The sequence below is a fragment of the Rattus norvegicus genome, chromosome Y, assembly GCF_021556685.1.
Source record: "Rattus norvegicus strain SHRSP/BbbUtx chromosome Y, alternate assembly SHRSP_T2T, whole genome shotgun sequence".
NCBI lineage: Eukaryota > Metazoa > Chordata > Mammalia > Rodentia > Muridae > Rattus > Rattus norvegicus.
In genome coordinates this window covers 38,196,187-38,268,275 of record NC_141555.1, presented here as the reverse complement: position 1 = coordinate 38,268,275, position 72,089 = coordinate 38,196,187, and the positions used below count along the sequence as shown (strand labels likewise).

The 72,089-nt window shown below is 38.1% G+C and overlaps 1 long non-coding RNA gene across 1 annotated transcript; it reads left to right on the top strand.

Annotated features, from left to right (window-relative positions):
• The first annotated feature begins 42,704 nt into the window (after positions 1 to 42,704).
• LOC147998014 (uncharacterized) lies at positions 42,705 to 48,890 on the top strand. Its single transcript, XR_015647315.1, has 2 exons — positions 42,705 to 42,930; positions 47,762 to 48,890. It is a non-coding gene; the product is annotated as an uncharacterized LOC147998014 (long non-coding RNA).
• The last annotated feature ends 23,199 nt before the right edge of the window (positions 48,891 to 72,089 follow it).

The following is a 72,089-nucleotide window of genomic DNA, read 5'->3' as shown; positions in this document are numbered from 1 at the left end:
TAACATGTGTTTTGGTTTCATCTTCAGATTCTATACCAAAGGAAGCATAGTTAGGAAGCTCTCCTATAATCAAATAGAAACATCTTCTGTGGTATTCTGGTATATTAGTATATTATCAAAATTGGTTTCTTTGGTTCATTTACTTTGGAGAGATCTTATCTCAGCAGAAATGCTGAAATGAAATATAAATTAAATAAATTCACTGAATAAAATATAAATATTTATAAAACATAAATGATATAGTAAAATGTTATAAAACACAGAAATAAATCACAAAATTCAAACTCAGATTACCCACACCAAACACCCAGCTCACTGAAAATAAAGACCATGGACCCATTCTATAAGTAAGTACCTGTGAGCACATGCTTGACAAGACTCTAAGTTCTTTCTCTCCCTTTACATTAAGGGAGCAGAGGTAATGGTTTCCCCTAAGTTCTCATACTTATCCATGGTTCTGGTTAAGATGCAACGAAAAATCTAGAATGCCTGTTTATTGAAGATTAGGTTTTTTTTCTTATTTGCATCCTTAATGTATCATAATCAATGAAATTCTAGATGCTTAGAGAAGATGTATTATATAAATAAATGATGAAGATTCAATTTAAAATTATATTATGATTATTAGAAGAATTTTCCACTCAATTTCAGTAGCAATTTAATATAATACAGACTCTGCCATTCTTCTCCAAAGATTCCAGTCAGGATGTGTCTTAATACACCACACTTATTCAAGTGTATTTTGTATCTATTTGTATCCACCTCCCCATGACAGCCACCTCAATATATATTTCATATACAGGATATGCCTATCCTGATATTTTCATTTATTTGGATGATACTATTAAAAAGATACAAGCTCCCTGTTTCTGGCTGCGCCCAGAGATGACATAGTACAACAGCTGACTGTACACAAATTTGGTGGGGGAGAAAGCTGGACTCCCAGTATCATGGACAATTCTGAGAACTTAGGGGAAACCATTTCCTCTGCTCACATTCCTGTGCTGAGAGGGAGCTGCTTAGAGCCCTATGGATAGAGGAACCTAGGTAGAGTAAGGGAGGCGATCCTTCCAGTATCTTCCTGTGTCCAGAGATGAAAGCCAGTGGCCAGAAATAGTAACACAACTGAGAACACAGGTTTTCCCAACCCTTCTTCTCCAAGCCTTCAGGCTGGAGGCCTCAGGACACAGAAAACAAGAGTAGTCTGGGACAGGACACTTCCTGTTTCTGCCTGCACCCATTGCTGATCTGGTTCTACATATCTCTGTACCTACATCTTGGTGGGTGAAAAGAAGTCTATAGGAACAGTGACAAAGAGTTTTACAGGATGGTCAAGCCACTGTCAGTGACAGCAAGACCACGAAACACCAGAGAAATCCTGATGACAAGAGTCAAGCACAGGAACCTAAGCAACAGAAACCAAAACTACTTGGCATCATCTGAGCTCCCTTAACCCAAGAAAGCAAATATTGGATATCCCAACAAACTGAAAAAGCAAGATGTGGATTCAAAATTATTTTTCATGATGATGATTGAGGACATTGAATAGGGTCAAATAAAACTCTTCAAGAAATACAGGACAACATGGGTAAAAAATAGAAGCCCTTAAAGGGGAAACAATAAATTCCTTCAAGAATTACAGGAAAACACACTCAAACAGATGAAAGAATTTGAAAAAATCTAGGATCAATAAGGTGGGAATAGAAGCAATAAAGAAAGCACAAAGAGAGACAACCCTGGAGGTGGAAAACCTAGGGAAGAAATCAGAAGTCATAGACAGAAGCATCAGAAAGAGAATACAAGAGATAAAAGATAAAAATCTCAGGGGCAGAAGATACTGTAGAAAACATTTACACAACCATCAAAGAAAAGGTAAATCTCCAAAAGCTCCTAATGGAAAACAACCAGGAAATCCAGGACACAATGAGAAGATCAAACCAAAGGAAAATGGTTATAAAAGAAAGCAATTATTCCCATATAAAAGGTCCAGTAAATATCATCAAAAATTATAGGAGAAAACTTCCCTAACCTAAGGGGAGAAATGCCTATAATAATAAAAAAATCATACATTTCTCCAAAAAGCTTGGACCGAAATGATATTTCTCCCTTCACATAATAGTCAAACAACAAATGCACAAAACAAAGAAAGAATATTAAAGGCAGTAAGCAAAACAGTCAGGTAACATATACAGGCATACCTATATGTATTACACCAGACTTCTCACGAGAGACTATGAAAGTCAGATCCAGAGTGGATATTATAAAACACTAAGAGAAAATAAATGACAGCCCAGGATACTATACCCTGAAAAACTTTCAATCAACGCAGCTGGAGAAACCAAGATATTTTATGATAAACTAAATTTACACAGTATATTTTCACAAATCCTGCCCTACAAAAGATAATAGATGGGAAATTCCAACATAAGGAGGGAAATTACACCCTATAAAAAGCACGAAAGTAATCCTCTTTCAACAAACCCAAAAGAAGAGAGTCACAGAAACATAATTCTACTTCTACCAAAAAATAATTACAGAAAACCACAATAACTATTCCTCAATATCTCTTAACATCAATGCTCAATTCTCCAGTAAAAAAGACATAGACTAACAGACTGCATACATAAAGAAGAACTAGAATTTTGTTGCATAATGGAAACACAGCTCAGTGACAAAATCAGATAGTATCTCTGAATAAAAGCCTGGAAAACAATTTTCCAAGAAAATGGTCTGAAGAAACATCCTGGAGCATACATTCCAGTATCTAACTCAACCAAAAGTTATCAAAAAAAAGATAAGGAAGGACACTTCATTTTCATCAAAGAAAAAAAATTCCACCAGGGTCATTTCTCTATCATGAATATCTATACGCTACATCCAACGGCACCTAAATTTATAAAGGAAACTGTAATACAGATCAGGCTAACAAAATTGTAGTGGGAGACTTCAACAACCCACACTCTGCAATGGCCAGGTCATGGAATGGGAAACAGAAGACACAGCGAAATTAACAGATTTTGAACCAACTGGATTTAAGAAATATCTATATAATATTTCATCCTTGAACAAAAGAATATACCTTATTCTCAGGAACTCATGGCACATTTTCCAAAACTGCTCATACAGTTGGTCATAAAAGAGGCATCAACAGATACAAAAGAGTGAAATAATCGCATGCATTTTCTCACACTACCATGACCTAAGGCTGGACTTCAATAACAACAAAAATGTCAGAAAGCCCAAATACACATGGACGTTGAACAATATTTTACTCAGTGATAATTTGGTAGAGGAAGAACTAAATAAAAAAATTAAAAATGTTTTAGAATTTAAGGAAAAGGAAGGCACAAGCAACTCATAGTTATGCGACACAATGATAGTATAGCTAAGAGAAAAACTCAAAGCTCTGAGAGTATCCAAAGTGAAACAGGAGAGAGCATACATTATTAGCTTGACAACAAATATAAAAGCTTAATAACAAAAAAAGGAGATACACCAAAGAGGAGCAGAAGGCAGGAAATAATCAAACTCAGGTCTGAAATCAACTAAGGAGAAACAAAAAGAAGTCTACAAAGAATCAATTAAACCAGGACCTGGATCCAAGGGTAAATCAACATGATAGATAAACCTGAGCTAGCGTGACAGAAGGGCACAGAGAAAGTATCCAAATAACAAAATCAGAAATGAGAGGAAAACAAAACAACAGGATCTGCAGATATTCAAACATCATCATACCGTATTACTGAAATTAATATTCAAGAAAAGTAGAAATTCTGGATCAAATGATCCATTTTCCATACAGGGAGCAGTTACCAAAATTAAGTTAGGGTCAGATAAAATATCTAAACTGTACAACGTATCCTAAAAAATTAGAAACAATTATTAAAAGGCGCCAATTGGGAAAAGATCACAGGACCAGATGATTTTAGTGGAAATTCTATCAGGACTTCCTAGAACCAAATACCACTATTGTCCAAATATTCCACAAGATACAAACGGATGAACACTACCCAATTCCATCGATGAAGCCACAGTTATGCTTATACCTAAAGCACACAAAGGCCCAATAAAGAAAGTGAACTTCATATCAATTTCCCTTTTGAACATTGACAAAAATAGTCAATCAAATCATTGCAAAACATAGCCATGAACACATCAAAATGATCACCCATCACTATGAAGGAGCCTTCATAACAGGAATGCAAGGAAAGTTCCATATGGAATTCCATCCACATAATCCACTAGATAATCAAACTGAAAGATAAAATTACATTTTCATCTCACTAGATGCTAAAAAAGCATTTGACAAAATAAAACACCCCTTCACAGCCAAAGTCTTACAATCATAGGAATTCAAGGCCCATACTCAACAACAGTAAGGTAATGTACTGCAAACCAGTAGCCAAAAGTCAAACTAAATGAAGAGAAATTTGAAAGTTTCCCTCTAAAATCAGGGACTAGACAAATCTATTCATTCTCTCCCTACATATTCAATATAGTACTCAATATGTTAGCCTGACCAATTAGACAACAAAAGGAGGTCAAAGGGATACAAATATTAAATGAAGAGGTCAATATATCACTATTTGCTGGTGATATGTTAGTTTACTTGAGTGACTCCATAATTTCCACCAGAGAACTGCTGCAGTGAAAAATAACTTCAGCAAAGTCCTGGGCAAAGAATTAACTCAAACATATCAGTAACCTTTCATGAATATACAGACCAAGAAATGAATTAGGTCAATGACACTCTTCACAATAATCACAAATAAAAAAAATACCTCCGTATAACTCAAACCAGGCAAGGGAAAGTGCCGTATGAAAAGAACTTAATTTCTCTCAAAGAAGAAAATCTCAGAAGATGGAAAGACTTTTCATGTTCATGGGTTGGCAGTATTGATATAGCAAAAATGGCCAATTGCCAAAATCAATCTACAGATTTAATGCAATCCCCAAGAAAATTTAATCAAAATTCTTCATACAGTTAGAAAGAGAAATATACAAGTTCCTTTAGAATAAGGAAAAAACAAGGAAGTGGAAACTATTCTCAAAATAAAAGAAATACTGTGGAAATAAACATTCCTAACCTCATGTTGAATATCCAGCAATAGTGATAAAAATTATATGGTATTGGTACAGAGACAGGCATGTAGTACACCTGTGTTGGTCCATCTAGATGTCAGTATGTAAATTAATGTAAATCCATCCATTCTTAACACACTGTACAATGCTGAAGTCCAAGTGGATTAAGGGCATCCAGAAAAAAGAGATATACACAAAGCAGTAGAAGAAAATGTGGGGAAAAGCTTGAACACATGATAACAATGGAAAATTTCTTGAACAGAACTCCAAACCACTGGCTTATGCTTAATGATGAAGAGTTGACCGATTGGACCTTGTAAAAATGCAAAGTGTCTGTAAGGCAAGAAACATGGTCATTATGACAAAATGGCAACTAATATCTTGAAAAAAGATCTTTGTCATCCTATATCTGAAAGAGAACTAATATTCAATATGTACAAAGAACTCAAGAAGTTATACTCCAGAAAGTCAAATAACCCTATTATAAATGGGGTACAGAACTAAACAAATAATTTTCAGCAGAAGAATTTTGAATGTCCGAGAAATACATAAAGAAATGTTCCACATCATTATTCATCACGGTGATGCAAATCAAAAGATACACCAGGCAGAATGACTAAGATCAAAAATTCAGTGAACAGCAGATGCTGGTCACAATGTGGAGAAAGAGGAAGACTCGTCCATTATTGGTGGGATTGAAATGAGGTATAATATTCCGTAAATTACTCTGGGCTTTCCTCAGAAAATTGGATAAGTAATGCTGAGTACTTAGCTCTTCCACTCCTGAGAGAGCTCCTCATATTCCCAAATGATGCCCCAACATATAACTGGGACACATGTTATACTATGTTTATAGCAGCTGTACTCATGATAGCCAGAAGCTAGGAAGGACCCAGATGATTTGACCACTTAAATGATTACAGAAAATGTGATTCATCTACATAATTGAGTGCAACTCAGTAATCAAATACAATAACATCATGAAATTCATTAGCAAATGAATGAAACTATAAAATACCATCCTGAATGAGGCAACCAAATCATACACACATGCAAAAAAAAAAAAACAAAAATAAAACACACACACAGACACAAACACACACACACGCACAAACACACACACACACACACACACACACACACACACACACACACACACACTACCCCAAAATCCTGAATTACCCAACACACAATTCACATACCGCTTTAAGTTCAAGTAGAAGGATGAACCAAGTAAGGATGGTCTGTCTTAAAAGGGGAAACAAAAATATTCTAGGACATGATATGGAGCTTAAGTTGAGAGCAGAGATTGAAGAAATAGCCATTCTGAGCCTATACCCCCTGGGGATCCAACCCACATACGTACAGTCCCCAAACTTAAACAATATTGCTGATGCCAACAAGTGCCTGCTTACCGGAGTCTGATATAGCTGTCTCCTGAAAGGCTCTTCGAGATCATGACAAATACCGAGGCTGATGTTTCCAGCCAACCATTGAACTGAGAACAGGGTCCTCTTTGGAGAAGATAGAGAAAGCATTAAAGGCGCTGTAGTGCCTTGCAACCCAGTAAGGACAACAGTGGTCACAAACCAGATCTCCGTGGGACTGAAGCACTTCCTAAAGACTGCACATGGACAGACTGGTGGCTCTAGCTGCATATGTAGCAAAGCATGACCATGTTCTATACCAATGGGAGAAGCCCTTGGTCATGCCAAGGCTGGACCTTCCAGTAAATAGAATGTCATGCTGGGGAGGCAGCAAGGGGATGTTTTTGCGGAGGGGAAACACATTTGAAGAAAACACGGCAACGGAAGTAGATAGGGATAGGGCACTTATGGATGGAGTCCACACACATACAGCCTTTACACTTTTCTATGCCTTTAACAGCTCAATGGAAAGGCCACTTCCTAACCTCTGACTGGCTAAACTATTCCCCACTTATATTCCCACGTTATTACTTGCTAAAATCTATATCCCATCTTTCTTGCCCTGGACATCATTGGGCAGATCTCCTGGGTCTGCTTATTCTCATGCTCTTCTATGTCAGCTGCTTCTCTGTCCTGAAAGTCTGTCCTGGAGAATATCCATGCCTTCGTGCTCTCTGGACCTTTGTCCAAGCATCCTGAAACTCCTGCTCTGTCTGCCCTGCCTAGACACTTGCTATCAATATATCTATTTTCCAATCAGAACCAATTGAGACAGGGTCCCTGATTCATAAGTTCAGGACACTATGAGAAGCATGAGAATAAAATCACCTACATTAACTATTTGTATGTGATTTTCTGGGAACAATATTATCCAAATCAGAAAGAGATACTTGTTAAAGTACTAGAATCATAGAAAATGTCAAGTAGACACATAATAATTATAATAATGATAATAATAAATATTAACAATAATATATAATATAATAATAAAAGTGATAATAAAAATAATAATTACAATAATTATAATAAATAATAATAATAAAATCATCATCATCATAATCGTCATCATCATCAAAGCCTAACGGAAGAGAGAAATAAAAATACAAAATCTGTGAAGGAAAAAGACTACGTCACGTAAAGTTGAGCACATGAGACTAACAACTGAATTTTCAATGGATATTCTAAAATATAAATGGGCTTGGATCACCTTTCAACACGTTTTTCAAAGAATACAGATACTAGCCTAGAATATATTACTGAGCAAATGTATCATCCACATCAACACAATAGGAGAAACTTTACATAGCATAATCACCAGGAAGTCATGTCTCTTCAGCAATCTTAGTCTAAAAATGGAAAAACACAATCTGAAAATAAGGGATATTATCAAGAGGACAGAAATGGTAAATAACCCTGTAGTAATTCATCGGATGAGGAAAAAAGTATGTGGCAATAACAAAATAAAAATGACCCATAAATACTCCTCATTAATAACGCTAAGCATAGGGGTTGGGGATTTAGCTCAGTGGTAGAGTGCTTTTCTAGCAAGTGCAAGGCCCTGGGTTGGTCCCTAGCTCCAAAAAACAACAACAAAAAATAAAAAGAAATAATGCTAAACATTAACTGTCCCACACCAATAATATACAGGCTATCAGTTTGTATAAGAAAACAGGTTTATTTCTCCTGCATACAAAAAGTACATTTGTTTTAGGTACAATTGCATACTCGTGTTTAGAATGCAATTGCCCATATTTCTTTTTTTTTTTCTTTTTTTCGTAAGTATATTTATTGTTCATTAGTTTTTTATAAAAATCTAGAAGATTTTCTGTTTAATTTTAATAATAGAATTTTCATTTAAATGTATTTTTTTTCTTTTTTGGGGGGTGGGTGTTCCCCTCCCCTATCCTCCCGCCATTACCACCCTCCCCCCAACAATCACGTTCACTGAGGGTTCAGTCTTAGCAGGACCAACGGCTTCCCCTTCCACTGGTGCTCTTACTAGGATATTCATTGCTACCTATGAGGTCAGAGTCCAGGGTCAGTCCATGTATAGTCTTTGGGTAGTGGCTTAGTCCCTGGAAGCTCTGGTTGGTTGGCTTTGTTGTTCATATGGGGTCTCGAGCCCCTTCAAGCTCTTCCAGTCCTTTTCTTATTCCTTCAACGGGCGTCCTGTTCTCAGTTCAGTGCTTTTCTGATGGCATTTGCCAATGTATTTGCTGTATTCTGGCTGTGTCTCTCAGGAGAGATCTACATCCGGCTCCTGTAGGCCTGCACTTCTTTGCGTCATCCATCTTGTCGAATTGGGTCGCTGTATATGTATGGACCACATTTGCAGCAGACTCTGAATGGGTGTTCCTTCTGCCTCTGTTTTAATCTTTGCCTCCCAATTCCCTGCCAAGGGTATTCTTGTTCCCCTTTTAAAGAAAGAATGAAGAATTCACATTTTGATCACCGGTCTTGAGTTCCATGTGTTCTATGCATCTACGGTAATTCAATCATTTACTCTAATAGCCACTTATCAATTATTGAAAAGGATGTGTGTTTTCTGTGGTAGTGTTACCTCACTCAGGATGAATCCAGTTCCCTCCATTTGCCTATAAATTACATAAAGTCATTGTTTTTGATAGCTGAATAGTATTCTTATTTGTAGATTTTCCACATATCATGAGGCAATATTTATTTGCTAGAAAGCATACTGTTGGGAGAACATTATTTTGTAAATTTAATTCATCTTTTTTCATTAGTTTTATCTGAATGAATATTATTTGGTAATATGTTTAAATTTTTAGGTAACTGTGTGAGTGTGTGTGTGTGTGTGTGTGTGTGTGTGTGTGTGTTTGATAATTCAACTCTAATATTACCAGGAAATTGCTTGAGTGAAAATGACACTGAGAATTTTTGTATATATTTTATATATAAACTTTATATATATATATATATATACATATTTATGTATTTATATATATCATATAGTGTATATATACTTATATATATGAATATATGTTCTGTATATTTTTTCATAGCATTGTTTAGATATGTGTACTAGATTAAGCTTTCTAATTGCATTTTTAGCTTTTTCCAACACTAATTTTATCTTATTAGGTGTCTAGAAAGAAATACATGGATGCATGAATCATCTCAACGTCAAATGTCGGTACACTCAATGTTATATCTTCCTTTTAAACATGATTGTTCATCTTTGGTCCATATAATATATATATATATATATATATACATATATATATATACATATATATATACATATATATATATATTTAATTTACTCTTTTTATATTAGAAATGTGTGCTACATTGCATATATGTATTTGTTGATAACTTTCTCCTGTGAACAAATTTTAAGAATAAATGACTTATGTTCATTAGTATAAAATCTAAGATCATTGAGTTTTTCCCGAAATCAAATGCCATAATGCATAAATATAAGAATCATTTTCTGACTGTGCCTATTAACAAAAAATATTTGATATACAAATCCTATAAACATATTTTGATATTATCCATTAAAGTTTCTTCAAGGTGTTGTCCAAATTTTAATAAAGGAAGTCACCAATTATGTCAATAAATTTTTCATTCTATATTCCTTTAAATTGTAAAATATATTTTTATTTAAATAAGTCATAAGAAAAAGGAAAATGTTATATAGACAGCAAAAGAGACCAAAAAAATTAGTGCCAAACTCTAATATTTGTTTCAATATCAGATATTGCAAATGATAATTACTGTATTATTAATTTAACGAGATAAGATATAATTTTTTTAATAATTTTTCCTGAATATTTTATCTATTTACATTTCAAATGTTATTTTCTTTCCTTTTCCTCCCGTAAGATCCCTGCCCGTCTTCTGTGAGGATGTGCCAATTCCCACCAATCAACTTCAACCTCAATGCTCTGGCATTACCCTACATCGGGGATACAAGCCTTCACAAGATTAAGGGCTTTTCCTTCCAATGATGTTACACAGAGCAATCCTCTGCCACATATGTGGCTGGAGACATGGGTCCCTCAATCTGTACTCACTAGTGGGTGGTTTAATCCCTCGGATTTCTTGTGGGTCTGGCTGGTTGATATTTTTGTTCTTCCTGCGATTTTGCAAACCCCTTCAGCTCATTAAGTATACTCTCTAACAACTTCATTGAATCCCCTTGTTCAATCCAATGTTTAGCTACAATCATCTTCACCAGTGTCAGTAGGGTTCTGCCAGAGTCTCTCAGGAGACATCCTTATCTGACTCCAGTCAACAAGGACTTGTTGGCATCAGAAAAAGTGACTGGTTTGTGTGACTGCATATGGGATAGATCCACAATGGGGCAGTCTCTGCTTGACACTTTCTTCAGTCCCTGCTTAACTCTTTATACTTGAATTTCCTCCCATGAATATTTTTTATCCCTTCTAAGAATGAATGTAACATCTGCATTTTGGTCTTCTTCCTGTTTGGGCTTCACATGACCTGTGAATGATTTCTTATGTATTCCACACTTTTGGGCTGATACACACTTACAATAAATGTATACCATTTGTGTTCTTTTGTGACTGGGTTAACTCACACAGAATGATAATTTCTAGTCTATCCTAAGAATTTTATGCAAGCATTGTTTTTGATAGGTTAGAAGAACACAGGTGTGTAAATGTACTATATTTCATTTATCCATTACTATGTTGAGGGAAATCTGGTTTCTTTTCAGCTTCTGGCTATCATAAAAAAGAAAGGTTGCTGTCAACCTGTAGCACCATTTGTCCTTTTTATATGTTGGGGCATCTTTTGGGTATATATCAAAGAAATGGGATTGTGGTATCCTCAGGTATTCCTATATCCAACTTTCTGTGAAAATTCCAGACTTATTTCCAGAATGGTTATGCAAGCTTGCAATCTGACCAAAAATGGAGGAGTATTCTTCTTTTTCCACCTCCTTGCCAGAATCTGTTGTGAATTTCTTATCTTAGCCATTCTGAGTGGTGTGCTGTTTACCTCAAAATTTGTTGATTTGCATTTACCTGATGGCTAAGGATGTTGATATTGCTCAGTAGAGAATTATTTCTTTAATGCTATTCACCATTTTTGAAAGGACTATTTGAGATTCTGGAGTCTAACTCCTTGAGTCTTTGTATAGTTTGATTTTAGCCCTCTATCAGAAGGAAGATTGGTAAAGATCTTTTCTTAACCTATTGATTTTACCTTTTTCCAAATACCAGTGCCCTATGACTTAAAAAAGCTTTATGAAGTCCCATTTGTCAATTCTCCATCTTGGAGCAAAGCCATTGGCATTCTATTCAATAAATTTCCCCACTTTTTCTTCTATTAGTTTAAGATTATATGTTACTTGTGGAGAGACTTGATCCACTTCGACTTGAGCTTTGTACAGGCTGATAAGAATTGATTGATTTCCATTCTTCTACATGCTAACCTCCAGTCGAATGAGAACCATTTGTGGAAAATGTTATCATTCCATTGGATGGTTTCGGTTCATTGTCAAATATCAAGTGGCCATAGGTATATACCTTCATTTCTGGGCCTTCAATTATATTCCATTGATCTACCTGACTGTCTCTGTACCATTCCCATTCAATTTTTATTATTATTGTTCTGTAATACAGTTTGAAGTCATCGATAGTGATTGCCCTAGAAGTTCTTATATTGTTGATGAACTTTTTCATTATCATGGGGTTCTCATTATTACAAATGAATTTTCAAATTGCTGTTTCTGACTCTGTGAAGAATTGAGTTGGAATTTTGATGGTGATTGCCTTGAATCTGTTGATTGCTTTTGGCAAGACTGCCATTTTTACAATGTTAAACCTGCACATGCATGAGCATGGGAAATTATTCCATCTTCTGAGATCTTTTTCAACATTTTTCTTCAGAGACTTGAAGGTCCTGTCATACAGAACTTTCACTTGCTTGTTTAGAGTCAACCTGAGGTATTTTTTATTATTTGTGACTATTTTGAAGGCTGTCATTTCCTTAATTTCTCCTCAAAGTCTTTATCCTTGAAGTATAATTCTACTGATTTGTTTGAGATAAATTCTTTATCAGCTGAAGGAGTATTCTGGTGGAATTTTGGGGATCACTAAAATATACTATCACATCATCTAAAAATCGTGATATTTTAACTTCCTGCTTTCTATTTTTTTCCGTTTTGCCTCGTATTTTTGTTTAATTTTTGTGTATAAGATTTCCAGTACTATATTGATGGGGTAAGTAGAGTATAGGCAACCTTTTCTGGTTCGTGATTTTTGTGGTATTGCTTCCAGTTTCTCTCCAGTAAGTTTGATGTAGGCAATTGTTTTTTTTTTTTTTTTTTTTTTTTGGTTTTTTGTTTTTTGTTATTTTTTTTTGTAATGTTGCTTTTACTATGTTTAAGTATGTGCATTGAATTCCTAATATTTTCCAAGACTTCTAACATGAAGAAATATTGATTTTTTTAAATTTTTTTATCAGCATCTAAAAAGATGATCATTTGTTTCCCCCCCTCGGGAGTTTTTTTACATAATTTATTCTTCTATATGCAGACATGCAGAGGAACTATAATTTCTTGAAAATTCTGTCATTTTCCCATTTAATGGTTTTAGCATCTTTGTCAAAGAAAAAGTGACCATAGGTGTGTGCATTCATTTCTGGATCTTCAGGCTAGGATATCTGGTAAAATTTTTAATTACCATGGATAGAGAAACCAAGACATTCCATGACAAAGCCAAATGTACACAATATCTTTCCACAAATCCAACCCTACAGATGATAGTAGATGGAAACTTCCAACACAAGGAGGGAAACTACACCTTAGCAAAAAGTAGGAAATTAATCTTTCAACAAACCCAAAAATGATAGCCACACAATTGTAATTACATTTCTAACAACAAAAATAACAGGAAGCCATAGCCCATTTCATTTATTATCTCGTATCATCAATGGACACAATTCCCCAAATAAAAAGATATAAACTAAGAGTCTGAATAAGTAAAGAGGATCCAAGATTTTGCTGCATACAGGAAATACACCTTAGAGACAAAGACAGAGTATCTCAGGGTAAAAGGATGGAGAAAAATTCTAAGCATATGTTCCCAAGAAACAAGCTGGAGTAGCCTTTCTAATATTGAACATCATTGACTTTCAACAAAATGTTATCAAAAATGACAAGGAAGGGAACCATACTTGTCAAAGAAAAAATAATACTGAGATGAACTTTCAATTCTGAACAATTATGTTTCAGATGCAAGGACACCTAAATTCATAAAAGAAACATAACTATAGTTCAAAGCAAATATTGCACCACACACAATAAATTGTTGGAGACTTCAATTCTCCACTCTCATCAACGGAATATTTATGGAAACTGTAACTAAACAGATATAGTCAAAATAACAGATGTTATTTTAATAACTTAAAAAGTCCACATGGATTTAACAGGTATTTAGGTAACATTTAATCCTAAATCAGAAGAATATACCTTTTCCTTTGCACTTGATTGTAACTTCTCCCAATTTGAACATATACTCATTCACATAACAGGCCTCAAATGATACTAGAATATTGAAGTAATCCTAAGCATCCTATCTGATCACCATGGAGTAGGGCTGCTCTTCTATATTTTATTATTTTTTGTATTTGTTTATATTATCGATGATTTATTTACGTGGTATTTTTGAAATATCATCTTTCTTGATAGTTTGTCACTATGCATTAAAGACTGGGTTAAACCTAGTGGTAGTTCTTACATTTTTGCCTCTACAGTAGCAAGAGTGAGCTCTCCATTACAATGTTGGTTTATTTACTACATTTTGAGTTAACTCTTTGTGCATACATTGCATTTAATGTTTTCTGTTTGTTTGAATATATATTTGTATTATCTAACCTAACAAATTCGTAATTTTATAATGAAATTTTTAATTTCATAACTTCAAACTCTAACTTTTGATCTCATTTTGCTTATATTTTTTCTCCATTTTAAATGCATTTTTTCTTGGTAAATACTTTTCCCTCCATATGCATGTTTGTGCCTTTATGGGGTTTTGTTATTGTTCATCAATGGAAAAATTCAATTTATTCACTGCAGCAGCCATATATGAAGAATACAATAATTAATTAGCTATTTCAATAGGATGGATTACTTATTAAAAATAAGAATCTCTGAAACAAAGAACAGTGATGAATTTCACACGGCCCTACCCCAATGATCCCAACATGAAATAATGCCAGGTAGTGTGCTGTGTTCATGTGGTGGTTGGAAATAATTTATGGAAGAATAAAACCACATACCACAGAAAATTTAAAATTCCCTTTCCCCCTACTCACAGATATATATGGGATTATAGGGTGGTCAATACAATTAATTGAAGCAGAAGTTAACAATTATGTTGCTACAAGAAAGTGATGGCAAGGAAGAATTTTAAACTGTGGTCAACAATATAATTGTGAATATTTGTTCCCAAAATTGAGGGTTTTTCCCAGGACAATAATAGCTGGACTGAACCCAGCTTTTATCTATACAGTGTGGGGAACCATGGCCCTAATGGGATGATGAAGACAAAAAAAACAATAGCAAAAGGGTATATTAATAGAAGAAAACCATTAATGCAAACTACCACAAACAACTTTACGTTCTAACCAGAAAAGGCACCAAAACTTAAGTCACATTTGAGCACCCTATGTGAAGACAAAAGAGAGTGGGCCATGGAATTTGTGCCCTTCATGTTTTTCAAGTACTTTACAGAAACAGGAAACTCAGACTGCTTTTCCCTGATTTATTAAAGGTTTTTAGAGCCCTCATGTATTAAAATACCATTTGAAAGTATTGATAGCTGCTGTCTAGGTTTTGTCCAAATTCACAAACTTCTTGGACTAAAGTTCCAAAACGTAATTAGGCCCAACCCTGAGCTGTATATCTATGACAAGGCAATAATAACAGATATTTTTAAGTCCCAAGCACTAAAGAACTACACTATTCAGTACAGTGATCCAGTTTAATTCAAATACCTCAAGAGAGTAGGATGATACATCTAAAAAAGGGTTAGAAAAGTGTAGAAGAATCAACTCCTTCCTCGTGTATGAAAGCATTTACGGTTCTGCAGTAAGACCTAAGAGGCAGTACTCAAGTAGCAATGGGAAGAAAGAATTCAGGCAAGACAGTGAGGTAAACTAGCATGGTGAGTTTATGTAAAGAAATACTTAGAAATGAAAATGTCTTGTAAACTAAAAAAAGTTTTTTTTTCATTATTTTCTCATTTGAATCAAAAGAGACATCCATGAATAATTCCCCTCTAAGTCTTCCATAAAACAGGTTAAAAAATTAATATAAACATTTATATGTTTGAAAATGAAACAAAAAAAAAAACAAAAAACAAAAACTTGCGTATGTTTCAGAGCAGGATCACAGGGAAATGTAATGAATCTGTTCAACATGAAACCTAGAGTGGAAAGCAGGATCTAGAATTAAGAATCCCATGAGAAAGGGAGTCGAGTAGTGACAGGAACATGGCCAGGCCTGACAGATAAGGCTGGGCCCTTTACAGGGACAAGAATGAGGTAAGAAAATATTTCAAATAAAGCAGAAACTTTCCTTTCTTCTCACCTCAAGTATCTCATCCCTAAAAAAAAACATTTTGATATTAATACAGAAGAGTTATGGTATGTCACTCATTCCCGTTTCCTTTTAACCTTCTCTCCGTAAGTCAGGAAGTTGAACATTTCAAATTTCCAAGAAGAAAAATTCATCGGCAGGTATATGCATGTCCTGTGGACCGTGTGACAAACTGAAATATGTGAGGGCAGAGGAGGTGGAGACTGTCTCATTCCACAGAACAGAAATGTGACTGCTCAAGAAAAGAAGGGATAAGGCAACCATAACCGGTAAACTAGTTCTCATAACATTAAGCTTATTTACGTTATTCTTAACTATATTTAGTTCAAATCACTTTCCAGCTCAATCTTCATTTTGAATGATTTTGATCTATCCTGCAATGTGTCTGTACCATCTTCTCTTCCTAGTATTGGCTTTCTTCATGGGGATAATATATTATTGTGGCTGCATAGGTGATGTTTTTATTTCTATATATCACTCCCTTTACGTACTATATGTGTAGTATCATTTAAGGAGTTTCATTTGGAGAAGGAATGAATGATTGACCCAAAATAATTGTTTAAAAACTCTATTGAGATTATTTAGATGATATCAGGTATCCATTCTCTACATATAATTGCTTCTCTCCTATGATAAACAAACAAAAAAATTTATTCTAGCCAAAATAATCTCTATAATTTTAATATCTGAAAAAACAGAAGAACATTAAGATAATGTGGAATATTAGATCAGCTGAACTCCATGTTCATTTATTAAAGAATAACCAGAGTCATTGAGACGTTTCTGGAACATAATATAGGAACAAAAAAACAAAGCATTGAACAAATAGTGGCAGAAGAACAGGGTCATTTTGTTAAATGTAGCTTACCTTCAGATCCAATGTTTTCTTTTATTTAGTAAAAATTTAATTTAAATACTCTTTTTCACTGTTTTTCATCCTGTCATTGACTCTATTTTAAAGCTCTATCCCATAACTAGCATGATTATGAAACTTAAAACCAAGAAATTTGCGTGTGTCAATCACTTTCTGCATTTCCTTAGTTGTGGTTATTCTGTTCCCAATGGTCATGTTGTGTTGAATTCAGGAAGAATTTCTGTCTCATTTGATGAAAATTTTCTGAAAGCATATATTATTCATATTTGTAAAATGCTATGCATATGTTTAATAGTACTGGATATTATAGTTAAAAATCATTTGGATAAGGAATTTTTGCATGAATATTATAACACGCTAAAATACTAAAGAGAAAACGTAGAAGAGCAAGATATTTATTAAATATTATTACACTTCAAGAGTTTGTAACTTTACAAAATATGAGCAAATCACTTCTTTCTGTTAAATTCAAATTAATGAGCTATTACATTCTAATCAAACAGCTGTGTCAGCTCCCATAAAGTTGGAAAAATGCTATTTGCAATCCAAAATGTTTGCAATAAGTAAATGGGCAAATTATATATCCGCATGTACTCAACAAGCATCTAATGTAAGCATAGGCTTGCTCTTAATGAAATAATTACTACCAGATATAATGTGAAAAAATACATCTATTTAAGTATTTTTTTTTGTTTTATAACAGCTATTAATTCATGGTCTGAGTAATGGGTTAAATCACCAAACCTTGAACAGTAAATAGGAATTTCTAGTGAGTTAGAGGTTCTCTCAAGCATCTCCAAGTAAATCGATCTAAAATATATTTCTTTAAAATTCTCCTAAATACACTTATCATGAAATATTCCACATCTCAGTAAATATCTCCAACATATTTTCATTTCCCCAAAACAAGACATTGTCTTTCTTTCTTCTGACCCTCGCGATAATCAGTCTACTACCAAACAATATAATTTACAACATAGCTATCTGATATGAATCTTTTTCTTTATCACTGACACTACTTCCAGATTGACTTCAAAAACATCCTTCAAATCATTCTGTGTATCATTTCATAATACATAAGTAACCAGAGTCCCTTACTTGGTACATAGAGAGTTAAACAAACTTATTTCAAACTATTCCATGATTTCTTAGACATTTTCCATTAATAAAAATTCATATCTCTCATATTGTTTCTGTAAGCCCATATGTGATATCTAAGCTTCAGCTTTATTTGGTCCTCTCTTCCATCACTTAATCTATACAAACTCTTTTCACATTTACTTTTTGTATATGTCAAGCTCTTTTCCTTTTATTGACCTCATATTTATAGCAATATTGCACGAAATATAGTTAATTATTTTTCATCTAATTTAACTTAGCTGTCACTTCCTTAGGACAATCTCCATGACCTTATTTCTAAGATAGATTCTTCAGTTATTTGCATACAATCAACTCCAACACACTGATTTATGCATTCATTTTTTTCTTTTTTTTTATATCATAATGCAATTTTTATAAGAGAAAGCTCATAATACTTTTTTATTCATTCCTAATCTACACCACTATTAAGGAGCCTGGTACATTAATGGAGACTGTTATTTATTTCATGATTCATTAAGTTGTAAAAATAAACTTTATACTATTCTTCATTTTAATGAATATGGATTCCATGCATTGGTTAAACAATCATGAAGTATTTATGTGAGTTCTTCAATATATTACAATTCAATGACCTGGATGACATTACCTAAACATTTTTATTTGTCAACGATAGTCTATTTCATATTCAACAGCAATGCTTTGTTGACTGAGCAATTATCGCAGCTAGGAATACTTTTGACATGAAAGAAAAAGATAACTAATTTTAATTGATAGCACCCATGTCAAAATGCCAGCTGCGAATCATTTGTGGTCCCGTCTCTGAAAATACAAAGAAATGATCATTCCTAGGAACTTCCTGGTCACGGAGTCAAAGTTCTTTTGTGAGCTGTTTCAGTGAAAGATTAAAAACCAAGAGGACCCAAAGCTGTGTTTATAGAGTTGAACCTGTACCTCATCTCTCTCTCCCCAGATCCCACCAGGAAATGGCTGGACATCCAGGAGTGCTGACACACTGAGGATCACAGGAGAGACTACCACTTTTTAAGGGGAACTGCCAGGAGCCCTCAGAACCCATGAACAGAGGCGCAGTCTGTTACAGGATACTTCTGGTTTCTATCTATTCTATGTCGCTGAACCTGATCCACAGCTCTTGGTACACAAGATCTTTCAGGAGAGAGGTAGTGTCCCTGGAGTCCTGATGCATAGGCTCACAGGAGGATCAATCCATTGTCAGAGACAGTAAAACCAGCTAACCCCAGAGATAACGAGATTGAAAGAGGGAAGTATAATAGCCTAAGCTACATAAACCAAGGTTACATGACATCATCAGAACTCAGTTCTCACACCAACATAAGGCTGGATACCCTCAACACAACAGAAAATAAAAAGAAATGTTTTCACTTCAAATCACTTAACATGATGATGTTAAAGGATTTTAAGAAGGAAATAAAGAATTCCATCAAAGAAATACAGGACAACAGATATAAAGACAATGAAGCACTTACAGAGGATACACAAAAATTCCTTAAACAATTACAGGAGACCTTAAAGAGACCATAGGCAAATGGATGAAACTAGAAAATATCATCCTGATGTAAGTAACACAAACACAAATAAATGCACATAGAATGCACTCACTTGTAAGTGGAAATTAGCCTAAGAGCTCAGAATATCCATAAAAAAACTCATATATTCTCTGCAGCTCAACAAGAAAGGACAGAGTGACTGCTTCAATCCCAATTAGAAGGGGGAAGAAAATTATCATGGGAGGCACATGGAGGAAGGACCCTGTGAGGGAGAAGGGAGTTAAATGGAAAAACAGGAGAGCAGGATAAGATGTGGGAAGAGACAGGAGAGAAGCACAGAGGACCAGGAGAATGAGTATAGAAAGAAGGAACATTGGAGGATGGTGTAACCTCTAGAATGTCCCAGATACTAAGGATGCAACAGGTTCTCTGGACTCAACATTGATGACATTAGCCAACATCAACAACAGTGAAATTGAACCTGAAGACACCACCTGCAGTAGATAGACATTACCACAGTGTAAGGATGAGACCACTCACTCATCACTTATTAAATCAGAGTTATCAGTGTCTATTGAAAGGCAGGAGTAAATATGGAGCAGAGCTTGTAAGAAAGGCCATCCAGAGATCTGCAGACACCAAAATGGACACTATTGCTGATGCCGAGATTTGCTTGCAAACAGGAGTCTGGTATGTCTGTCCTCTGAGAGGCTCTGGCAGCACCTGACTGATACAGATGCAGATATACACAGCCAACCATTGAAATGAGTCTACAGATTTCAATGGAAAATATAGGGGAAGGGATGATGGAGCAGAAGGATACTGTAATTAACAACAATATCATATAACCAGTCACCTCAGGGCTCCCGTGGACCTAAGCACCAACCATAGATTATACATGGTCTGGTACCCTACGTATTTAGTAGAGGACTCCCTCGTCTCACATCAGTGGATAGAGAAGCACTTGGTCCTTTGGATGCTTGATGTCCCAAGGAAGAGTGATTATAGAGGGGTAAGGAAAAAGTGAATGGGGCTTGTGGAGTCACCCTCTTAGAGACAAAGTGGAGGAATATGTGGAGGTGGGGTTTATGGAAAGGGGGTAATATGTGAAATATAAACAAATACAAGGTTAATAAAACTACTAATAAAGAAGTGGTTTTTTCCATACATTACTTTACTGCACAGGTTAGCTTGGAACATTTATTGTTGCCTAGATGCATATTTCTTCCTACAGTACCTGATATCTTGTTTCTCTGAGGAGTGTAGCCTTAGATCTTCCTCTTCATTCAAAGAAGGGATAACACTTAACTCTTTTCTCCAAGCAAAGGTGATTGTCGATATGTCTGTAAAAGGCAGGAGGCATTTGTACAATCTAACTGGGGTCAACAAAAGAATTATTTACAACCAAAGCTAGTAACGCAAACAGTTTGTGTTCAATCAACTTATCAGTATTGAAAGCATCCCAGGTCTTCTGGCCAGGCAACATGTGTATTCATGAAGACAAGAGACAGGAGCAGGGCACAGAACTGAACAAGAGTAATCAATAGTTGTGAGCCACCATGTTGGAATCAGGGTCTGAACTCACGTGGTCTGCAAGAGCAGTAACAGTTTTCAACTACCAAGACACTTCTCAAGTCACACACAATCAATGTTTATACAACCCCCCAAACACAGCACCACTTGATGTGTATAAATACACATACTAGACTTGCGGTGTGATTTATTTTTGTGAATGTTCAGTCAGTGTGATACAAACGATCTTGTATTCATAAATTTTGTCTTAGCCATTTTCACTTGGAGGTTTTCTTCATTCTCAGCTTTGGTGTTTACATTTATCTTCAAGAGACGAACTGCCCTGAAAGCCTACCCCCTCTAACTCCCCATTGGCTATGCCTGCCTTTCTTCACTAAGTTAAACACCACCTCAGACTCTACTCTTTCATTTTGTTCAGTGTAGTAGACTCTCCAAATCCATAAAATGGAATCCCAGATGCAGAGGGAAGAAGTTTTTCTGTTTGTTACTTTGTTTGCTTTTAGTTGCTTTTACCCACTTCCACTGGTTTGAACTTGTGTCCCATTCAATAGAAGGTACTTAATTCAGCCAGCATTTTGAGAAGGGCTGTGGGTGGAGTGTGAAAAAAGGAAAATTACAGGAGAGAACTCACTGGGATTTTTATGATAGCTACAAATTGTTTATTGACTTGATTTTTCAGTTACACAGAACCCTGGACAGCACTGACTGGAACTAAAACTTCACATCTGACAATTTGTTCGAAGGAAAAAAAAAAGCCTTAAAGACAAAATTGATCCAACAATATAAGCCCTAAGTTGTAATGATTGACCCTCTATAAAGAGAAACATTAAACTTTTTTTTAAAAAGATGATTTTGATGTTTTTGTATAACAATTTTAGTCATTTCCTTTCTGTATTTCCCTTCCCAATTCCCCTCCCTCATCCTCCTCCCTCATTCTGCCATCATCTCCTACAGTTCTCCCTTGCTTCCTTCCCCATCATCCTCCGTCATCCCTTCGGTCAACACCTTCTCTCACGCCATTCCCTCTCCAATTGGGACCGAAATTCTGAATAAGTCCCCCCTCCTGTATAATGTCCCCTTTCTGCATGTAATACCTAAGTTTAATTAATTACATGAGTACAGAGGAATTAGACTGAACAACTTATCTACAGGTACAGGAATAAAGAAGGTAGTGAAGCAGAAATTTCTAGTTTCTTTGGAGACTCAACTGTGTCATGGATGTTGTTCTGGAAATTCTTAGGAAAGGATGTTTTGCTGAGAACAAACACATGGTATTTTTGGTAGCTGCGTGGGAAAAGGGCTTGTGATGTTTAGAAAGGGTAAAGTATAACCCTGGACAACAGTGGGCAACACCATCGAATTGGCTTACCGTGCCCCTCTTCGCTGATGCTCAATGGACTTTGATGACACTGTGGAATTGGTTAACCTTTCCTTCTCCACTGACCATTGTTTGTCATGACTTTGTAGAGAGAAAAGCACCAGAGAAATTCTTGTGGTGACATTGTGGTGGCTTCTTGCTTCCTCCTCGAACCCAGGCCAATTGGAAGAGCTCAACAATTTGTTCTGGGTTGAACTGTTCCTGGTGATTCTTGAATGGTTTTTGCAAGTAGATCGACATACCTCTGCTGATTCGAGACAACTGAACTGATATCCTGATGATGAAGATTGAAATCGTCCCAGAGAACTATTTCTATGAAGGTCCACAGGGTCCTTTATTTGCCCTATTATCCTTTCCTTTCCACTACCTCTGGTGATTGGTGGACTAGAGGAAGAATAAAGGGTTTAAGAACTCTTACTAAAGTAGGTCTTGAAAGATCTAAGCCTGGAGGATAGAACCACTCCTCCAATTAATGTTGATTGCTAAGGGAGGGGAGGGTATTTATGGACTCTCCCATCTGTAATGAAGTGTCGAGGGGTCCAGTCTTGTGCCCATGACCATAGCCGCCATCAGTTTAGGAATTCAATGACTAGGTCCAATCTAAAAGATATCCTTTTGCTGTCTACTTCCCCATCTTCTGGTTCTTTTATTCCTTCTACCCACTCTTTCATGATGTTCTCTGAACTGTGGTGGAGAAGACTTAGCTGTCCTATTTCCACCTGAACAGTTCAACACCACTGATGCCCAGCACTTTGTCCAGTTGTACGTCTCTGCCCATGGTAGTCAGAGGCTTCTCTGATGAGAGCTGAGTGCAATGCTGATCTATAGATACATATTGGACGTTTGGAAGGAAGTTTGAAAATGCATTTAGAATTAGGTTCTTTCATAGGGCCTATATCACCCTAACCATAGGTTCTTGAACAGTTTACAGAACCTGGTTTGTATGCCTTGTATCCAATTGGAAAGCCACTGGTTACTCCCATGACTGTGATGCCACTAACACACATCTTGCCTGACAGTTTAGCTTGAATGGTTCAACCCCGAGTAAGGTCGTTGGTGATTTTCGCCCACGGAAGCCTACATAGCACTTTCTTGAAAAAGGAAGGCAAGCCATTATAGAGGAGCCATCCACCTCAACTTCAGATTGACCCTTCTGTGACCTGTGACCAAAAGGATTCAGTATCCTCAGAAATAAGGTCTTACCATCAAGTTCGGGAGAGCTATGAAGATCAATGGCAAAAACCTGTAAAGTTGTGAGGGCTTTGTGATCTCGCTGGTCAGCAACTTTCCGAAGATATCCCACATCTGGCACTGTGATTTTTGCTTAATTTTGGTTTTCTGTTGCTCTGATGAATACCCTCACCAAGGCCAGCTTGGGAAAGGAAATCTTTATTTCATCTTATCTGTTCCAGCCCATCATCAAGGAAAACCAAGACAGGATTGTGAAATTGAAAATACAGAGATTGCTCACTGGCTTGCTTCTAAGCTCACTTTCAAATACATTTACAGAGTATAGATCCACTGGCATAAGCGGTGCTGCCCAGAGTAGACCAGGCCCACAGTAGACCAGGCACTCCAACATCAGTTACATTTAAGAAATGCCACCTAGATATTGTCAAGGCCAATCTGTTGGAGGAAGCTCCTCAACAGAGTTTCTTTCTTCCAAGAGTAGTCATCACAAGAAATCAATGAAAATAAAAAAAAAAGAAAAGAAATCAATAGCTTCAGGGATATCATGGCTTATCCATGGAGGGTGCCTCCATTTGAACTCAACAGTTGATCTTGTAGATATATTCGGTAACACAACGTTTTGTAACTCCTCTCACCAAACCCTGTTCTAACCTAATCACCTAAGGGGAGATAGAATGGAAAGTAAGTTTTAAAAAAATAATTGGAGCAGAAAGAAATGCTTCTTGGAAATAAAGCAATAAAGTAAGCATTTCTGCATCTTAGACCCTTTCCTCGCATCATCTGTGCAAAGATAATGAAAAGTTTTACGTTCCAGGTACAATAATTTCCAATGTTTCAAATCATATTAATAATACTGCTTATCATTCATAAAAAACATTGGCACTAATCGTTTTGATGTGTTTTTCTAACTCACTCCTAGTATAGAACTGATGAACTGGAATTGTTAGTCTGCTCATTTATACATGAGGGAACTGAGGTTTAAAGATCGAGCCAATTTCCAATACTCTAAGCTAATAAATGGCAGAGTAAGAAAGCCGCACTTTCTCTGGCTTCATGGCATGGCCTCGTGAGATATGCAAGTCAGGGTACCTTGGCAGGGAATTCCCAGGATCAGTAGAGGGCAGCTGAAAGTTGTCTTGGATGCAAGACTGTGAGTAAGACACAAGTCAGCCGAGCCCCAGCTCAGAATTTCTGAAACAGAACACCAGAATATGTTAGAGAGCGAGGAGACTAAACTAAACATCTGGGAGTCCTCAGCAGATTGTACAGATCCAGGGCTGAGGGTTCATAAGTATGTTTATCTTTGTGGGGGTGGAAAGGAACAATTATTTAGATCCCCACCTCCTACTATGTGCTACTACAGTGGAGGCAGTGACTTATGTACAAGGTTTTTTCTTTTGTTCCGGTGTGTGTGTGTGTGTGTGTGTGTGTGTGTGTGTGTGTGTGTGTGTGCATACAAGCACGTGCAGTGTATAATGTAGGGAGTAATCCATTTTCTCTTCTACCTTATTCATTGTAGCAGCATTTCTCATCAAACTCATAGTTCACCAATATGACTAGTCTTGACAGCTATCTTCCTCTGGGGATCAGTCGTATCTCCCCCTCCCTGGACTGGGATTCTGTGTGGGTCACAAAGCCTACCCATCATTTACTTGAGACCTGTGAGCCATCTATTCAACTGCTAAGGTTCAGGTCCTGGTGTTGGACCCATCTCCTTTACTTTTTATTTCTTATGCTTTTTTTTTTGTCTTGGTCATAATATCAGAACCAGGATAAGGTATGACTGGCTCACTCAAACATTCACTCAAATCCCTCCACACAAATGTGTTCTAATAAGGAGGAGGACCCTGCTGACTCTCTGTCCTTTAAAGTCTTACCTTAACAGATGAGTTAAAGAATGGGATTACCTTAGTGGCTGATTGGGGATGCTGTTGGTGATGTTGAGGGAGACTGGCAAATGAGGGGCCACAGCTGAGTCACTTAAAATAACAGAGACAAATCTGAGTGTGGTAGTGGATACATATATTCTCAATACTCGTGAAGATCACAAGTTCATATCCTGCCTGGGCTACATAGTAAGTTCAAAGGAAGATTGGGATACATTGTAAATCCAAGACCAGCCTGGGCTACAGAGTAATTCCATGGCCAGCCTGGGGTACATAGTAAGTCCAAGGCCAACCTAGGCTACGTAGAAAGTCAAAGGTCTGCTTGGCCTACTTACATGACTCTTCTCCAAACAACAACAGTTTTTTTTTTCCTTTTTTGTTTCTATATCTCCTATTTAATCTACAACGATACTAGTGCTGTAGTTTGTGGGTGTGAGGGAGAACTTTCTTCATGTCTGATGGTCCAAGATCTCTCAAGCAGCATAGAAAACCAAACAGGGCAGCAAACATGTCTGTTTTTATTTTTTCAGAAAAATATGACACAGTTCAAGTGCAGTCTGAAGAAATGGTTCTAAGATGGGACAATGCCTCGGGTGACAGGGCTTGGATCTTGTGATAGTTACCTTGTGATAAAAACAATGATATTCTCAACCAGAGTCTGTGTTGGGAAAACAATGCAGTGCTTCCATTTCAACACTGCATAATCTCCATATGGCAACCCTGGAAATCTTGTCTGATATTAAACAGATTATAGGAGAGAGAAGTAGAGTATAAACACTGTCATTAAAAAGGGGTTGAATGATTTTTTTTTTTAAATTTGTCTGTGGTACCAGGTTCAGTGTTCTGCATAAACTCTAAAACACGGCAATTTCTTTTTTTTTTAAATCGCCAAACAGAATGTACCTTATATTTTTCTATCTAGGTCTAATAGAGACGATGAAATATCATTCTTTGCTTTAAAAAAGAAAATTAATTGTGTTTCATTGTCTTTTTTTTGTTAATTTCTTATTTTTACTGTTTTGGGGTTCATTTTAACAATTATTTTTTCATTGAATAAATTATTTTCTTATTTTCTAGTGTAGATAAAAATTTAGGTTGCTGGTTTTTGTTTCTAATCTAAGAATTAGTGGTGTAAATAAAGTTTCGTCTTAGGAACTTCATAGTTATGTCTCACACATTTTTATAGTATGATTCCTATCTTCTTCTTTTTTTTACTGTTACATAGTTTCATTATTTCTTCACATATGTATTACTTGTGAATGTGTACTTTAATGTTTCTGGACTGGGAGACTCCTATTGTCTCTCATTGAAGACTTCTATTTTAGATTTGTGTATTAGCAGAACACATCCCGAGGGGCTGGAGATGCAGCTCAGTGGACAGAGTGCTCACTTGTCTCTCACACAGCTCTGGGATCCACCTACAGTACCTCATAAGCCTGATGTGCTATTACATGCCCATAGTCCCATTACCAGGAGGACAACCAGGAGTTCAAAATCATCCTTGGGTGTTTGAGGCCAGCCTGGGCTACATGAAACCTGTATAAACAAATATGTCCCACAGGAAATCATTTCTTAGGTATTTGCCACACTTTGTTCTTTGGTTTCTGAGTTTCTGAAAATTCCAGGGGTACTTGAAGGAAAAGAACATCCTGGTACTACTAGGGACTGTCAGTCAGAGAAATTGGCTGGTGAAGCCATCTCATCCTAGCTGGTTTTCTGCCTGTTTCTGTTGCTGATGGGCTGATCCATGTCCACAGCTTTACTCATAATCGCCCTGCTTCCTTTTAGCTGTACCCATTCTTGCATCAAGCTGAGGCTGTAATGGAGTAGTAACACAAAGAATTGGGGTCTCCTTCCAGCCTACTGATTCGCTCAACATTAAGTTCTTTCTCTGTAGAAATAGTTTCTCTGTTGCACATTATAAGAAATAAATATGACACTCTTTTGTGTTTTATTTTGACACTGGGTTTCATTATGTAGATAGGGCTGGCCTGAAACTCACTGTATAAACCAGGTAGGCATTGAACTCAGAGAGATCAGCTTGTCTCTGAGTGCTGGGATTAAAGGGGCATGCCTGGCTCCTTCTTTTTTTTAATTTTATTTTTAAGTTTATCTCTATGGTGTGTATGTGTGTGTGTGTGTGTGTGTGTCTGTCTGTCTGTCTGTCTGTCTGTGTGTGTGTGTGTGTGTTTGTGTGTGTGCATTATGACCAAAGAGTCCATCAGATCATCTGAACCCTGGTCTTCTGCAAGAACAACCAGTGTTCCTAAGCAGTGAGCCATCTCCCCATGCCCTTCTCCCTGCTCTAAACTCCACTTCATTGTTCATCTTGCCCAGACATGTCTTTAATTCCTACTCTTAGTGCTCTTAGTACTCTTAGTTTTCCTTTTAATTCAGTGAGTTCCTATTCGATTTTCTCTTGTTTCTTCTATTACCTCACCAAGATTAGGTGTATCCTTTTTTTGGAAGTTTCTCATTGACAACGCTTTAATCCTGGCCTTAATATCATTGCTGACAATTCTGACAATGATTTTCTCTTGGTGCCACCACCAGTGAACTGGTTTTTCTCCTCTGCTTTTCATTTAGGGGAATGGTCATGGTGTGACATGATTTCCATTTTGACATCATTTGTCTAAGAAGTCAGAAGTCCTGACACTGTGGGTACAGTGGCTGTTTATCCTTCATATCCTTTTGGTGGTGTTTTGGTTTTTCTGGATTTGCCTGATTGAGTAAAAGGGATTATATCTCCAGTCCATACCTACAGGCATATCTTAGAGAGGTCAGTAAGAGTGGTTCTCAACCTTCCTAATGTAACTGTTGCAGTTTCTTGCAGTTTTCCTCTCCAAACAGAATGGGCCAGTACAAAGAAAATGCAACACAATTAATATGAAAACAATCTAGCATCTAGATTGGGCAGATCCACCCTACACTGTCATATTCCTAGCTCCCAAATCCCTCTTCCCTTGCACCTTTCATTTGCCTCGTCTCCAGCTTCTCCTTCTCCCATGACAACTCTCACCTTGCTTCTTTCCTATTTTTCCCTCACTCCTCCCCCTCCTGACTTCCCCCTTCTGACTCCTCCCCTCTCATGACTTCCCCACTCCTGACTCCTCCCCTCTCCTGTCTCCTCCCCTCTTGCTCCCGACTCCTCCCTCTGCCCAAATCTCGAGCTATTGCCTTTATTTTACTAATTCAGAGAGAACTCCAAGGCAAATCACAACATTTCCCCCTTTTTGTCCAGTTAAGAAATCTTTTCCCTATACATATGTGAACTAAATATTATTACCATTCTGCAATTTATAAAAACAACAATACACTCATTACCCAGTGCATCAATTTTGTTCATTAACCATGTCATCTACACTAAAAACTATACTTGACTATATCCTGGTTCTAGATCCTATGCCACCTGAAAACTACCCTAACAGATTTATCATCTTTCTCAATACTAAACCGCTTGGGTTGTCTATGAGACTACCAGTCTCCAACCACATCAGAAGTCCAAGAATAATTAATATTACCTGAAAATATTGGAAGCACACAACATGACTTCCAAGCTTAGCCAATTTATAGAGACTGCTGATCACCTGGACAGTTTCCCTATTCCTTAATATGTCGGAGAAACAGTCTTCAGCCCCTGGCCCAGGATCATCTGACAGACCTTTGTAATGCAGATTTTGAAGGGCTGATAACCCTGCCTTGGTAAAGATTATCAGTCGACTATTCTGCATAATTTGTCCTTTTCTGGACAGTGTTTTGTCTGTAGATGAATTGAAGCAATTTGCTCAGTGGCTGTGTCACCACGATTTGAGCAACTCCAATGATGCTCAATTTCTTCTTTGAGTCTAAGGGGTCCAGTCAGGGGCAGACAAGTCTCTAGTCCAATGATCTAGAGAAAGAAATGTCCATAAATGGGTTATTCGGTGGACTTCTGATGCCCTTGAAGATTTCCTATCTACAAAGAAAGGTGACTGCCTTTCTTCAGGTTAGTGTGATCATATAAACAAACCATAACATAATTTTGTAATACTTGCCATTCTCAGGATGCATGTAATAACAGGTAATGAGAAATTCGTACTCAAAATGTTACTGGCTGTTTATAGACATTTTAGTCTCAGACAGTTTATACATGGAGACCTAAACATCCCCATATATACATCACCTATTTGTTGATTGTCCTAGTCTCCCTTTTGTTCTGTGTTGCCAAGGACTTCAAGAGGTCTCCCTTTGTCATGTCTGATCTTTATCAGCTTGGAAGGAACCCACAGCTTTTCTTCTCCTGTAGAAACATAGGAATAACCCATTCCCCAGCGTAACACATTTCCCATTTACCATTCTGACGTCAGAATATCCTTAATATAAGCAGGCTGGTTAAGTTCATTAGTCTTTTCCACAATCCAATGTCTTTCAGCACCTGTGCTGTTTTGTTCATAAGCATTTAAAAAATTTAAGGTTAATAAAGCACTATGTAGCCTATCTCTTGGAGTTTGTGTTGCTCCTTTTTTCTGTTAAGCATCTCCTTTGACTTTGATTAGATCTCTCCACAATCGCTTGTCCTGGAGGAATGTATGGTATACCTGTAACATATTTTATATTATAATATTCAAAGAAGCGCTTAATCTTGTTAGAGATATATGCTTGACCATTGTCCGTTTTAATTTTTATAGGTATTCCAATTAAGGCCATAACTTCTAACAAATGTGTAATTACAGAATCGGCCTTTTCTGACGCTAAGGCAGTTGCCCATTGAAATCCTGAATATGAATCTATATTATGGTGTATGTATTTCAGCTTACCAAACTCTGTAAAATGGAGAACATCCATTTGCCAAATTTCATTTCTTTGGGTGCCGTTAGGGTTCGTTCTTGTAGGCAATGGACTTTGATTATATAACGAGCAAGTAAGACATTGACTCACAATCTCCTTGGCTTTTTGCCAAGTGTTAAATATTTTTTTCTTTAAGCCTTTGTTGTTAACATGGTGTTTTTTATGGAATTCTGAAGCTTCTAGTACACTTCCTATCAGTAGCTGGTCTATTTCATTATTACCTTGCACCATAGGGCCTGGAAGACCTGTATGGGATCTTATGTGTGTTATATGTAGTGGGTAACTCCTATTTCTGATCTTATTGTAGCTGAATAAATAGTGATGTCAATTCAGAATAATCTTGAATAATTTCAGAAGTCTCTATGTGAAAAACAACCCTTTCTGCATATTGAGAGTCAGTTATTATATTAAGAGGTTCTTGAAAATCTGACAACACCATGAGTATTGCACACAATTCAGATTTTTGAATTGACTTATAGGGACTCCAAGTCACCTTGCTTACATTTTCTGATTTATATTCTGCCTTCCTGATTACTGGCATCACTGTAAAATGTAGGGGCTCCAGATATTGGAATTCCATTCATTATACGAGGGAGGATCCAGTTAGTTCCTTTTATGAACTAGGGTTGCTTGCTTTTAGGGTATCTGTGTTTAATCTCTCCCTAGAAGTTAATGCATGCTCTTTGCCAATCTTCATTTTGTACCCACAAAGAGGAAATTTCTGCATTAGTAAAAGGTACCACAATTTCAGCCGGATCCATTCCAAATATTTGTTGAAGTCTCCATTTTCCTTTAAGTATCAATTCAGAGACCTACTCAATGTAGGTTTTCAGTTTCTTACTCTGTTTATGTGCTAAAAATATCCATTCTAAGATATAATCTTCCCTCTGCATGAGAATTCCTGTAGGGGAATGAGTAGAGGATAAGATGACTAATATGCAGGCCATCTTTCGATAAATACGATCTAGATGTGTGTCCTGCAATTTCCTTTCTACCAAAGCTAGCACTTTCTCAGCCTCAGCTGATAGTTTCCTTGGGCTATTTAAATCTTTATTGCCTTGTAACGTTTGAAATAAATTGCTCAACTCTTGAGTGGTCAAGTCAATCACAGGCCTCAACCAGTTAATATCTCCCAGTAGTTTTTGAAAAACATTAAATGTCCTTAATTGCTTTCTTTTGATTTGCACCTTTTGTGGCCTAATCCTTTGTAGACTTATTTTATACCCTAGATAAGTAATAGAATCCCCTCTTTATATTTTCTCATGGGCGATTTGTAATCCCCAGCAAGATAAGGTTTTTTTTCACTTCATCAAATATTCTTTCCAGGATATTTATATCTGAATCAGAAAATAAAATGTCATCCATGTAATGATAAATAATAGATTGGGGAAATTGTTTACGAATCATCTCCAATGACTGTTGTACAAAATATTGACACAAGGTAGGGCTATTCAACATTCCTTGTGGCAGGACTTTCCATTGATATCTTTTTATGGGGCGACCTCTATTGAAGGTAGGCACTGAAAAGGCAAAACATTCCTTATCGCCTTCATGTAGAGGAATAGTGAAAAAAAAAACAAAAAAAAAAAAAACTTTTAAGTCAATCACTATAATAGGCCATTCCTTAGGCAACAAAGAAGACAGTGGGATTCCAGGCTGCAGGAAACCCATCAGCAAAATAATCTTTCTAATTGCTCTGAGATCTGCCAATACCCTCCATTTTCCAGACCTTTTTTTAATGACAAATACTGGAGAATTCCAAGGGGTGGTGGACTCCTCTATATGGTTAGCCTCCAGCTGCTCCTGGACTAGCTCTTCTAATGTCTGTAGTTTTTCTTCTGTCATAGACCGCTGATCAATCCAAATGGGTTGGTCAGTCAGCCAACTTAGTGAAAAGCTGTTGTTGTCTTAACAGCAGTGGTTCCTTGTGGTAGCACTAAATTTTCAACCTCTGCTGTATCTTTCTTATGGACAGCTTGGACCATCTCTAAATGTCCTTGATAACATTCCCTGACTGATTTAAAGTTTGTATTAGGAGCCTGATGAATTACAGGTCCAGACCCTGAAACTGAAGGGAAATTAATTTGAGTTTACCACTGCTGTAGTAGGTCTCTTCCCCATAAGTTAAAGGCTATATCAGCCACACATGGCCTTAATTTTCCTACCTGAACTTCTGGTCCTATACATTTAAGCCACTTGGTGCTTTGTTTTATATGGGATAAAGTGCAAACACACCTTGATGCTGCATATCCACTCCCTGAAGTGGCCAACTAGTGGGCCAAGATTTTGATGGTAACATCTGCTCCAGTGTCAACCATTCCTTCAATTTCAATATTGTTTACCAGTATTTGTAGTTTTTGCCTTTGGTCCTCTATAGATGCTTTCCAAAATATTCGTTTTTCGCTCCCTTTAAGGCTTTTGGAATTTTCCATTGGACTTCCGTCAGCCTCCTCTGGTCCCAGAACATCTATTTTTGAAGTCATACCATTTAATTGTTCTGAGGAAGAGAACTCTCCCTGCCTGGCACTTGTGCCTGCAAGAGGCCCCCTGGGAGTTTTTTGGCAGGATGGGCCCCGATCTGTCTGTTATTGCTCTACATTGCTTAGTCGAATGTCCACCTCTGCCACATTTTTGACACATTCCAGGAGGAATAGTCCCCCTTTTGGTATTACTTTGGTTTTTCTTGTAGTAATATCAGAGATGACCCTGCTTACCACAATTAAAACATTTGAAATCTTGGGTCATCTCTAGCTTCCCAGTGGCAACTTCTCCTATCACAGTCGTATCAGGAGAACAAGATCCAAAAATAGCTGTATATCTAATCCACTCATCTATTGTTGCGGACCTTGCCTTCAGTGGTCTGATTACTTCCCTGCATTCGGTATTTGCATTTTCAAAGGCTAAAGACTCAATTATCGCCTTTCTTGCCACTAATCTGATACACTCCTTTCCACAGCTGAGGTAAGCCTTTGTAAAACGTCAGGGAAGGTTTCTTTAGGACCTTGTATTACTTGAGTAAATGTTTAAAGTCTTTTCCCTGATTCTGCGACTTTGTCCCAGGCCTTTAAGGATGACAATCGACACCATGCCAGAGTTTCTTCATCATATACAGCCTGCACCTCTTCTTCAGCAAAGAAGCCTTCAACAAGCAGTTGATCTGTGGAAATCTCTCTGCCCCTAGCTCTATTTTGTCGTGCTATCTCCCTCACTTCTTCTCTCCACCACGAAATCCATTGTAAATTTTCAGCAGGCTCTAGAATTGCTCTTACCATATCTTTCCAGTCTTGGGGGATTACTCTATTTTTAATAGCACAAGAAATCACGATTTGTTTTACAAATGGTGAATGCATTCCAAAATTAGTTACGCTTTCCTTAAATTTCCTCAATTCTAACACATCCATTGGTTGCCATTCAAATTCTTCATATCCCTGTGGATGATCACCATCTGGAGGCCTTTGTTGTACAGTAACTGGATAGACTAAAGTTTTTTTCCTAATAACCTTAGGTTGGCTTTCCCTAATTTTATCTTCTGTCTCTCCCTGAGTTTTTTCTTTAGTTGTAATTTTAAATTCCTCTCTTCAAATCTGTACCCATGCTTCATATCTCTCCTGTCTTTCCCCCTGTCCCTTGATTTCCTGAATTCTCTGTTCAAGGCTTTGCTTCCAAACTTTGAATTTTTCTTTATATTGTACTTCTAATAATCTGCTATCCATTATCTTTTGATTGATTAATTTTAAAAAGTTATTCTCCAAGTCTTGCTTCCAATCCTCATTACTTTCTCTCTACTGTTCAGTATGACTTGTGTGCTGTTGTATGTTCTCTTCTAACATCCTTTCTAGTTCCTATCTACCACCTTCATTTTCATCATTCTGTCTCTTATTCTGATCTAAATAATTTCCTGTGTCTTCAATTATAGTGTTCCTTCTAGGCTAGATTGCCAAGAGTTAATTTTCTCTTTCTGTTGTTCATGTTGTTCCATAATTACCTATATCTTCTGTTCAAAGCCCTGCTTCCATAATTTTAGCTTCTCTTTATGTTGTAATTCTAATATTGCAGCCTATGCCTTATTTTGAGTTGCTAGTTTTAATAAATTATCCTCTAGACTTTGTTTCCAGATTCTATCTCTATTTTCCTGCTGTTCAATTTGAACTTTGAGTTGTCAAATTCTTTTTTCTGGCGTCTCTTCTAGCTCCTGTTGCCAAAACTTAAGCTTATCTCTCTGTTGTTCAGAGTCATCTATATATCTCAGAAATTTCTGTTCTAGCATTACTTGTAATTTCTTTTCTAATGCTAGAAATTTGCTATCTAGGGCCCTGTCTTTTGAGAAGATATAGTAAATCAGAAGAATGAATATTGCAATACTGGTAAATTATAAAGTATCTATTTCCTCAAAATTCATAACCGTTAGACCATTCAAAATATCATTCCATAAGGCCCAAAAGATATCCATTGTGTTTCTCATCTTTAAGTATCAAAAGGTTATACATATCTCTTACATCAAAGTAGTACCTGATCCGTAGCCCTTTATACCTTTTTCTCCCTCCGCCTCGGAACACATGCAATCCTCTCGATTCTTTGTTCCCAGGGAGGGGCCTCTTTGGGTTCTCTCCTGCTTTGCTTGGTCCTGTGGTGATCTAAGGAATCCTCTTCAATGTGCCGGAAAGAAAACTCCCTCACAGGCAGTTGTGCTCTAGGTTTTCCTATCCCTTTCCTTGATTATAGATGATGCCATCGGCTGTAGTTCTCTGTCTGAGCTTTGGGGCAGGGAGCCTCTCTGCAGTTTTCTGTAGACCCCCTCAGACCCAGTCAACTCCCAATCCACCAATACTCCTGCCTAGATCTCTATCAGAGCCCTATTCTGGGGGTGAGAGGGAAGTAAACTTTTATCTCAGGTTAGTTGAGTTCTAATGGATAAGTTGTGCGCCAGTTGTTGCAGTTGCCTCTCCAACACAAATCGGCCCATACAAAGAAAACACAATTCAATTAATGTGAAAACAATCCAGCGTCTAGATTGGGCAGATCCACCATACACTGTCCTATTCCTAGCTCCCAATTCCCTCATCCCTTGCACTTTTTATTTGCCAAGTCATCAGCTTTTCCTTCTCCCACGATGACTCTCTCCTTGCTTCTTTCCTTTCTCCTCCCCTGACTCCTCTTTTTCTCAGTTCAACATCATGTCTCTAAACTCTCCCTCTGCCACCTATCTTCATTCCTCCTCTCCCAACTCTCTCAAATGTCCAATCCTCTCCCCTCTCCTCAGGTTCTAATGGCTCAACTGTCGCCAACTGTCTTCTCTCACACTATTCTTTGAACCTCTTCCCCTCTCGCTCCCGACTCCTCCACTGCCCAAATCTCCTGCTTTTGCGTTTATTTTACAAATTCAGAGAGAACTCCAAGGCAAACCACAACAGAACAGTATTCATTTTACCCTCTAGGACCAATTAAAACTAAGCTTATTTGCCAAATAAGAGCAATCCACTTTGCAAAACACTACCTTTGTGTTTATCTTCAAAGTCAACTTCTTACAAACTTTTTTCCTCTTGGAACGAACAGATTTTGACAAAGAATGTTCGTTTCAGAATGGGAAAGCATGTTTTGTCCATATACAAAAGTGTGCTTTTTACCTTCTAGAATCACTTAAAACTAAGCTTATTCGACAAGTAACAGCAATTCACATTGCAAATCACTAGCTGTGTTTTTATCTTCAAAATAAACTTCCTCCAATCTTAACCCACTTTGAACGAACAGAATTCGCCAAAGAATGTTCGATTCAGAATGGGAAACGCATGTTTTGTCTATATAGAAAAGTATGCTTTTTACCATCTAGAACCACTTAAAACTAAGCTTATTTGCCAAGTAACAGCAATTCACTTTGAAAAACACTAGCTGTGTTTTTTTATCTTCAAAGTCAACTTCCTACAAGGTTTTCCCACTTGGAACAAACAGAGTTCTTGAAGGAATGTGCGATTCAGATTGGGAAACATATGTTTTCTCCATATACAAGTCTGCTTTTTACCTTCTAGAATCACTTAAAACTAAGCTTATTCGACAAGTAACTGCAATTCACATTGCAAATCACTAGCTGTGTTATCATCTTCAAAATAAACTTCCTGCAACCTTAATCCATTTTGAACAAACAGAACTCGCCAAAGAATGTTCGATCCAGAATGGGAAATGCATGTTTTGTCTATATAGAAAAATATGCTTTTTACCATCTAGAACCACTTAAAACTAAGCTTATTTGCCAAGTAACAGCATGTCATTTTCGAAACACAAGCTGTGTGTTTATCTTCAAAGTCAACTTCCTAAAAACTTTTCCAGCTATGAACGAACAGAATTCGCCAAAGAATGTGAGGTTCAGACTGGGAAACACGTTTTGTCTATATAGAAAAAAAACGCATTTTACCATCTATAACCAGTTAAAACTAAGCTTATTTGACAAATAGCAGCATTTTAATTTGGGAAACACTAGCTGTGTGTTTATCTTTAAGGTAAACTTCCTTTAAGCTTTTCCCAGTTGAACCAAACAAATTCGCCAAAGAATGTGCTATTCAGAGAGGGAAATGCAGGTTATGTCTATAGAGAAAAGTATGCTTTTTACAGCCTAGAACCACTTATAACTAAGCTTTTTCACCAAATAAGAGCAATTCATTTTGCAAAACACTAGCTGTGTGTTTATCTTCAAAGTAAACCTCCGACCAGCTTTTCCCGCTTGGAACAAACAGAATTAGACAAAGAATGTTCCATTCAGAATGGGAAATGCACATTTTTTCTATATAGAAAAGTCTGCTTTTACTGTCCAGAACCACTTAAATGAAGCTTATTTTCCAAGTGACAGCAAATCACTTTGCAAAACACTACCTGTGTGTTTATATTCAAAGTAAACTTCCTACAAACTTCTCCCTCTTGTAACAAACAGAATTCACAAAGAATGTGAGATACACACTGGGAAATGAATCTTTTGTCTATCTAGAAAAGTCTGACTTTTACCGTATAGAACCACTTAAAACTAAGCTTATTGGACAAGTAACAGCAATTCACGTTGCTAAACACTAGCTGCGTGTTTATCTTCAAAGTCAACTTCCTACAAGCTTTTCCCACTTGAGACAACAGAATTGGCCAAAGAAGGAGAGATTTGGACTGGTTAAAGCATGTTTAGTCTATATAGAGAAGTATACTTTTTACCATCTAGAACCACTTAAAACTAAGCTTATTCGCCAAGAAACAGCAATTCATTTTGTAAACACTAGCTGTGTGTTTATCTCAAAGTCAATTCCTACAAACTTTTCCTGATTGGAATGAACAGAATTCGCCAAAGAATATTCGATTAAGAATGGGAAAGGCATGTTTTGTCTATGTAGAAAAATCTGCCTATTAATGTCCCGAACCACTGACTTCTAAACTTATTTTCCAAGTAACAGCAATCCACTTTGCAAAACACTAGCTTGTGTTTATCTTCAATGTCAACTTCCTACAAGTTTTTACCGCTTGGAACAAACAGAATTGGCCAAAGAATGAGAGATTCAGTCTGGGAAAAGCATGTTTTGTCTATATAGAAAAGTCTGCATTTACTGTCCAGAACCACTTACAACTAAGCTTATTGTCCAAGTAACAGCAGTTCACTTTAGAAAACACTAACTGTGTGTTTATCTTCAAAGTAAACTTCCTACAAACTTTTCCCGCTTTTAACAAACAGAATTCTCCAAATAATGAGATAATCAGTCTGGGAAAAGCATGTTTTGTCTCTATAGAAAAATATGTTTTTTTTTTCCATCTAGAACCACTTAAATCTAAGCTTATTGGCCAAGTAACAGCAATTCACTTTGTAAAACACTAGCTGTGTGTTTATCTTCAAAGCCAACTTCCTACAAACTTTTCCCACTTGTAATGAACAGAATTCGCCAAAGAAGGGTCCATTCGGAATCAGAATCCCATGTGTAGTCTATATAGAAAAGTATGCATTTCACTGTCTAGAACCACTTAAAACTAAGCTTATTCGTCAAGTAAGAGCAATTCATTTTGCAAAACACTAGCTGTGTACTTATCTTCAAAGTAAACCTCCGACCAGCTATTCCTGCTTGGAATGAACAGAATTTGTAAAAGAATGTTTGGTAGAATGGGAAATGCATGTTTTGTCTATATAGAAATTCTGCTTTTTACCATCTAGAACCACTTAAAACAAAGCATATTTGCATAGTAACTTCAATTAATTTTTCAAAACACAAGCTATGTGTTTATCTTCAAAGTCAAGTTCCTACAAACTTTTCCCGCTTGTAATGATCAGAATTCACAAAGAATGTTCGATTCAGAATGGCAAACACATGTATTGTCTATATAGAAATGTCTATCTTTTATCATCTAGGATCACTTAAAACTAACCTAATTTGCCATGTAACAGCAATTCACTTTGCAAAACAGTAGCTGTGTGTTTATCTTCAAAGTCAAGTTCCTACAAACTTTTCCCGCTTTTAATGATCAGAATTCACAAAGAATGTTCGATTCAGAATGGCAAACACATGTATTGTCTATATAGAAATGTCTATCTTATATCATCCAGGATCACTTAAAACTAACCTAATTTGCCATGTAACAGCAATTCACTTTGCAAAACAGTAGCTGTGTGTTTATCTTCAAAGTCAAGTTCCTACAAACTTTTCCCGCTTTTAATGATCAGAATTCACAAAGAATGTTCGATTCAGAATGGCAAACACATGTATTGTCTATATAGAAATGTCTATCTTATATCATCCAGGATCACTTAAAACTAACCTAATTTGCCATGTAACAGCAATTCACTTTGCAAAACAGTAGCTGTGTGTTTATCTTCAAAGTAAACTTCCTACAAACTTCTCCCTCTTGGAATGAACAGAATTCACCAAAGAATGTGAGATTCAGACTGGGAAAGGCATGTTTTGTCTATGTAGAAAAGTCTGCCTTTTACAGTCTAGAGCCACTTAAAATAAGCTTATTCTCCAAGTAACAGCAATTAACTTTGAAAAACACTAGCTGTGTGTTTATCTTCAAAGTAAACTTCCTACAAACTTTACCCGCTTGTAACAAACAGAATTCTCCAAATAATGAGATATTCAGTCTGGGAAAAGCATGTTTTGTCTGTATGAAAATTATGTTTTTTTTCCGTCTAGAACCACTTAAATCTAAGCTTATTCGCGAAGTCTCAGCAATTTACTTTGTAACCACTAGCTGTGTGTTATCTCAAAGTCAACTTCCTACAATCTTTTCCCCCTTGGAACGAACAGAATTCGCCAAAGAATATTCCATTCAAAATGGGAAACACATATTTTGTCTATATAGGTAAATCTGCCTATTAACGTCCAGAACCACTTACAACTAAGAATATTTTCCAAGTAACAACAATCCACTTTGCAAAACACTAGGTGTGTGTGTATCTTCAAAGTAAACATTTGACCAGCTTTTCCCACTTGGAACAAACAGAATTCGCCAAAGAATGTTCGATTCAGAATGGGAAATGCATGTTTTGTCTATATAGACAAGTCTCCTTTTACCGTCCAGAACCATGTAAAACTAAGCTTATTAGCCAAGTAACAGAATTCACTTTGCAAAACACTAGCTGTTTGTATATCTTCAATGTCAACTTCCTACAAGCTTTTCACGCTTGGAAAGAACAAATTTGTCAAAGAATGTGCAATTCAGATTGGGAAATACAGGATATGTCTATAGAGAAAAGTATGCTTTTTACAGTCTAGAACCACTTATAACTAAGCTTATTCGCCGAATAAGAGTAATTCATTTTACAAAACACTAGCTGTGTGTTTATCTTCAAAGTAAACCTCCCACCAGCTTTTCCTGCTTGGAATAAACAGAATTTGCCAAAAATGTTCGATTCAGAATGGGAAATGTAGGTTTTGTCTATATAGAAAAGTCTGCTTTTACTGTACAGAACCACTTAAAACTAAGCTTATTTTCCAAGTAACAGCAATTCACTTTGTAAAATACTACCTGTGTGTTTATCTTCAAAATCAACTTCCTCCAAGCTTTTCCTGCTTGGATCGAACAGAATTTGCCATAGAATTTGCGATTAAGACTGGGAAACGCATGTTTTGTCTATATAGAAAAGTATGCCTTTTACCGTCCAGAACCAAATAAAACTAATTATTTACCAAGTAACAGCAATTCACTTTGCAAAACACTAGATGTGTGTATATCTTCAATGTCCATTTCCTACAAGCTTTTCCCGCATGGAACGAACAGAATTCGACAAAGAATGTGCTATTCAGATTGGGAAATGCATGTTAAGTCTACAGAATAAAGTATGATTTTCACAGTCTAGAACCACTTAAAGCTAAGCTTCTTTGCCAAATAAGAGCAATTCATTTTGCAACACACTAGCTGTGTGTTTATCTTCAAAGTAAACCTCAGACCAGCTTTTCCTACTTGGAACAAACAAAATTTGCAAAAGACTGTTTGGTAGAATGGGAAATGCATGTTTTGTCTATATAGAAAAGTCTGCCTTTTACCTTCGAGAACCACTTAAAACTAAGCTTATTTGCAAAATAACAGCAATTCATTTTGCAAAACACTAGCTGTGTGTTTATCTTCAAAGTAAACTTCCTACTAACTTTTCCCGCTTGGAACGAACAGAATTCGCCAAAGAATGTTACATTCAGAATGGGAAACGCATGTTTTGTCCATATACAAAAGTATGCTTTTTACTGTCCAAAATCACTTAAAACTAAGCTTATTTGCCAAGTAACATAAATTCACATTGCAAATTACTACCTGTGTTTTTATCTTCAAAATAAACTTCCTACAACCTTAACGCACTTTGAAAGAACAGATTTCACCAAAGAATGTGAGATTCAGACTGGGAAAGGCATGATTTGTCTATATAGAAAAATCTGCTTTTTACCGTCTAGAACCACTTAAAACTAAGCTTACTTTCCAAGTAACAGCAATTGATGTTGCAAAACACTAGCTGTGTGTTTATCTTCAAAGTCAACTTCTTACAAGTTTTCCTGCTTTGAACAAACAGAATTTGCCAAAGAATGAGAGATTCAGACTGGGAAAAGCATGTTTAGTCTATATAGAGAAGTATGTTTTTTACCATCTAGAACCACTTAAACTAAGCATATTGCCCAGTAACAGCAATTCACTTTGTAAACACTAGCAGTGTGTTCATCTAAAGTCAACTTCCTACAAGCTTTTCCCGCTTTTAAGGAACAGAATTCGCCACAGAATGTGCTATTCAGATTGGGAAATGCATATTATGTATATAGAGAAAAGTGTGCTTTTCATAGTCTAGAACCACTTAAAGCTAAGCTTCTTCACCAAATAAGAGCAATTCATTTTTCAAAACACTAGCTGTGTGTTTATCTTCAAAGTAAACTTCCTACAACCTTCTCCCTCTTGGAACGAACAGAATACACCAAAGAATGTGAGATTCAGACTGGGAAACACATGTTTTGTGTACATAGAAAAGTCTGTCTTTAACTGTTTGGAACCACTTAAAACTAAGCTTATTGGCCAAGTAAGAGCAATTCACTTTGCAAAACACTTGCTGTGTCTTTTTCATCAAAGTCAACCTCCTACAATCCTTTCTCACTTTGATTCAACATAATTTACCAAAGAATGAGAGATTCAGACTGGGAAAAGCATTTTTAATCAATACAGAAAAGTCTCCCTTTTACTGTCGAGAAACACTTAAAACTAAAGTTATTCGCCAAGTAACAGCAATTTGAAAAGAAAATTATACAAATTCTAGGTTTAGAAATATAAAATTAAAAGAGTTTGCCCCAAAAGCCACAAACTCAGGGCTAAGCCCTGCCGCCAGGAATAGCAGGCCATAAAGATAAAGAAAAGGAATGCAGGATCCAGCTCAGGCTATCGAGGACTGACCCATAAACCATCCAAAGACGTCCCCCCAGCTTACTCAGAGTCATACTTTAACCAGATGTCCTCCAGACCCTGATAAGCCCCTACTTGTGCTTTTCAGCCATTGTGTCCTACAGAGAGCATTCCAAGAAACCGGACAGCCCAAGCCTAACCAGAGGTGTTTCAAATACAAATGCTCCATCAATTTTGACGAACTTTTAAAAATAATGAGGACCTAAAGACCCTACCCTTCTCCTGATTTAGTAGCTCTGTTCCAGGAACCAGGGGGCCATAAAACCTTCTGGCGTCCCCTTATCTCCTGGAGCCATAAAACAATCTTGTAACTTGTGGTGCATTCCCCTTTGACATCCCCCATCCCCTGGTGCTCACAGCCTCTGCCTTTAAATACTCTTTTTCCCAGCCTCTCGGGGTCGACACCTCTGTCTCCTGCGTGGGATACGTGTCGGCCCGGAGATCTCTGTAATAGGTCTCCGTAATAAACCTCGCCTTTGCTTATTACATCCAAAATGGTCTCTCTGTGTCTGGGGTCCGCGATTTCCCAAGACTTGAGTAAGGGTCTCTCTGCGTGGGATCTTTCATGTTTATGGGGGCTCGTCCGGGATCTGCGCGACTACCCCAGACTCCGAAGACCCCTTGGAGGTGAGTTGGATGTTTGTCTGAGTGTTTCTGTGTGAGCGGCGCCGCAATTGTCAGTCTGTGTCTGTCTCTGTTTTGGTTCCGCCGTGTGTGTATATATGTGTGTCTTAGTACTGGTCAGTGTTAAGAGGGCAGATGGGTATTCCTGCCCTGTGGTAAGAGGGCAGATGTGTGTTCCTGCCTTGTGCTGAGAGGGTGGATGTGTATTCCTGCCCTGTGCTAGGAGGGTGGATGTGTGTTCCTGCCCTGTTCTAGGAGAGTGGATGTGTATCCCCACTCAGTGCAGCTGCCTTTGTGGTTCGTGAGGACCCTCTGGCTGCGGAAGGGGGGACGCCCCGGGCCCGCAAAGCTGCAGCCCCTGGAAGACGTTCCACGGGCGGAGAACAGTCGGGAGAGCCCGGCTATGGACAGTCAGGAGGACCTGACTCTGGTTTTCTGGAACAAAGGAGATGGAATGCTCCTTTTACCTAGGCGGGAGTGGACGAGGAATCCCACTCCGTCAGAGGTCGAGTTCGGCTGCCTATTTAAATATAGGCACGGACAAGTGTGCTTAGTCGTTAGGACAAGAGGACACTCTGGAATCCTGTTGGGAGGTGGAATCAGATGGTCCATCTCATCCCAAAAGCAGCTAAGGTTAAGCTGCAGTTTGGGCCACGTACTGAAGGTACCAGGCATCTGTGAAAGTTGGTTATAAGATGCTTTGTCTTGATATTGTTTGTCTGGCTTGTTTTCTGTGGTATTGTCGAGTGTCTTTTTGGCTTTTGTTTCGTTTTTGAATTTTGGACTGACGACTGTGTTTGAATTTGGACTGACGACTGTGTTTAAAATCTTGGACTGATAACTGTGTTTGAAATCATGAAACTGTTTGCTTTGTTCGTCAAAGAGTTTTACTTGGTCCTCTTGGTGCTTAAGTTAAGAGTTAAAAATAATTTGCTTGAGAAAAATTGTTTTCTGCCAGGGAGTTTTGTCTTTCTCTCTTGAGCCTCCTCTCCAAGGAGAGAGGCGCCACCCTTTACTCCCCTTGATCAGCCTAGCTGCTGTTAACAGTTGTGTAAACAGACATTAACAAAAACCTTGAGGACAAAACTGCTCGTAAATAAAAAAGTTCCCCAGATTAGGCCACCGGTATGAAACAAGTATAGTGAGTAAAAAACTTAATTTTATGGACCCCGCTCTAGTGGCGGTGTGTTGGTTGATAGCCAGTGTTAAGTTTTTAAAACATAGTGTTTTATCTGTGCTTGTGCTCCCAACACACAGTAGGGGGGAGCGAAACTAGCTGTGGAGCTGCTGCAGCGAGCATGAAGACTTCTCAAGTCTCACCCAATTTTTCTGGCTCTTCAGGAGCTGTTTAAAAGGAAAAGGCTTAAGGTAAAAAGAAACACTATAGAGAGATTTCTTAGTGAATTACTACACCTTGGTTCTCGATCTCTGGGAATCTCACGATGGACAGCTGAGATAAACTAGAAAAAGATTTAAATTTTGCTTGAGAGCAAGGATTCTTAAAGGCGGAGTTTCAGCCGGTATGGCACTTAGTGCGTAGCTGCCTAAAAGATCAGAAATGCTGTCAACAGGCTATAAAAAAGGGACAGGCTGTGTTAGAAATGCTACAGGAAAAATGATCTAAAAAGGCTGAGAGTGAGGTGGGGGAGGACTCTAAGAAAAACAAGAACAAGAAAGGAATTTCTGCTTTTAGTGACCAGACCTTCAACTCTTGCTCACAGAAAGAGGGTGCTCATTAAGAGAAGTTCTTTAAGGAGCCTGCCTTATCTGCTGGCCCTATTCCAAGAGAGTAGCCAGTCTCCAGCATTAAATTACTTTTCTCACTGGTCATCATTAGCATGGAGAATGCCTTTGATCCTATCCCCACAGCAGCCAGTTCCTGCCCCTATGGTCGAAATGTCCCAGGTTGGGGGACAGAGAAGCCCCTAAAATAGTTTCAAAGAATCTACAACAAACTGTAAAGAACTTTGTTTTGTTTTGCCAGTTTAAATTTAGAATTCAGGCTTTGGCTGTGGCCGAGGTCAGGATTAATGTTTTCTTTTCCATGGGCCTTTAGCCCACTGAGAAAGTTTGGTAAAGGGCTGCTACTGAGGTCCTGAAAGCCCCAGGTGAACTGGTTACAATTCTTTTGTCAGCTGCTTAGTATCTAAAACCCAGGTTCTAACGTCTCTCCATCCTTTTGTTATTAGTTCTTACTGGAAGCCTAGTGCCATTTAGAGGATGGGTCTCTTGAGCGATAAAGCCACTGAGCTGGCACTAAAAAAAAAAAAGTACTCCTTAAGGGAAAATCTAAGTCCAGAGAGACAACCGGTAACAGATAGGCTGCCCCTCTGCTCACTTTTCTGTTTCACAGACACAAGGTTTTTTTGTCCCAAGAAAGCCTCCTGGCTTAGCTGTGTGACTAAATGCTATTTGCCCTCTTCAGTGGACCTCTATTCTCGAGATTCCCTTGTTTTCTCACTATCCCATTTGAGATGCTTGTTAGTAACTGTTACAGGTCTTCTTTACCACCAAGGAAAGACAGAATCCTACTAGAGGCCAGAAAAAGTGTTCCAGAGATGGATGGAAGGCCCTCACTTCTGCCTGCTCTCTTCAGACGCCTGAAGGTAGGGAGTGCTCCAGGTCTGCCGCCAGACTCCAAGGGTGGGTCTCTGAGGGGCTAGAAAGTGCCCCACCAATCTGGCTAAGATAAGGAAAGGATATAAAGAGAATGTTACAGAAATTTAAAGGGTTAAGTTGCTGAGAGTTAGTACACGTTACAGAGAAAGAGGTAAAAAGAACAGAAAGCTAGAGAAAAAAAGAGACAAAAAAAAGAAGAAGTTAGAGAGATAAAGAGAGATAAAAGATGAGAGAGGAACATATACTGGCCACAGTAGTTAGGGAACCTAGGAAGATAGGACCTGACAACAGAAGAGAATTCCTGGCTAAAGATCAGTGTGCCTAATACGAAGAAAAAGGATATTGGGTCAGGGACTGCCCCAGAAAGAACAAGAGGGGACACTGGAGAGCCTCTTGGTGCTGGCTATACACAGAGATAGAAGGGAAGCCCACCCAGTTGTTTTGTGGATACAGGGACCCAATGCTCTGTGCTCCTATGCCCCCCTGTGGGCCAATATCCAAAGACCTTGAGTGCAAGGAGCTACTGACAACGAACAATACTTATGGACTGCCCGAAGAACAGTGGACCTTGGCGTGGGCCGGGTAACCCACTAGTTCATAGTCATCTCTGACTGCCCCCATCCCTTGCTCATGAGAAAATTGCTCTCCAAATTGGCTTGCGTGGGCTGAAATGGCTGGATGAGGCCATGTGTATACATATCTATAGACTGTGTATGTGGAGCTTAAGACCTGTCTCAGTACACCAGTAACTGATGCTGGGAGATGAATGGCTTAGTGCTTTTCTGCCTGGAACACACTGTTCCTGCCAGCCGGGCACTAACAATTATCACCCAATCCAGGACTTAAACTGTGATAGAGTGGCTGATAGAGTGTCCAAAGATGGGACTACTGGTCAGCTGCCATGGACTAGATTCTCCACCGGTTGGGGACAATCTGGTCACCTTGCTGCCCAATCCGGACCTGGAGCCACCACAGCACGAGTGTCAAACACTGACAGAAGCACATGGGTGGAGGAAAGACCTCTGCGACTGGCTGATTGACCCCTGCTGAAAGCCGAGGACCTTGTCCACAGACGGGAACAGTTCTCTTCATGAATGAAGGTCAGAGACAAGTGGGTGCTGCCATGGTGGACAACACAATGTCATCTAGAATGGCTGAACCCCAACCCCCCCAGCACATCAGCGCCACAGATGTCTTTGCCATCTCTTAGATGCCCTGATGAAGCCAACAACTGTGAGTACTATTCATTGCTTAGGATATCAGGAGGAAAGAGATTCAGTGACATGGGACAGTAACAAAACAGATAAAGTGGCTCGAAAAATGGTTATACAGGAGCCTATCCTGGTTACAGGCCTACAAGAGACAGCCACTGGGAACTGAAATTGGACTAAGGGATGGCCTCACTTAGAATGTACAACAGAAGAAAAGGCCCAAGTTGTTTAAAAGATAAAAGGACAATGACACACTTGGGGAGAAAGCTATACTCCCCAGAGAACAAAGAAAAGACTCACTTTGCCAAATACAGAAATGGACTCATTTAGGAGATAAAAAGTTTGTCCAAGTAGTTAAATGTATGTAATAGACTTTAAGATTTTAGCCAGAGAGGCAGTAGAAAATATAAGGTATGTCAATAAGTGAATGCTTAACAAGCAAACAAGACAAAGAGACCTAGAGAGTTTAACGAAAAGTCGAAGTGAACTTCACTGAGATAAAACCAGAAAAATATAATCACAAGTATCTCCTAGTGCTTGTAGATACTTTTTCAGGAATAGATAGAAGCTTTCATCACCAAATGAGAGACGGCCTCTGCAATCATCAAGAAGATACTGGAAGAAATCTTCCCCAGGTCTGGAATGCCCAAGGTAATCTGGTCAGACAACGGCCCTACTTTTGTTGCCAAGGTAAGCCAGGGTGTGGCCAAGTATTTAGAGGTTGATTAAAAATTACATTATATCTACAGACCTCAAAGTTCAAGACAGGTAGAATAAATAAATAAAATTTTAAAAGAGACCCTAAACAAATTGACCATGGAGACTGACACAGACTGGGTGACACTCCTTCCCTCTTGCTCTCTTCAGAGCAAGAAATACCCCTTCCAGATTCAGCCTTACCCCCTTTAAGATCTTATATGGGGCCTCAGCTCCCCTGACTGTATTAGATGATGTTACTGAACCAACATGTCATAGTGCCATAGTAATAATGATTTGTGTGCCAGGCTAAAAGACCTACAGGTGATACAGAAAGAAATCTGCTCACAGCTGACAGCAGCCTATGCCCCGGAGACCCCTGAGACATCCCATCAGTTCCAGGTCGGAAACAGCTACACTGAGCCCAGACACTCGATCCTCGCTGGAAAGGACCATACCTGGTGCTGCTGACCACCCTGACAGCCGTCAATTCTCAGCCCTCACCAGCCGTGTACTAGCTGTTAGGGCTGAGAGCTGGGACCTAGAGAGAAATTCAGTCATGTTTGTCCTGGGTTCCATCGAGATAGGTGTGGGGATAGGCTTGATTTCTATTACAAATAATGTAACATTACATATGTTAGTACTCCTAACACTTCTTGGGACTGTGCCTCAGGGATCACAACCTATATAAGTTTAGAAGTTCTGAAAGACAGTCATGACCTTGGTGTATAGGTTCAGATAGTGTCCAGATTGGAATCCTGATACTAAAGACTTAGTAAGAGACAAAAAAAAGGAGTTGAGAATTACTTAGGGCTAGGGCTATCTAGGTGCTACAAGGGCAGCACAAGGACATCTGCTGTTGCCCTACAATACAAGGCTTATAGAGAATTCAGAACTGCCATTGACTCAGATATAAAAAGAATAAAAGACTTTTTAGCTGACCTCCAAGAATACCTAACCTCCCTCTCAGAGGTAGTCCTTCAAAATAAGAAAAGATTAGACCTGATATTCCTTAAAGAAGGAGCCTGTGTGCTACACTGAAAAAATGTTGCTTCTATACAGACCATTCAGGAGTAATTAAAGACTCCATAAATAAACTTAAAAAAAGGTTAGACAAAAGACAGACAGAAAAACACATCAGAGATGGTTCGAGAGCTAGTTTAGTAGATCTCCCTAGATGACTACCCTACTCTCTGCTACAGCTAGGCCATTATTAATAATTTTCTTGGTTTTAGTCTTTGGCTCCTGCGTGACAAACAGGTTAATTGCTTTTGTTAAAAATTGAGTGGGTGCTGTGCGGTTGATGGTTGTGAGACAACAGTACCAGTCAGTTAAGACAACTGGTGAGACCAAATAAGACTTGATATCAAAATTCTAAGATTAGAATTATTTAGTAGGAGAAGACGGGAATGAAAAGAAAATTATACAAATTCTAGGTTTAGAAATATAAAATTAAAAGAGTTAGCCCCAAAAGCCACAAACTCAGGGCTAAGCCCTGCCACCAGGAATAGCAGGCCATAAAGATAAAGAAAAGGAATGCAGGATCCAGCTCAGGCTATCGAGGACTGACCCATAAACCATCCAAAGACGTCCCCCCAGCTTACTCAGAGTCATACTTTAACCAGATGTCCTCCAGACCCTGATAAGCCCCTACTTGTGCTTTTCAGCCATTGTGTCCTACAGAGAGCATTCCAAGAAACCGGACAGCCCAAGCCTAACCAGAGGTGTTTCAAATACAAATGCTCCATCAATTTTGACGAACTTTTAAAAATAATGAGGACCTAAAGACCCTACCCTTCTCCTGATTTAGTAGCTCTGTTCCAGGAACCAGGGGGCCATAAAACCTTCTGGCGTCCCCTTATCTCCTGGAGCCATAAAACAATCTTGTAACTTGTGGTGCATTCCCCTTTGACATCCCCCATCCCCTGGTGCTCACAGCCTCTGCCTTTAAATACTCTTTTTCCCAGCCTCTCGGGGTCGACACCTCTGTCTCCTGCGTGGGATACGTGTCGGCCCGGAGATCTCTGTAATAGGTCTCCGTAATAAACCTCGCCTTTGCTTATTACATCCAAAATGGTCTCTCTGTGTCTGGGGTCCGCGATTTCCCAAGACTTGAGTAAGGGTCTCTCTGCGTGGGATCTTTCACAATTCACTTTGTAAACGCTAGCTGTGTTTTTATCTCAAAGTCAATTTCCTACAAACTTTTCCCGTTTGGAACGAACAGAATTCGCCAAAGAATATTCGATTCAGAATGGGAAACGCATGTTTTGTCTATATAGAAAAGTCTGCCTATTAAATTCCAGAACCATTTACAACTAAGCTTATTTTCCAAGTAACAGCAATCCACTTTGCAAAACACTAGCTTGTGTTTATCTTCAATGTCAACTTCCTACAAGCTTTTCCCACTTGCAATAAACAGAATTTGCCAAAGAATGAGAGATTCAGTCTGGAAAAAGCATGTTTTGTCTATATAGAAATGTCTGCATTTACTGTCCAGAACCACTTACAACTAAGCTTATTGGCCAAGTAACAGCAGTTCACTTTAGAAAACACTAACTGTGTGTTTATCTTCAAAGTCAACTTCCTTCAAACTTTTCCGGCTTGTAATGAACAGAATTCGCCAAAGAAGGTTCCATTCAGAATCGGAATCACATGTTTTTTTCTATATAGAAAAGTATGCATTTCACTGTCTAGAACCACTTAAAACTAAGCTTATTTGTCAAATAAGAGCAATTCATTTTGCAAAACACTAGCTGTGTATTTATCTTCAAAGTAAACTTCCGACCAGCTTTTCCTGCTTGGAATGAACAGAATTTGCAAAAGGATGTTTGGTAGAATGGGAAATGCATGTTTTGTCTATATAGAAATTCTGCTTTTTACCATCTAGAACCACTTAAAACAAAGCATATTCGCATAGTAACTTCAATTAATTTTTCAAAACACAAGCTATGTGTTTATCTTCAAAGTCAAGTTCCTACAAACTTTTCCCGCTTGTAATGAACAGAATTCACAAAGAATGTTCGATTCAGAATGGCAAACACATGTTTTGTCTATATAGAAATGTCTGCCTTTTACCATCTAGAATCACATACAACTAAGCTTATTGGCCAAGTAACAGCAGTTCACTTTTAAAACACAAGCTGTGTGCTTATCTTCAATGTCATCTTCTTAAAGCTTTTCCTGCTTGGAAGGAACAGAATTCTCCGAAGAATGTTTGATTAAGACTGGGAAATGCATGATTTGTCTATATAGAAAAGTCTGCCTTTTACAGTCCAGAACCACTTAAAATAAGCTTATTCTAAAAGTAACAGCAATTACTTTGCAAAACACTAGCTGTGTTTTTATCTTCAAAGTAAACTTCCTAAAAACTTTTCCCACTTGTAACAAGCAGAATTCTCCAAATAATGAGAGATTCAGTCTGGGAAAAGTGTGCTTTGTCTATATAGAAAATTATAGTTTTTTTTTCCGTTTAGAACCTTTTAAATCTAAACTTATTCACCATGTACCAGCAATTCACTTCGTAAGACACCAGCTGTGTGTTTATCTTCAAAGTCAACTTCCTACAAACTTTTCCCGCTTGGAACGAACAGTATTCCCCAAAGAGGTTCAATTCAGAATGGGAAACGCATGTTTTGTCCATATAGAAAAGTGTCATTTTTACCTTCTAGAACCACTTAAAACTAAGCTTATTCACCATGTAACAGCAATTCACTTTTGGAAACACATGCTGTGTGTTTATCTTCAAAGTTAATTACCTACAGGATTTTCCTGCTTCGAAAGAGCAGAATTCGCCAAAGAATGTTTGATTCAGACTGGGAAAACCATGTTTTGTTCATATAGAAAAGTCTGTTTTGGGGTTGGGGATTTAGCTCAGTGGTAGAGCGCTTTCCTAGCAAGCGCAAGGCCCTGAGTTCGGTCCCCAACTCCAAAGAAAAAGAAAAAAAAAAAAAAGAAAAAGAAAAAAAGAAAGGAAAAAAAAAGAAAAAAAAAGAAAAGTCTGTTTTTTACCCTCTAGAGCAACTTAAAACTAAGCTTATTTGCCAAATAACAGCAATTTACTTTGCAAAACACTAGTTGTGTGTTTATCTTCAATGTTAACTTCCTACAAACTTTTCCCACTTGGAAGGAACAGAATTCGCCAAAGAATGAGAGATTCAGACCTGGAAACAGATGTTTTGTCTATATAGAAAAGTAGGCTTTTTACCCTCTTGATCCACTTAAAACTAAGCTTATTTGCCAAGTCACAGCAATTCACTTTGTAAAATACTAGCTGTGTGTTAATCTTCAAAGTCAACTTCCTGCAAACTTTTCCTGCTAGTAACAAACAGAATTTGCCAAAGAAGGGTGGATTCAAATTGGAAACGCATGTTTTGTCCATATAGAAAAGTGTGCTTTTTAACGTCTAGAAACACTTAAAACTAAGCTTATTCACCATGTAACAGCAATTCACTTTTGGAAACACATGCTGTGTGTTTATCTTCAAAGTTAATTACCTACAGGATTTTCCTGCTTCGAAAGAGCAGAATTCGCCAAAGAATGTTTGATTCAGACTGGGAAAACCATGTTTTGTTCATATAGAAAAGTCTGTTTTGGGGTTGGGGATTTAGCTCAGTGGTAGAGCGCTTTCCTAGCAAGCGCAAGGCCCTGAGTTCGGTCCCCAACTCCAAAGAAAAAGAAAAAAAAAAAAAAAGAAAAAGAAAAAAAGAAAGGAAAAAAAAAGAAAAAAAAAGAAAAGTCTGCTTTTTACCCTCTAGAGCAACTTAAAACTAAGCTTATTTGCCAAATAACAGCAATTTACTTTGCAAAACACTAGTTGTGTGTTTATCTTCAATGTTAACTTCCTACAAACTTTTCCCACTTGGAAGGAACAGAATTCGCCAAAGAATGAGAGATTCAAACCTGGAAACAGATGTTTTGTCTATATAGAAAAGTAGGCTTTTTACCCTCTTGATCCACTTAAAACTAAGCTTATTTGCCAAGTCACAGCAATTCACTTTGTAAAATACTAGCTGTGTGTTAATCTTCAAAGTCAACTTCCTGCAAACTTTTCCTGCTAGTAACGAACAGAATTTGCCAAAGAAGGGTGGATTCAAATTGGAAACGCATGTTTTGTCCATATAGAAAAGTGTGCTTTTTAACGTCTAGAAACACTTAAAACTAAGCTTATTCACCATGTAACAGCAATTCACTTTTTGAAACACATGCTGGGTGTTTATCCTCAATGTCAACTTCCTACAAGCTTTTCCCACTTGGAAGGTACACATTTGCCAATGAATGTGCTATTCAGATAGGGAAATACATGTTATGTCTGTAGAGAAAAGTATGCTTTTCACAGTCTAGAACCACTTAAAACTAAGCTTATTCGTCAAATAAGAGCAATTCATTTTGCAAAACACTAGCTGTGTGATTATCTTCAATGTAAACCTCGGACAAGCTTTTCCCGCTTGGATCGAACAGAATTTACAATAGAATGTTTGCTAGCATGGGAAATGCATGTTTTGTCTATATAGAGAAGTCTGCTTTTTACCGTCTAGAACCACTTAAAACTAAGCTTATTCGCCTAGTAACTTCAATTATCGCTTCAAAGTCAACTCCCTACAATCTTTTCCCGTTTGGAACGAACAGAATTCACAAAGAATGTTCGATTCAGAATGGGAAACACATGTTTTGTTCATACAGAAAGGTCTGCTTTTTACCATATAGAGCCACTTAAAACTAAGCTTATTCGGCCAATAACAGCAGTTCACTTTCCAAAACAATAGCTGTATGTTTATCTTCAAAGTAAACGTCCTACAAACTTTTCCCGCTTGTAACAAACAGAATTCTCCAAATAATGAGAGATTCAGACTGGGAAATGCATGTTTTTTCTATATAGAAAAGTATGCTTTTTAACCTCTAGAACCACTTAAAACTAAGCTTATTAGCCAAGTAACAGCAATTCACTTTGCAAAACACTAGCTGTGTGTTTAATCTTCAAAGGCAACTTCCTGCAAACTTTTCCCACTTGTAATGAACAGAATTCGCCAAAGAATGGTCCATTCAGAATGGTAAATGCATGTTTTGTCATATAGAAAAGTGTGATTTTTACTGTCTAGAACCACTTAAAACTAAGCTTATTCACCATGTAACAGCAATTCACTTTTTGAAACACATGATGTGTGTTTATCTTCAAAGTCAACTTCCTAAAAGTTTTTCCCGTTCGGAATGAACAGAATTCGCCAAAGAATGTGAGATTCAGACTGGGAAACACATCCTTTGTCTATATAGACAAGTATGTGTTTTACTCTCTATAACTACTTAAAACTAAGCTTATTTGACAAGTAATAACAATTTAATATGTGAAACATTAGCTGTGTTTTTATCTCAATGTCCTTTGTATTACTGTATATGTAGAAAGATATTATGTAAATTTGGGTTGTCATGGAATATCTCAGTTTCTCCATTTATGTTAATTGAGAGTTTTCCTGCATACAGTATCCTGGGCTGGCGTTTGTGTTCTCTTATGGTCTGTATGACATCTGTCCAGGATCTTCTGACTTTCATAGTCTCTGGTGAGAATATTGGTATTATTCTGATAGGTTAGCCATTATATGTTATGTACCTTTTTCCTTACTGCTTTTAATATTTTTATTTGTTTTGTTCATTTGGTTTTTGACTATTATGTGATGGGAGGATTTCCTTTTCTGGTCCAATCTATTTGGAGTTCTGGAGGCTTTGTGTATGCTTATGGGCATCTCTTTCTTTAGATTAGGGAGGTTTTATTATATAATTTTGTTGAAGATATTACTGTCCCTTTATGTTCACACTCTTCTATACCTGTAATCCTTAGGTTAGATCTTCTCATTGTGTCCTGGATTTCCTTTATGTTTTGCACTAGTGCTTTTCCATTTTACATTATCTTTGACAGTTGTGTCAATGATTTCTATGGAATCTTCTGGTCCTTAGATTATGTCTTCTATCTCTTTTATCATGTTGGTGATTCTAGCATCTGTGACTCCAGGACTCTTTCCTTGGTTTTCAATTTACAGGCTTGTCATCCTTGTGCTTTCTTTATCATTTCTATTTTCATTGTTAACTCCTGGATGGTTTTGTTTATTTCCTTCTCCTGTATTGCTGTTTTTCCAGTAGTACTTTATGGTAGTTTTGGGTTCCCTCTTTCTTGGATTCTATTTGTTTACCTCTGTATTTTCTGTTGTCCTGTATTTTCTTAAGGGGGTTATTTATGACCTTCTTAACATCCTCCATCGTCATGACACAATGTGAATTTAAAGCTAGATCTTGCTTTTCTGGTGTGTTTAGATATCCAGTGTTTGTTTGATGGGAGAATTGGGTTCTAATGAACCCAAGTAGTCTTGATTTCTGTTGCTTGTGTTCCTGACTAGCCATCAGTTTCTCTCTGGAGTTAGCTTGTCTTGCTCTTCCTGACAGTGGCTTGAACGTCCTGTGTGTCAGGACTACTGTAGACCTGTTTTCTGTCTTCTTTTACCCAGTTATGGGAACAGAGTATTTTGCTCTCAGGCATGTAGTTTCTCCTGTTCATGGGCTTTCTGCTGTCCCTGTGGGCGGGAACCAGAAAGAAAATTCCCATACTTCTCCTAGGTCCTTCTGGTGGGGGAGGGGGCACAGAAGGCTCAAGGTGTTTACCCCTTGAGTGAGGAATCTTGGCAGAGAGTAGTTTTCTCTGGTTTCCCAGGAGTGTCTGCTCCTCTGAAGGTCTAGTTCTCCCACCCTCAGGATTTGGGTACATGGAGCTGTTTGACCAGTTCAGTTCAGATCCAGGACCAGTCTGGAACATGGTGCTCCTGTAGCTTTACTCCTCCTATATTCCTGTGTCCAGAGGCACTATACAGTTTTGTCTTGGGCCAGAGATGTGGGCAATGGTGTGCAGAAGTGGCAACCGCTGTGCCTTTTATGCTCGGTATTACCCACACTCCGGGGTGATCAGCCCTCTCTCCCACAGCGTCTAGGAGAAGGGAGCTCTAGGTCTGGAATAGGGAGGTTCAGGAGCCAGCTAGAAACTGATAGTGCTTGGTCCCAGAGGAGTTCTGCCTTTCCACCCTTGCGTGTTCTGAGTCCTCCAGTCAGGTCACATCCAGCAGAAAAGTTGTATTCACCTCTTTCTCAGGCCTGAAGTCGCTTGTTGGGCTGACTTTCACCTTTCCATGAGAGCTGCAAGCAGTAATGTCCTGACCCTACTGCTCGTAGGTTCCTATGCACAGGAGGCCCAGGTGGAGCTAGTAATATTTTTTTCTTGAATCAGGAACGTGAGCAGACTTCTCAGGGATTTCTGCCCCTCTGATGGTATGAGACATCCCCACCCACACGAGATTTGAGTGTAGAATACTGTTTGAACCATTTCAGATACAGGTGCAGTTTGGACTTCAGGGCACCTTCAGCTTGACTGCTCCTATATCCATGTGTCCAGAGGCACTATGCAGTTTCCTCTTGGGCTAGGGATGTGGACACAGGTGGGCAAAAGTGGCAGTCTCTCCTTCCCTGACATCCCAGTATTGCCCACTCTTCTGAGTGTTCAGCACTTTGGCCCACAGAGTTTTTAAATGAGTTTCAAATGTTCATTTCCTATCCTACAGGTCTCAAGTCTTTCCAATTCTCCTCCAGATCGTTGGTGAAGACCCCTCTGGTAAAGGGGATGTACAGCAGGCCCCATCAGACAAAGAGGGCTGCAAAACTTCTTCTATTAAAGGTAATCTCAGTGATTTCTCATATTGCACACATTCCTACCCCCTCCCCACATGAGACTATAATAACTTCGCCAGCTGCTAAAGCAGGGCAGAGAGATATGTACACTCACAAAGACAGTCAAAGAAGTCCCTCATCTCCACCACACCGCCTTGTGCAATCTGCTTTGGGTAAAATGAGTTTGAAAACTGATTCTGCTGACAAAGGGGATTTCAGAACTTACCTATTAAACGAAGAGGACCTTCAAACCCTCCACTGTTAAAAATGGGCTTAATTCATCACTATGGTACAAGGGGGACAAAATAATCATAAATCCCCAAGTGAATCTCATAACACACATACCAGCCCAAGAACAGACAAAACTTTCTGCATGTACACCATTAGATCAAGGACCATTGCCAGTTTCAGAAGAGGTTCTTGAGAGGTCCTCACCCATGCAAGATGTGGTAGAAAATTCTGAGTCTACCCAAGGGATTCTTTGGCCTTCCGCACATAAAAATTGTGATCTAGCACCCTCATCATGTCCCCCAGGGCTTCCAATGTCCCTATACAACAGAGAATTATGCAAATATCCTCTGCCATCCTCAAAAGAGCCAAATTTTTCACAACACACAGTCAATGAGCCATGTAGACTCCATATCTTTACAATGTGTAGAGAAGATAAAACATCCTCTATCTCCTCAGGTGACCCTACATCATACTGTCCTGAAAGGAGAGTCTCCAAATTTTACACATATACGTCGGAGATGCTAGAATTTCACCAAAATGAGCTGGATTCTCTGAGTAGTATTCTATTTCATAAAGAGACTGTGGGACAAGAAACATCTACAAAAGGAGTTCTACCCACAGCCACATCTATAGAGATGGCTTGAGGATGTACTACATGTACAAAAGATGTTCTAGGACATATTCCATCTGTAGAGAAGTTTACGGATACAACCATATGTGAGCGAGGAGTAGGGGTACAAGATATGCAAACAGAAGTGTCTGTACCATCATCGACATCTGAGGAAAGGGATTACTTAGATTCCATTTGTGTAAAAGAATGAATATGACCTCTGAAAAATTAATAGGAGACTATAGAAACTTCCTTGTCTCCTCAAGATCAGTCATCATCCTCAGCTACAGAATATGCTACACACTCCTCCAAATATGCACAAAGGGTTGCCAGTCCTTCTTTATACCCACAATCTGACCCAAAACATCTGCCAAATACATCACAGTCTCTGGATTTTACCGCATCTTATGAAGGGGCCTTGGAACCTGTTTTGCCAATCAAGAAGGCTAGAGAACCTGACACTTTTATATGAAAGTCTGTTTCCACTTCTCCAGCAGAAGAAATTTTTCTTGGAACTTCCACAATTATACAACGATGTCGAGAAACATCCTTATCTGCTCATGAGGCTCTCAGACCTCTCACATATGTCCCTGATGCTCTAGGAGAGGTCACATTTTCAGAGGTAGCTCTAATACCTACCCCCCATTCTGACGTCACTGTCAGGCTTTCTACACATATACATGGTACATTAAGACCTTCCTCATCGTTGCATGATGTCTTGGGATCTACTGCATCTGAACAGCATGCTTTACAACTATCCCAATCTACCCAAGTAGATTTATTTCACATGTCCACTCTGGGGAGAAATTTTTGACATTCTCCTTCTACCAAAATGGACCACATGCATCCAGTTTCTAGAAACACAGGGTTAAGATTTGATCCTTCTGATGGAATCTTTAGAAATTTCTCCTATAAGGAAGACAGTTTCAACATTCTCCCTTCTCTGAAAAGGGATCTTGTGCCATCTTCTGCTGCCAAAGAGACACCAAAAGCTACAACTATTCCTCAGGTGAGGCCACCCCTTCTCCATCTGTACAAAAGGCCTTGGAATTTTCCATAAATGATGCAGGGTTTGTGGAAAGTTGCCAAACCGTACAAGGGCATGCTGAACATTCCATATTGTCCAAAGATTCTCAAGTATATACTCCTTCTACCACTTGGCTTTTGGAATAAAGAAATGTATGTTATAAGCTCTCTGATTTCCAGGTACCATAAGAACAGAGAATTCCAGATGCTTCTGAGAGGATCCCAGCTTCTGAATCCCATATGTGAAAGGGTCAGATCAATGCTTTCTGTTGAGCAATACCACTCAACCCTACCAAGGATTCACTGAGCTTTCCCAAGAACACATATTTCTTCCTGTTTTTAGACCAATCAGAAGGGTATCTTCCTTCTCTGCATTTCTGATCTCTTCATCCTCATTGTTCTCACTCCCAAATTGCTGTTTACTCTGAATTAGATGCCAATTACTAAACCCTAGAGGTACTGAAGGAATATGTGAGAGGCAGATGCAGACATGACAACACTTGTGACATCACAGAAGAAGATAAACCTCTCAAGGTTATAAGAGATTTTTCAGAATGGGCCTGTAGATGATGTCACTGAGAACTACCATGGCCTACCTGCTAAGCACCTTTCCTTACATTTTGACCAGATTTGAGGGTGCTCTTTCCTGGTATGTGTCCTGTGATACAGTGGAAACCTTTGTGTACTCCATCTCTCTAAAGCTAGAGACTTCTCTTTGCTTTATTAGTGGTTATGTGCTCTGAATGGAGAAAGTTAGTCAAGGGCTTGGAATGTTTAGAAAAGATCTTGTAACATGGAGTGGAAGAGATTCTTCTGGATATTAATTTTATTACCAAGGACATTTCATGAAATATAGTTCAATTTTGGAGTTTTTCTCCGTTTCCCAAAGGCCAGTATTTTCCCTACAGACCTTCAATTGAATGACCATTGTATTTCACTTTCTCATTCTACATTCCTGGATATGGGACTTTATAAATATATTGAATGTGTACTCAAAAATTCTGTTTTCAACTCCATTTTATGCAATGATTTTGGTAACAAAAGTGGTCAGGCTATAGAATGAGTATAACAGTGTACATATTGTGAACCTACTTGAAATGATAAAGTCCCAAATCCTTATTTTATCCCAAAATTACCAGACATCTGTAGAGCAAAGATAAATATGGACTATTGAATTCATTTCCCTAGCCCCATTTGATATCAGTTCTGCATTATCTACCTTAATGTGTTCCCAGGAAGAAACTTGAGGGTATTGAATGTTTTAGCATGATTCTTTCTTCAGGCCAAACATAAGTTTCAGGAGGATGTGCAGGATGAGGAATGGCTTGAGGTACAGTGAAACATCAGCTTCATTAGGTGCATAAGAAGAGGAGAGAGTCTAGGTGGCACTGTCATTTGTGGATTCTACTTTCTTGACCTTGTTTCCCAGAATCCTTGTTAAAATTCCAAATAACCTCGTAGCTGTAGGATATATATATATATATATATATATATATATATATATATATATATGTATATATACACATATATATATAGATGTATATATATACATATATATACATATATATAGATACATATATATAGATAGATAGATAGATATAGATATAGATATAGATATAGATATAGATATAGATATAGATATAGATATAGATATAGATATAGATATAGATAGATAGATATATAGATATAGATATAGATATAGATATAGATATAGATAAAGATATAGATATAGATATAGATATAGATATAGATATAGATATAGATATAGATATAGATATAGATATAGATATAGATATAGATATAGATATAGATATAGATATATAGATATATCAGCCACCAAAACTAGATAAGATTGATGAACCTTGGAATTGCATGATTAGAAGAAACATATATATTTCTTTCCTGAGAGACACAGCTAGAGCATGTCAAATACATAAGTGAATGGTATTGGCAAAGCAGTGAACTGAAAACAGACCTTTTGTTGGTAGATTTTGTGAAAGGATTACAAGAGCTGAAGGAGCTTTCAATCCTTCATTGAAATCCAAACATTGAAACAAACCAGAGTTTTCTGGTCCTATACAAATATTCAAAGATTTTTACATTGTAAACCTATGGCTCCAACTGCATTTGTAGCAGAGAATGGCCTTGTTGGGCACCTATAGAAGGAGATGACCTTGGTCTAAACTAAGTTTTATTGCCAATTGAAGGGAATGTAAAAGGGCAGTAGGGGGATTATACAAGAAGTGTAGGGAGACCAGATAGCGATCTTCTGGGCATGAAAGAGAAAAGCCAAAATATTTGAAATGTAAATATGGATAAATCAAATTAAAGAAGCAAAAGGAATTGCTAAAAATTAAAAAAAATAATAAGTTAAAGATAAGAAAACTGCAAGCTAATCTGACATATTGAATGAGAAATCTAAAGGGTAACTGTCAGGCAATGGGAGTCAGAGTAATACTAGTGGAAAGACTGATATGATGAACTAGAATTACATCTCTCTCCCAAATACCAGTATCAGACACAAAGTGCACTATAGGTATCCAAATAATCGAGGAGTTTACTCTGAGCTGAGGACACGATACTTTTCTTTCACTTCTTCCTTAGGACCTTTTTCTTCTGGGCAAAAAAATAAGAGCCATCAGCTGTAAGGAAAAGAATAGTGCCTTTCCCAACACCTGGCTTTTAGGATGAAGATATTAACGATATAAACTCTCTGACTTAGAGGAAGCACTAGAAGCAGAGAAATCCAGATATGGCTAACTTCCTGTGTTCCCATGGCCAGACATGATAGGTTTTAGATGTTTTACCATGATTCTTTCTTAAGGCCAAATATTAGAAACAGGAGGATGGGCAGGGCAAAAAAAAAGACTTGAGGGAACAGTGAAACCTCAATTTCAATACCATCATAAGTAGAGAAGGGAATGTATTGATATTGTCATTTGTAAATTCTACATTCTTGACCTAGTTGCGCAGAATACATGTAAACATTCTATGTAACCTAATAGGTGTAGGAAGCATCAAAAGTATATATATATATATATATATGTATGTATATGTATATATATATATATGTATGTATATGTGTGTATGTATATATATATATATGTATGTATATGTGTGTATGTATATATATATATGTGTGTGTGTGTGTACATTTATATATATATATATATATATTTGTAAATATATATATGTTTATATATTCAACCACCAAAACTGGATAAGACTGATGAAGCTAAGAAGTGTATTCTGCCAGGAAACAGATATAGATATTTCCTGAGAGACACAGCTAGAGCATGTCAAACTAAAACGTGAATGCTAGTGGCAAACCAGTAAACTGGAAATGGACTTCCTGTTGGTAGATTCTGAGAAAGGATAACAAGAGCTGAAAAGGCTTTCAACCCATAAGAACAATGCCAATGAACTAGAGCTTTCTGGTGTGAGACCAATATTCAAAGATGGAAAATGGAAATACCTATGGTTCCAACTGCATATGCAGTAGAGGATGGCCTTGTTGGGCACCAATGGAATGAGAAGCCATTGGTCCTCTCTTGGTTTGAGTTGCATTTAAAGGGAATGTGAAGGGAAAGTAAGGGGGATATAGAAGAATTGGAGAGGGACCTGTTAGGGATATTATGTTAGGAAATTCTTAAAGGAAACAATATTTTAAATGTATATATATATATATATATATGTATATATATATATATATATACATACATTTTTAAAAAATAAATAAAATTTGTGAAAAAATTAAAAAAAAATATAAGAAATAAAAGAAAAGAAATCTACTATCTAATTACAGCTATTGACTCAGAATTCTAATGAGTCACTGTCAGGGAATGGTAGTCAGAGAAATAATAGTTAAAAGACTGAGATGGTGATACCTCAACTAGAAGCACTTCTCTCTCCATAATATCAGTGTCAGGCACAAACTGCACTATAGATATCCGAAGCATGGAGGAGTTTACTAAGAGCTAGGGATCCAATACTTGTCCTTCCTGTCTTCTTTAGGTAGATTTTCTTCTTGTCAAAAAGAATAAAGGCAATGCGATCTCAGGAAAACAACAGTGCCCTTCCCATCACTTGGCTTTTGGAATGAAGAAATGAATGATATAAACTCTTGACATCCAGGAAGCATAAGAACAGGAAAGTCCAAATGCTTCTGAGAGGCTCCCAGCTCCTGATTCCCTTATGTGGAAGGCTCAGGTCAGTGCTATCTGTTCAGAGATACCACTCAACCCAACCAAGGACTCACTGAGCTTTCCTAAGGACCATGTATTTCTTCCATTTTTTTTTTTTATACCAAGACAGAAGGGCAGCTTTTTTATCCCCATCTCTGATCTCTTAATCCTCTTTGTTCTCCCTCCCAAATGGCTGTTCACACTGAATTAGATGCCAATTAGTAAACCTTAGAGGTACTGAAGGAATATCTGAGAGGTACTTGCAGTCGCGAAAACACTTGTGACATCACAGAAGAAGCTAGTAATCTCCGGGTTAAATGAGATTTTTCAAAGTGGGCTTAAGGATGATGCCATGGAGACTTGCCCTGGCCTACCAGATAAACAGCTTTCCTTACATTGACCAGAATCAAGGACGCACTTTCCAGGTGTGTCTCCTGTTTTACAGTGGCAATTTTACACACTCCATCTCTCAAAAGCTACAGACTTTTCTTTGCTTTATTAGTGGTTACATGCTTAGAATTGAAAAATGTAGTCAAGAGCTTGGGATGGGTAGAAAAGATCTTGTAACATGGAGTGGAGGAGATTCTTCTGGATAATAATTTTACTCTCAGGTACATTTCGTGAAATAGAGTTCAATTTTGTAGATTTTCTCTGTTTCCCAAAGGCAAGTATTTTCGCTACAGATCTTAAATTGAATGAATATTGTATTTCACTTTTATATTTTAAATTTCGCGATACAGGACATTATAAATCTTGCTGAATGAGTACTCAAAAATTTTGTTTTCCAATTCCATTTTCTGCAAAGATTTTGACAACAGATGTGGCCCAGCCATAGTGTGAATATAAGAGTGTAAATATTGTGAACCTACTTGAAAAGATAAAGTCCCAAGTACATATTTTAGGTAAAAATTGCCAGTCATCAGTAAACCAAAGGACAACATGGACTATAGAATTCAGTTCTCTAGTCCCATTTGATATCAGTTCTGCATTATCTACTGCACTGTGTTCCCAGGGCCAGACATGAGGGTTTTGGGTGTTTTACCATGATTCTTTCTGGGGGAATAATACGATACAGGAGAAAGGGCAGGGATAGGAATTGTTGAGGTGCAGGAAGTTGAGGTGCAGTGAAACATAAGCACAGGAGGGAATCTTTGGCATTGTCATTTGTGGATTCTCCATTCTTGACTTCTTTCACAGAAACCATGTGAAAATTCCGCCTATCCTCATGGCTGTTGGAACCACTTATATATACACATACACACATCACTCACCAAAACTATATAATTGATGAAGCTAAGAAGTGCATTCTGCCAGGAAGAAGCATATAGATATTTCCTGAGAGACACAGCTACAGCATATCAAATACAGAAGTGAATGTGTCATTGTAAAAATATAAAAATAAAAAAGTAAAGTTGTCTTTTACCCTGCTAACTCTGGCAGTGAAGTGTCTGAATTTCTCTGCTAGATATATTGGCAGAAACACATACCCACTCCTTGGCTACCCGATGTTTTGTGTCGACCACACTTTCCTATACACAAACCCTCACAAAAAGAACACAACATGTCCCGCACGCGACTTTTCGCCAGCAAGGAGCACGCGGACATTAGAAATCCTTACTGTGACCACTTTATTAATCTTAGAAGAGGAAAAGCCACGCCGCGCCAACATGGGGAGCTTATAAAACCCTCGTGCAGCGCACCCACACCTGATTGTTTGTTACCCATGATCTCATAAGGCACGCCCCGGAGTGGGCAAAGACCTGGCACGAAGGCACTCTTGCACATGCGCAGAGTTAACTACCTGAAAGGGGGGGGCTGGCTGGCGCGGCAAAGGTTGGCGCCATCTTGCAATGGCGGAGTCTATCCTGACCTACCACGTGGGGCGTAGTATTAGACAGCGCCATCTAGTGGTGGCGAATGTATTGTGGCCCTCTACATCTCACCCTTATAATTTATATAATTTTATAGCAGAAATGATCTCCCTATCGCGTGCAATGAGGAAACCTCAGCGATGTGCAAGGGCTGATCAAAGGAACACTGAGTCTCTCTCAGTCCCAGAGCAATGGATCCACAGATCCATGGGGTGCAGGAGCAGAGAACTCAGATACAGAGAGTATCCCTCTCCTTCCAGTGCAATGGACCCACAGATCCATGGGGTGCAGGAGCAGGGAACTCAGATACAGAGTAAATCCTGAACAAGATAACCAAATTCCAGGTGAGGCCCTTTGTACAATGGCCACAAGTGCTTGAGTGATAACGGCCTTATCACGTTACTGTTGAGATCTGAGTTTGTAAACCAACCATGGTATGAATACTGATCCACAGCATAGGGCTACATCAAACAGAGCCACTCCCGATAAGTAGTGGGCACCTCATATGGTCCTCCTCAGCTGTTACCACCAAGGACAGTGGTCAAGCCGCTCTTAAAAAAAAATTTTGAATTCCGAATTGTTAGTAACTACTCCAGAAAGTTCACCCACTCCAGAAAGTACTTGTGTAAAAATAGATTGGGGTAGGATAAGTCCAGACACTGCAGACACAATGTCTGCAGCAGTAATGGCTGCTACAATAGCAGCGAAGTGTCAAGGTCTTTTCCAGGACAGTTCAGGATCAGTCATTCTTCTCTGGAACAACCAGCAGACAATGGAACAAATTCTGAGATCTGTATAACCAGGACAGAGGTCTCCAGTCACTGTAGCTTTACAGAGGTAGCTTTCTGTGAAGCTACAGTCTGTAAAATGACAACACCAGTTACCAGTTAAGGCAGCAAGAGTCACCAGCGAAATGAAAGGACAGGGGTAACAGCTGTTGTCCAGTCTTCTCCAGGAAGCAGCAGGGTATAGAGTCTGAGCATAGGCCACAATTGGACGGGAACACATGCAGCGGTAACACTGACTGTAGCAACGGCAAAATATCTGTGATGACAAAGGATGAAGGGGAATCTTCTATCTTCCTCTCAGGGCAGAGGAATGACTCCAGGGACCCGAACCAGGAGAGCTGAATCTTCATGCTCCCAGGATCAGCATGTCTCACCAGACACTCAGGCAGCTGGCACACTCCTGCAGCATCCTGTAGAAAAAACACAAACATTCTATCTTCCCCATATAAAATATCTGGACAGGAACATGTCAATAAGTGGATCTCTCTATTTCACCTAGGCAGAAGTATGCCTAGTTGTAGGGTGCCATAAACTTTGGCATCCAAATTTTTAAAATTGAAATAAAAGGAGCATTATTTAGCATACAGGGATAACTCCCCCTTTTTATTTATTAAGATATAGTAAAAATATTATTTATTAAGGTAAGTACTCGAGGATTAAGTTGAGGACACTGAGCACTTGTATTTATAAATTGACTTGTATACCAAATTATTGTTTCCAGCATTATTGTTTTGGATATATAAAGAATGAGATTTTTTGACTAATTGTTCTTATGTAAGGCCTATAATCTGTCTGGAATCTTGTCCTCCCTTGTTAAGGAGCCCAGGCAATCCAGTTTGAGTTTTTAAATGTCCTATAAAGGAACAGTATTTAGTGCTCTTAACCACTAAGCCATTTCTCTAGCACCTCACAAACTTTATTTACCTAAACATAAGCATTAATTAGAAATGTCAAATCTTGTAAATATTGTCCAGATTCAGTATTCCTAGAAATCTCTGAGCTGGCAGGGTGAAGCTGGGAGTTGAAAGTAAACAAATGGAATCTTCCTCTTAGGGGTTGGGGATTTAGCTCAGTGGTAGAGCACTTGCCCAGCAAGCGCAAGGCCCTGGGTTCGGTTCCCAGCTCCGAAAAAAAAAAAAAAAAAAAAAAATGGAATCTTCCTCTTTTCGTGAGGGTGTGTTATCAACTCTATTAACATTTTCAAAGAGCTGGGTCTATGGTTTTGTTTAGTTGTCTGAGCCAGAGCACTGAAGGGACAGTGAGTTGTCAGACAATTTACATTGAAATCACTCACTGATTTCATGTAGAAAACTTGTCTCTAATAAAGCATTAAGTAATTGAAATCAATTGTAAAACACAAGCCACACATTGGCTATCAGTATGTGAATAGAAAGCTTGATTTAAAAACAGTGGCTACAGGACGTAATCTAATAATCTGTGATGAAGCAACGGAAACTCAAGAGAATAAACAAGTGATCCAATCATACATGTAGCCTTTTCATTAGATGAACCACCTATAAATACACTAAGTGCATTTTCTATGGGTTGCATGCACAAATTTACAGGAAATACAAAAGTATGTAAAGAGTAAAATTATCAATTTTGTCTGAAAAATTTGTTTATGTAATAGGCCAAATATCAGTATTTTGTAATAACCAATTAACTGTTGTTAGGCTTTTTAAAATACTTCCATGGCTCTAGCCTATAATTCTGTGTTAACACAACTGAAGCGTTATCTCCAATGTGCATAACAAAGACCTAAGTCCTCTGGTAAGGTGAGGTACTTAGCCAATTAACATATCTTTAGAAGCTTAAAATTAGCTTCAAATATTCTTATCCAGAGTAGTGAAACAGCTACTCCCCAAATATTAAAGCTCATTTTGAGAGCAAAGGTTTGTAATAAAAATTTCCATATACATTGAAAGATTTAAGTTAGAACTTCTTACACTGAAGAAGCAACAAAATTATATAATATAAGGCTTTTAGCCATTCTTAATGATATCACTTTATGGGCTCTCTAAAACTATAAGCAAGCTCACTAAATGAAAACTCACAACTGCTATGACGAAAACAAATTGTATAAAATCAATCCTCTAAATCTGTCTTGAAATGGCAGGTGGAGTAAGGAAACTGGCTGTAATGCTCTCACAAATTCTAAAACCTCATCAATCCTTATAAATCCTGTAACAATCTCTACCTGTTTGATTTTTCCTTAATTAAAAATAAGTTTGAGTTAGTCAATGTAACACTGGCAATGCTAAATCACAATCTTTAAGTTCTCTTTGTAAAAACGGAATACAGCCACGAGGTCACCTGAGTTCTGAGTATGTGACTAGGCAGCTGTTCTCCAGGCAGTGGAAATTAGCATTAGAATACAGATAACTTCAGGGCAAGCCACAACTTTGGAAAGCAAAACTCAACCTCCAACAAACAATCTAGTCTCCAAGGCACCCCAGGTCTATCTATTATGTTACAAAGTTTGACTGTCAATTCTTACATTTGGACGCACAATTATTCATTTGTTCCTTTTTGAAACGAGTTAAAACCAAGTCACAGTGTGCACGACCGGCAGATAAAGTTTTTACCATTTTTTCTTTTGAACATGAAACATAAAACTTTTAGACAATGAGAAACAAAAACCACAGACATACACTGACAGACATGGGGACATCCTGGTGCACCAGAGACAAACAATAGACAAAGAGGGGAAAAAGCCAGATGGTGTTCACGGCGACTATCCACTCGAGTGGAGCTGATATGGGCGATGGATTGTCTCAATTCCTGGACTAGTCCACCAACGTGTTGAAACCCAATTCTGTAAGACACTGAGAGATATTATCTGAGCAGTATGACCGACATTCGCCAATGGTATGGAAGTGAAACACAGCCCTGAGTATTTTTACTCACAACCCAATTACATTAACTCTATCAGGCTGTGCACGGGCACTGAGATGTCCTTTTGTTTGATTCTCCTGAAAAAAATTTCAGGCAGTCTGCCTCTATCAAATCTGATCAGTATGACTCTGTAAAGCTGTCTTGTCAGCGCCCGGATGCCGCAGCGTCCCCAGAGCCGGTGTGGGAGCTTAATTACACCTTTCATAAGCACTAAGACAAAGCTTTTCTCCCAAAATACTGTGTTCCTTTTACCTCCTCCCTTCTCACCCGTGGCATTCTTTCCCCAATTTTTCACCCCTGGCGGTGGTAAGACCGCAGGGGGGCCTTGTGCTTGAGATCGATCAGGATCCTTTTCTCGTTGCAACTTTTCACTATCCTCTGTTTCTGACGATTTTCGCCCTTCCCCCAACACTCTCCACTTTGCTGTTATAGCTGGGCAGTTCCCACGCAACCTCTGAAGCCTTTTGGCGGTAGCTAGAAACTCAAAGGTCAATAGAAACAACTCGAGGGTTGCCAGAGCAACCATAGCGGCACCTGCCACGTCCGGCAGAGGACTGAGCTGGAGCAGATCAGGGCTAAGCATTGTCTCTCAGAGTTTTTTACCTGCATTCCACAGCTTCTGGATTTCTTCCGTGAACCGGAGGCTTCCTCTTGGCACAGGCGATGTTGTAGCTTTTTTGTGTCCCGGATTCTCGGCACCAAATGTCCCGCACGCGACTTTTCGCCGGCAAGGAGCACGCGGACATTAGAAATCCTTACTGTGACCACTTTATTAATCTTAGAAGAGGAAAAGCCACGCCGCGCCAACATGGGGAGCTTATAAAACCCTCGTGCAGCACACCCACACCTGATTGTTTGTTACCCATGATCTCATAAGGCACGCCCCGGAGTGGGCAAAGACCTGGCACGAAGGCACTCTTGCACATGCGCAGAGTTAACTACCTGAAAGGGGGGGCTGGCTGGCGCGGCAAAGGTTGGCACCATCTTGCAATGGCGGAGTCTATCCTGACCTACCACGTGGGGCGCAGTGGTAGACAGTGCCATCTAGTGGTGGCGAACGTATTGTGGCCCTCTACAACAATACAATAATCTTTGATCCAGTTGATTAGATATAATTGCCCACTTAGACATACAATTAATGTGATCCAAAATGCAAAAAAAACTCAAAGATAAGGACACATGATCATTTCATTCGATGCGGAGAAAGCATTTGACAAATTTCAACAACAATTCAGGATAAAAGTCGTGGAAAGATCAGGAATTGAAGGCCCATATCTCAACATAGTGACAGAAATATACAACACACCTGTACCTAATATCAAACTAAAGGGAGAGAAACTTGAAGCAATCTCACTAAAATCAGGGACTAGACTAGGCATCCCACTCTCTCCCTAGTTATTCAATACAGTTCTCCATGTCATAGCTGAAGCAATAAGAGAGCAAATGGAAGACAAAGGATACAAATTGACAGGGAAGAGATCAAAATATCACTATTTGCACATGATATGATAGTATACTTAAGTGATACCAAAAGTTGCACCAGAGAACTTCTTAACCTGATAAACAACTTCAGAAAAATATAAGGGTACAAAATTAACTCAAATATACCTGCTCTCCTCAATGTATCCATAAACAGGCTGAGAAAAAAAATAATGAATTCACACATTTCACAATAGTCCAAAATAATATATATTATCTTGGTTTTAGTTTAACCAAGCAAGTGAATGATCTGTACAGCAAGAAGTTCAAGAATCTGAAGAAAGAAATTGAAAAAGGTCTCAGAAAATAGAAAGAGCTTCCATGTTCATGGATTGACTGTATTAATATAGTAAAGATGACCATTTGCCAAGAACAATCTACACATTCAATGCAATCTCCATCAAAATTCCAACTCAATTCTTTAATAGATGTAGAAAGAGCAATGTGTAAATTCATTTGAATTAAGAAAAAGCCAGGATAGTGAAAACTATACTCAATAATAAAAGGACCTCTGCGGGAATAATCACCCAAGAACTCAAGCAGTATTACACAGCAGCAGTGATAAAAACTGTATGGTGTTGGTACAGAGTCAGACAGATTAACAAGTGGAATAGAATTGAAGACACAGAAATGAACCAACACACCTATAACTTGACGTTTGGCAAAGGAGATAAAACCATCCAAAGGAAGAAACATAGCATTTTCCAAAAAGATGTCTGGTTCAACTGGAAGCCAGCATGTAGAAGAAGGCAAATTATCCCATACTTATGACCATGTAAAAAGGTTAAGTCCTAGCGAATCAAGGACCTACACATCAAACCTGATACATTAAAACGAAAGAAGAAAAGGTTGTGAAGAATCTTGAACACATGGGCACTGGAGAAAATTTCCTGAACAAAACACCAATGACTTATGCTCTAAGACCAAGAATTAACAAAGAGGACCTCATGAAATGGTAAAGCATCTGTAAGGAAAAATAAACTGTCATTCAGACAAAACTGCAACCAGTAGTTGCACCTAAATAAATATTCAACATCCTTAGTCATCAGGGAAATTCAAATCAAAACAATCTTGATTCCACCTCACATCAGTCAGAATGGCTAAGATATAAATCTCGGGTGACAGCAGATGCTGTCGAAGATGTGGGGAAAGAGGAACACTCCTCCAATTGTTGGTGGGATTGCAGAATTGAACATCCCTTCTGAAAATCAGTCTGAAGGTCCCTCAGAAAATTGGACATTCCTTGACCACTAGGGACATAAGGACCCTACTATAATTCTCTTTGGCATATAAACAGAAGACGGTCCAACATACAACAGAGAAATATATTCGACTGTGATAATAGCAGCATTACTTATAATAGCCAGAAGTTGTAAAGAACCCAGATGCTCATCTACAGAGGAATGGATACAGAAATGTGGTACATCTACACAGTAGAATATTACTCACCTGTAAAAACAATTCCTTCATGAAATTCTAGGCAAAGAGAATGAACTAGAAAAAAATCATCCTGAGTGAGGTCACACAATCACAGAAAATCACACTTGGTATACATTCATTGATAAGCAGATATTATGCAAAAAGCTTGAATTACCCATCATGCAATGCACAGACCACATGATACTCAAGAAGGATGAGTAAAATGCAGATGCTTCACTCCTTCTTTAAAAGGGGAACCAAAGTACCCATGGGAGGGGATAAGGAAGCAAAGTTTATTACAGAGACTGAAGGACCTGCCGTTCAGAGCCTGGCCCACATGTAAGCCATACATATACAGACACCAAAAGTAGATAAGATGGATTAAGCTAAGATGTGCAGGCTGACAATAACTGGATATTGATCCTTCCTGAGAGACAAAGCCAGAATATGTGAAATACAGAGGCAAATGCCTTTAGCAAACCACTGAACCAAGAATCAAACCCCTGTTGGAGGAATTAGAGAAAGATGTTGAAAGAGCTGAAGGGATTTGCCACCCCATAATAATATCAATGCCAACCAACCAGTGTTTCCAGGGACGAAACCACAACAGAAAGACTATACATAGACTGACCCATGGTTCCAACTGCATATGTAGCAAAGGATGGCCTTGCTGGAAACAATGGAATGAGAAAATCTTATTTCTACCAAGGTTGGAGCCCCAGAGTAGGGGAATGTGGGGAGGTGTGGGGAGGCCGTGGGTGGGAATGTGAACTCCCTTACAGAAGAGTAGGGGGAAGGGTTAAGGGGCTTATGGACTGAAAAACTGGAAAGGGAATAACATTCTTAATATAAACAGGAAATATCCAACAAGGAGAGAGAGAGAGCGGGGGGGAGAGAGAGAGAGAGAGAGAGAGAGAGAGAGAGAGAGAGAGAGAGAGAGAGAGAGGAGGGAGAAGAAGAAGAAGAAGAGGAAGAAGAAGAAGAAGAAGAAGAAGAAGAAGAAGAAGAAGAAGAAGAAGAAGAAGAAGAAGAAGAAGAAGAAGAAGAAGATGATGATGATGATGATGATGATGGAGGAGGAGGAGGACGAGGAGGAGGAGAAGAGGAAGAGAAAGAGGAAGAGGAAGAAGAAGAAGAAGAAGAAGAAGAAGAAGAAGAAGAAGAAGAAGAAGAAGAAGAAGAAGAAGAAGAGGGAATTGAAACAGAAAGAAAACTAAACTTTCTTTCTCCCCATTCCCTGTCTTTCTCAGCTGCTGTTGAGACAGTCGTGTTAGTGAGATGTTAGGAGTGTAATTTCTGGTATTACTTTGAGACACCATCTAAAAGTCAAGTGTAGTTGGTAGCTGTCATACTGTATAAAATTGGCATGAGGATTGGGACAATGAAATATTCTCTGTTTTATGCAAATGCATAGTAATAATGAACAAAATTATATA